Raw genomic sequence first — 72,089 nt, 5'->3', positions numbered from 1 at the left:
ACTCCATATGATAAATTAGAGAATTGTCCGGGTTGTGATAGTGGGATTAAACACAGAGTCAAAAGTCCATAAACAATGTTTATTCTGTGATTACCTTTTTATTAATGACAATAAAAAATATAAAAAGAAACAACTATTTTAAAATTACACCAAAAATGAATTACTTTACAAGATTAATAAGATAAATTAACGTTAAGTATGAGGGTGATAATACACCTTTCCTTACAACGGAAGAGATTGATAAAATTTGGGTTAGGTTTCAAGGATTGATGTTGCTTGCGATTCACGATTGTCGTTTTCAGGGAAATATCAACACAAGATATTGTTGCGGATATGGGATTTGCATCCATCCATATCCGCTTGTAAATATTCCCCTATTTCCTCAATACTTCCCAACTATCCCCAATCCCCCACTCCCTAGTCCCATTTTCTGTAAACAACACTCTGTAGACCCGACCTCCCCCTATTTCCCCCATTAAATGTCGTGCCCAGGTTCACCGCATCTCATGTAAGACAACTATAGGACATCTTGCTAGTTATTCTTAGTCTATGTCAGTTAAGGACTCGTTTCCATTAATTCTGACCCTTCGTTGCACCAGAATGTGATTGTATGGCACCGTTAGGAAGTTTAGGACCTCCCAATACCTCCCCGCAGCTCTTCCTCACGGTTCAGCAACAACAACAACAACAACAGCAACGGCGGCGGCGGGCGCGGGGAGTGCGCGTCCTCACTCCGGCTTGGTTGGTAGGGGGTGTTGGGAGGGCACCAGGCCTCCCCAACGAGCTGCCATCGAACATGTGCTCGACGGGGTTACCAAATAGGGGCTCCCTGTCAGCTCCTCGTCAAGGGCGGAGCCCGGTAACCCCCGCACCCAATGGAAGCGGCGGACCGGCCCCAGTGGGGCGGAGCCAACCAGCCGAGGGCGTGTCACTCCCCGCTGAGCATGCGCAGGGAGAGGGAGGTGACATCAGATGCGCGCTGAGCTTGGAGCAAGCAAGACGTACCCTCCGAGCGCTGTGAGGCCTCCCCGCATCTTCTGGACTGGACCGTGCTTTATCCTGTCCCCGAGCCAAGGTGCACCTTGTGCTATCGACTGCCTGTCCCTTCCTGCCATCAATCCCTGTGTAAGTCAGCCTTGTTCCGTTTGTCTGTGGTCTGTCTGGGATAAGATAAGACGGTAATTAAGTGCCCATCTCTTCTGTGTCTTTTACCTCACTCTGCCGTGTAATCTGCCCCCTTTTTTCCACCACTGTAATTATACCCTCCTCCGGAGGTCTTGAGAACTGTACCCCTTGCGTCGTTTCCTCTTTCCCAGTCGTCGTGTCCTTTCTATCATTGATTTGGCATAGCGCGATTTGGTCAACGTCTGGGTGGAATCGGGGTCTAGTCGGGGAATAACTGTTCGGTCGCGGCAATACCACCGCTCGGTAAATAACATCTAAACCGCGTCCGTAACAATATTATATAAATAAAATAATGAATTATCTTGAAATTAAACCTGAATTCAGGATAAAACATAGAGTTTCTAAAAATAAACGCCTCGTTGCCTGCAAAACAGCACAGAAAGTTCTCCCAAGACCAAAGAGACAACAGGAGACCTGATTGGCAAGTAAAATATGGACCAGATAGTACAGGGGATGATAACAACTGATGTTTTCTGTGTGGACAACTGGGACATTGGAAGAGCCAATGCCCGCAGGCCAACTGGAGAAACAGTGGACGAAACCAGACGAAGTGAAAGTTCTCCATTAAACTTATTGAACGACAATCTTCTTGGAGGGGCCTTCAATCATTTGCATTCATTCAGGAGGGGCCTGATCCATTCATAAGTACACTGAATGGATCAGGACATAATAGGACAAAAAGGAGCAATAGGGAGAGGGGGAACCAACAGCAGGGCCAAAGGCCAAGATAGAGTCAGACTTGTACAAACAATGAGTGTGTGGAGGATTGGGGGCAGCAGAGGACAAATGGGGTGGACAACATGGATACAGAAGGAAACTCCAAGGAAAAGTGGAAATTTGGAAGGATGGCATGGGATCGGAAGAGGGAGAGTTGGGGGGGGGGGGGGGGGTTATGGAGGACAGAAAATATCATTGTTTTGGATTGGAAATAATCTGAGATGGTGGTGAACAGCTGTGTTGAAGACCTGGATGGAAGAATGACATTGAACAGAATGTAGAAGTTGGTTCCACAGGTGGGAGAAAAGAGGAACAGATGAGTGCAAGTGGGCAGTGATTCTGGATTTAGGTAGTTTCACCAGAAGGGGTTGATGGTGGATCGTGTGAGCCCTGCAGAAGCCAGGGAGGGGGTGGGGGACAAAGCACAGAAAGAGTAGAGAGTGCAAGACCAGAAAGGAAGCTGAAGAAGACAGAGACAAATGACCTGTCTGCGGTGGCGAAGTGATAAACTCACAGACTCGCCTTCAGCGTGGGAGATTCCAATAAACTTGAAGGTTTCCACAGCATCAAGCTGAGTAACATGTAAGGCAGGGGTGCCAGCTAAAAAGAGTGAGCGGTATTCCATCAAGCTGCAGATGAACCTTCTAGGTCGATAGGGGTTCAGGTGTGGAAACTATGTGGTTCACCAAAGAAAGATCATGGCTGATAGTGAGACCGAGGAGTTTGAATGACTGAACTTCCTCAAGAGGAATGCTAAGAAAGTAGATAAAGGATTTGCCACACTGATTTTCGGAGAGAGAGATAGTGAGAATGTCAGATGTGTCAGGAATGAAAGAGATATTCCAAGTGTTTGACCAGCTGGTGATTTTTTTCAAGGTCTGAAGAGAAGGAAGAGACTGTAGCCTGCCTGTCTGAAGGATGAGAGATGTCATGGCAGAGGGTGGAGTCATCAGCATTATAGATAAAGAGGATTTTCCAAAGAGATCATTGTTGAAGATCAGGCATAGAACTGGGCCCAGAACACTGCCGTAGGGCACTCCCGCCTTGACAGGGAGAGGAGATGAAAGGATTCCGTTGAGTGCTACACTTTGGCCATTAGAGTAGAGGAAGTCAGTAAACCATGTGTGGAATTGACCTTGATGCCATAAGCATCGAGTTTTGGAGAGCAAGGCAGGATGCCAGACTATCAAAATCACAACATATGCCCAGAGAGATGTCCCTAACCTCATGTCTGACATTGAGGACCTCCATCATCGGTGCATGAGTATAAGCACCATGCCCAAGGTGGAGTGACCTGGTCTGAATCTAAATTTGAGATGAGGTTGTTGGAGAAAAAGAAGGATTTCATATCAACTGTGATGATCGATTCCATGACCTTGCGGACGAATGGAACCAAGCTGATAGATCTGTAATTAAAGGGATCAGTTTTTGCACCTTTTTATGTGGTGTCGTGATGTTAGTGGATTTCCAAACAGATGCAAGATGACCGAGCACAAAAGACAGCGTGAAAGGGTAAAGTGAGAATGTGCAAGAGCAGCAGAGCAGGTTTTTATGGCACGTGAGCTGATGCCATCCGGCACAGTTACAGAATCAGAATTGAGGTTTGCCAGACACTTCTCCACTATCTGAGGTGTAAAGGTCAATAAGTTCAGGAGCAGTTGGGTATGACAGGTAAGGGGGGTACAGAGAGAGAGAGAGAGAGAGAGAGAGAGAGAGAGAGAGAGAGAGAGAGAGAGAGAGAGAGAGAGAGAGAGAGAGAGAGAGAGAGAGGTCCGGAACACAAGATTTGGAAGCAAACACAAAAACGATATGTAGCATAGTTCAAAAAGTTGTGGATGACGTGACAAAAATTGGTGGATGCGTTGGGTAAGTGACAAGAACAAGCCGATTAGATTTTGGTTGGGTCCGGATCCAGATCTGAACTATCAGTGGAATACAAAACATAAATTGTTCAGCCTGGCGGATGTATGCTCTCTACCGAGTGCCGTTCTAGTTCATTGGTGTATTACTCTCAGTGCATATTTGTATACTTTGAGGTTCAAACCTGGTAAGGCTATTGGTAATTGTGATGCTTTAAGTCATTTTCCCCTACCCAAGGGAAGGTTACCAGATGTCCCAGATGTACCCAATTTTGAGTTTGTCCGGCAGTTGATGGACAATTCTTCAGAACCAATCACATACCTACAAATACGAGACTGGATTGGAAAAGACCCCATTGTTGTGTCAGGTGTGTCATTATTTAAAAACGAGTTGGCCAGATAAATCACTGTCCGAGGAGCTGTTACCATTTTCCGAAGACAAACAGAACTAAGCATCGACATGAACGGGGAGTGTATTGTATAGGGTGATTGTTCCCATCCCAGGCCAGGCTCGGTTCTTGGAGGAATTACATGAGGCTCATCCTGGAGTGAGCATGGAAGGGTTAGCACATAGTTATTTGTGGTGGCCGAATTTGTGTATGGACATCGACAGTGTTGTACATCTGTGTAATGCTTGTCAGATGAATGTGAAGAATCCTCCTATTGCTATGTTACATCCTTGGGTATTGCTTGCCAAACCTTGGTGGAGATCGATCACTCCACGTCGGATCAAGTACATCCAGTCAGTAACAGGTTAGCAGAACGTTTGGTAGAAACATTTAAATATTCCATGTAAAAGATGGCAGCGGACAATGATGAGTTGTCCAACAATGTCACTCAGTTCCAGCTAAGATATAACGCCACACCTCATGCAGTCACCGGAGTTTCTCAGGCGCAGTTGTTATTTCAAAGAAATGCAATATTGCATCTTGTTTTGATCAAACCCAGGTTATGTGTGCAGGTGGGAAAGTATCAGGACAAGCAGAGACATCGAGGTGAAACATCAAGGAAATTTGAGGACCATGAATGGATATGTCAAATATGCCAATAATATGGGGTAAGGGATACCATGGATACCAGGAGTTGTTTCGAAACAAACAGATCCAACATCATATCATATTCTAAATGAGTCAGGCCAAACACTTCGATTTCATGTTGATCAAATGCGGACTCGGGAATCTGATTGACAAGACACGAGGAGGACAGAGTCTGTTGGTCTGGTACAGCGTACAGCCAATAACGATTGTAAGGAAATGTAACACTTACAGTGGATGTTGAGTCTTCTGTAACACCAGTGCGTCGTTCGCAACGAATGTCCAAACCACCAGAGTAGATCACGTGAAGGATTTTGTTGTCACTTGATGGAAATGGACGTCATGTGTCAGAGTTCCACGTCAGGACTGCTCTCTATCCCCACGTCAGAGTATTAGCTCGCGGCTCATTTTTCTTGGGAACGATCCGTTTGTCTGGTTTGTTGATGTTCAGTTACTAAGCAACGGGCAAGCGCTTGCCAAGCCAGCTGTTCCTTAGCAACGGTTTCGAATGGAGTGCTTGCTTTAGTGCTTAAGCCGCTTGACAAGCCCTCGACAAGACATTTGGTAACTGAACACACCCGACCCTGATCTTAATAACGACGCGTCTCTTAATCTAAAGGAAATGCAATTGAGAGGAAACGAAATATGTCGGGAACGAAATGAGGGAATTGCGTCGCTTTCTCGATTAAATAGTGCAGAATGAAATGAGAAGGAATCAAATTTGGAGGTGATTGTTGTATTGGTTCTTCAAAAGGACGCCGATTTAGATCAATTGAAATAGACTTTTACAGAACAACATTCCCAAAACCCGCCATCGACCCAGAAGTGACGTATATCCGGAAAAATCCGGTTGTTATAAATTCCGGATGCTATAGGTATTGCAGATGTTACAAATGTAATCAAATCGGGAGGGAACTGCGCGGCTTTCTCCACAGAAGATGAAATATGAGGGGTGAAATTATTGTGGGGAATAAAATCTGGAAGGAACTCCGCATCATTTTCTCCATTGGAATGAAATCGGAGGAATTATTGAATTAAGGAAGGATTGAATACAATGTTAAGGTGATTGAAATCTGGAGGGAATGAATTTGGAGGGGTCTGCGCGGTTTTCTCATTTGAAATACTGGAGGTGGGATTGAAATATGTAAGGAATGAAACAGAAAGGTGATTGAAATCATGGGAGGGAATGAATTATTAAATCTGAAGAGAATGATTTTCTCCACAGATTCAATATGGAGGAAATTTCACTCTCGCCGTGTCCATGCTGCCAAAAACGGGGTAATCGTCTCTCTCGCAGTGACGGGTCACTGGAATACCGCTTCATCTCGCGTGAATTGTTGCTTTTGTTTATTTTAATCTTTCCATTCCGTATCTTGATGCGTTTTATAATTTATGTGTGTAATTGTCTCCAAGGGTGCTTTAAATGTGTAAGATTTGACGAACGAAACTTGAGGCTGACAGGTTGGTCTTCGAGTTGCACACACTCGCCTCTTACCTTAGCTGTCTAGCCTGGGTTCGAATCCCGACCTCACCTCTTTCCTCAGCTGTCTAGCCTGGGCTCGAATCCCGACCTCACCTCTTACCTTAGCTGTCTAGCCTGGGTTCGAATCCCGACCTCACCTCTTTCCTCAGCTGTCTAGCCTGGGCTCGAATCCCGACCTCACCTCTTACCTTAGCTGTCTCGCCTGGGTTCGAATCCCGACCTCACCTCTTTCCTCAGCTGTCTAGCTTGGGTTCGAATCCCGAACTCGCCTCTTACCTTAGCTGTCTAGCCTGGGTTCGAATCCCGACCTCACCTCTTTCCTCAGCTGTCTAGCCTGGGTTCGAATCCCGACCTCACCTCTTGCCTCAGCTGTCTAGCCTGGGTTCGAATCCCGACCTCACCTCTTTCCTCAGCTGTCTAGCTTGGGTTCGAATCCCGAACTCGCCTTTTACCTTTGCTGTCTAGCCTGGGTTCGAATCCCGAACTCGCCTCTTACCTTAGCTATCTAGCCTGGGTTCGAATCACGAACTCGCCTCTTACCTCAGCTGTCTAGCCTGGGTTCGAATCCCGAACTCGCCTTTTACCTTAATAGCTGTCTCGCCTGGGTTCGAATCCCGAACTCGCCTCTTACCTTAGCTGTCTAGCCTGGGTTCGAATCCCGAACTCGCCTTTTACCTTAGCTGTCTCGACTGGGTTCGAATCCCGAACTCGCCTCTTTCCTCAGCTGTCTAGCCTGGGTTCGAATCCCGAACTCGCCTCTTACCTCAGCTGTCTAGCTTGGGTTCGAATCCCGAACTCGCCATTTACCTTAGCTGTCTCGCCTGGGTTCGAATCCCGAACTCGCCTCTTTCCTCAGCTGTCTAGCCTGGGTTCGAATCCCGAACTCGCCTTTTACCTTAGCTGTCTAGCCTGGGTTCGAATCCCGAACTTGCCTCTTACCTTAGCTGTCTAGCCTGGGTTCGAATCCCGAACTTGCCTCTTTCCTCAGCTGTCTCGCCTGGGTTAGAATCCCGAACTTGCCTCTTACCTTAGCTGTCTCGCCTGGGTTCGAATCCCGAACTCGCCTCTTTCCTCAGCTGTCTCGCCTGGGTTCGAATCCCGACCTCACCTCTTTCCTCAGTTGTCTAGCCTGGGTTCGAATCCCGACCTCACCTCTTTCCTCAGCTGTCTAGCTTGGGTTCGAATCCCGAACTCGCCTCTTACCTTAGCTGTCTAGCCTGGGTTCGAATCCCGAACTCGCCTTTTATCTTAGCTGTCTAGCCTGGGTTCGAATCCCGAACTCGCCTTTTACGTTAGCTGTCTAGCCTGGGTTCGAATCCCGAACTCGCCTCTTACCTTAGCTGTCTAGCCTGGGTTCGAATCCCGAACTCGCCTCTTACCTTAGCTGTCTAGCCTGGGTTCGAATCCCGACCTCACCTCTTAGCTCAGCTGTCTAGCCTGGGTTCGAATCCCGACCCAGCCGTAACCGTTGTTCTCGGTTTGCCAAAAACCTCTCCATCCTCTCAGGTGCAAAAGTCCAGAAGTAGTTGGTAACGACAGGAAAGGATGGATACAGAAAAAGAGAAAGGGGTTTGGGGACACGAGATTTGTGAAGAAGCTGACTTGATTAGCTCGAACAGCACCGGAAGAGAGCGTGCATACCTCCGCCAGGCTGAAGAGTTTGTGTTTTGTATCCCACTGATAGGCCAGATCTGAATCCGGAGCAGAACCAAATTCTGATCGGCTTGTTCTTGTCACTTACCCAACTCATCCACAAGGTTTGTCATAAGTCATCCATAACTTTTTGAAATGTCATGCTATATGTCGTTTTTGGCCTCATCACTCAATGGTGAATAATCACTTTGAAAAAAACTAGAATGGCACTCAGTAGAGAGCATACATTCCTCCTCCTGGTTGGCCATATCACTCAATGGTGAAGAATCACTTAAAAATTAAATAATTCTCATATCCGAATCCTTCTTCAGATCTTCACCAAAATCGAATCGTCCTTGTCAGACACCCAACCTCTCCACCAAGCTTCGTCCAAATCCGTCAACAACTTTTTGAGATATCCTGCCATGTATCGTTTTTGGCCCTGTCTCCCAATGGTGAAGAATCGCTTAAAAAATTCTAGTAGCCGGATCCGAAGCCGGATCTTCACCAAAATCTGTCACGTACACAAAAATCTCTGCCAACTGTCGTCCGAATCCGTTTACAACTTTTTGAGATATTTTGTCACAGACAAACAGACAGGGGTGAAAACGTAACCTCCATCCACCTTTGGTGGCGGAGGTAATTAAAAATTCTCATATCTGGTTCCAGATTCGGATCTTCAACAAAATCTAAACATTTCGCCCGTGTAACATACACAACCTCTCCACATAATTTCGTCCGAATCAGTCCACAACCTTTTGAGATGTCTTGTTCACAAACAGACAAAGAAACAGACAGTGGTGAAAACATAACCTCCACCGATGACGCTATCAGGTTTTAGAAGAGAGAAGCAAGTTTTAAATTTCATTCTTAGGTTGGACAGATGATGTTTTCTGGCTCTCCTGTGAGTGGACACACCTCTCGCTGGCTTTGTGGAATGATCTGAGTTTGCCTTCAGTCAGATTTACCTTCCAGGAAAAGATGGCAAGTTGTTTTTAAGCCACTGCCTCACCACAGGATTCAGAGTACCAAGGGCGGAAGGATGGGTAAGATAACTGAAGACGAGATGGGAGGAATCTGTGCAGTGCATATGAGAGCGCAGGTTTCTGTGGAAGAATTCCCAAGCTGAATTAATATCAGGGGCCGTAGATATCGGAGTCCTGTCCTCAAGATAATATGGCTTCTTGCAGACTGAGTGAACTGCTACACTCACTGGCACTGAGGCTGTTCTCTGAGAATGGCCAGACAGATGTTGACCTTCACAAGCACTTGATCCGATGAAGCAATTGGGGTAGACGAAGAGCAAGACACATTTTATAATATTTTTTAAAATCAGTTTGTGTGTTATAATCTTTACCAGTTTGAGTGTGAATAATTGTACAGCAGATGAAGTTATTTTTCTCTCCTTTAGCTTTAATAGTTAATTATATTATGTCATTACACAAGAGGATGAGCACTGCTCTTTTAACCCTCAGGATGGCTGGAGCAGAGACTCAGGGTCGCTGCTGCTGTGGCCATCGTGAGGCTCAGACAAAGAGGTAATTCTTATTCCACAGTCACTGTGCTCTTTCACCCATTCGTATTTTTGTTACAGGTACGTTTTACCTTCTTGGTATGCAATTACCCTTGTTTGTTTGTCTTTGAGCAGGATATATCAAAAAAACTATAGACGGATTCAGACGAAACTTGGTGTGCAGGTTGGGTGTGTGATAAGGACGAATTGATTAGATTTTGGTTAAGATCAAGATACTGTAATTTTATTAAGTGGTTTTTCACCATTGAGAGAGTAGGCCCAAAATAATAGTTAGCATGATATCTCAAAACAATGTGGACAGATTTGGTTGAAACTTGGAGTGCAGGTTGGGTCATCAGTTTGCTAACCAAACCTTTCCACCAAGTAGGGCCGAGAACACTGCCTGGGGGCATTGCGGGGTCTACCACCTTCAGACGGGAATGATCGACCCGGAGGGCGGGTTCAAAAATGACACTGCTTTTTCACCTTCATCATAACTACCAAGTTTGGTGATTTCTGCCCAATCATTTAGAAGGAAATAGCGTGACGGACGGACTGTCTTGAGAAACAAGGGCCTGTGCAGGGTCTACGAGCAGCAAATATGATTGGTCGTTATGATGTAAAATGGCCTAATAATTTGCTGGCAGGGCAATAACTCAGTGGATAACTTTCATGTGAAGAACATTTAGATGATTATTGTATTCAATCTTTTTACTGTTTGTACTTGTATCCAAATTGATTGATGCCAATGTCCTTTTGGGTGGAGATCCATGATAACGGCTTGAGCAGATTTTTTGTTCTTGTCCCTCATTCCCTCTACTATTTGTCCCCAGGAATTTTATTACTCTGTGCTGAGGAAGCTACAAAAACAAACGAAGAGCATAATCAAAGAGAACAAAATGGGAGAGAGAAGGAAAATGGATTTACATCAAATTTATATGTTGTGTCCCTTTCACGTACTGCACGCATCCTCCAGGGCCTTACCTCTTCCAGCCTCACACCTGGAGAGCTAGATCCGGCCCATCACACGTCGGGACACCCACGAAACTCTTGCCTTTTTCCCCCGCTAGACGTCATCCTTTCTGCCGTCTGTCACCACATTATCGATTTGGATGCTCGAATTTCTTTGGGCCAGTCTGAGGAGGTAAAACCTGGCTTTGGTTTAAATGTGATCTCGCGACCGGACACCCGTGTCCCGTGTAATTTTTGTACTTACGCTCCAGGCATTACCGGGTGTGGATCCGGGCTACCGGCAGGCGTCTTCGGCTCTCCAAAATCTAACGAGCCAACTGAATGAGTTGTGGCCAGGAGCGGCGGGCTTGTGGTCTCGTGTGAGGCGTGTTGCCGTCTGGTTTACTCGGGAGTTGCTGAAACTGCTGCTAAAAGATTGTGAGCTGGGAAGGGTGAGTAGTTGTGTGAGTATCTAATATAAGGAGGTGAGTTTGATTAGTGTTTTAACTCAAGACTGATCTTTATTTCCTGGCGAGCCGAGCATCATTAGTGAATGCATGTTGTACCAGGATCTGATTGGTAACATACCACGCTGGTTGTACCATGATAAAGGGATGACTGTGCCGCTGATGCGGTGTCCCCTTCACATTCCGGCAAAAATGTGGAATTTGTTTGGGATGCCAATACATAATGTTCTATTCTTTTCAAAAGACAACGTGGGATATTTAATACTAAAACGAGTATCATACTCTTTACAGAAAGTACAGCACACGTTTAATGCTGCTGAAGAAGTTTCTTGGCAAGGCTTATACTGGATGGTTTGCCATTGCCTTCCCAGCATTGTTTATCCATGCTCTATACATTTAAATGCTGAGTGTCAAGCAAAGAAGCAGCGCGTACCATTTTAATGGTCTTTCGCATTACTCGTCCAGTGTTTGAACCACCGAAACTCCCAGACTCGGAGCGGACGCTCACTGGTGGGATCTTGGACCATGTCTGGTGGACTTGCATCACCGTGTCTATTGGCATTACATCGCCGTATTTGGTGGCATTACATCACGGTGCCTGCTGGCATGACATCACCATGTCTGGTGGGATCTTGGACCTCCACCAGTCATTGCGAACAGATGAGACCCCAGCTTAACGCCCACCTGAAGGAAGATACACTTTGTGATGTGACCCATTTGCTGAGAAGCACCAATCTGACATTTTTTATTCGGGGCAGGTGTCAAACCCAGACTCAACAGCTCAAAGGCAAGTGTTATACCTCTGCACCATTCTGTCAGACAGAGGGCCAAGTGTTCATCACCAAGGTGTGGGTGTAGTAAAAAGGACTGTGCTAGCTTTGATGGTTACTGCAGAATAAATGGTCCTTTTAATTTTTCAGTTTAATATTGTTGATCCAAACAAACCTTTGTACAGATGAGTATTTATCTTGTGTATATATACATATTGTTACATTTGTGGGGGTAGGCATGAAATACCTCATAGGACAGTTAGATTAGCATGCTCCGTATGCCACGAAGAAGCCATCTTAATGTACGTAAGTAGGCTGTCTGTCCGGGTAAAAGTGTTTGCATGTCGCCATAAGGGGTGTGGCTTTGTCATAATTAATTATAGGGCTTAAAGATTAATTGATTAAAGATTAATGATTAATTGGCTAACCCCCGCTCTAGCAGGGAAAATGGCCTTAAAATGCATGTTGTTGTTGTTGCTTAAAGATTAATTCCCCAGTGTGTAATTTGCCTCCTGTGGTCTTCCCTTCGGTTGTATTACATTTGGCCAGCCAGGAAATTGAGCGCTTAGTAAAACGACTGTAACAAATGGACTCATTCGCTCACAGCACCATCAGGGCCAACAGAAACAGTATTTGCCGATCGGCAAGGAAACCCCGGCGTCATCTGAACATTCCCGAACGATGACTCGACTCCGCCCCACGAACGAGGAGGCCACGCCCCGGCCTTCATGATTGGTGGAGGCACAGTGGGATGATTGAGAAGCGCTCGATGATTTGAGAGAGTGTGATGTCAGCGTGGAACTTTCGCAAGGTGGAGGACAAAGACATGGTCTCGCATTTTGCTTATTTTTGTCCTGACATTCGTAGAAAGCGGTCGCATTTCCTCTTTGTTCTGGCTGGGTCGTGGGCAGTGGCGCATCTTTGGCTCGTGTGCGCTTGTGGAAAAAGGCTGAACAAGAGAGGTTCGGGGCAGTCGGCAGCGCAAGAAGGACCTCACGTTGGGATGTCAAGGAGCGTGACTCCACGCCATTTTGTGCGCTTCCCACGCGGTGGTTTGGAGGTGACGAACGACCAACTCGCTTTACCAGCCATTTGGGGATGCAAAGCTGAGTGCCGGCCAACATTATTTATTTTCTTACACTTTCGTTTCCTTGTTTGTATACGAGTCTGAGTGGAGACGTCTCAAATTAGGAAATCGTTTTTACCTCACCTTTCATTGTTATTTGCATTTACTTTTATTGAACCCATTACTAATTGCATTTCTTTGTCGTGCCTGTATATTTGTTTCTGTGTCTGTGGGGATCGGATTAACCCCCGTGTGGCTTCATTTAGGTAAGGACCTTGCCGATCTGCAACATCATCGCTGAAGAGAGCGAGACCGACTTTAACTTCAGCCAAGTACCACAGATGCCGACTCATCGCCTTCGTGCCGGCTTCCTTACGGTTTAAATAGGGTTATTAATTCACTGTGCGCCACACCTAAACATCGATATATTTAACTGATTTTTATACTTCCAGGTTTTCTCATAAAGGCAAAATTGCAAGTGAGCGAACGCATGTGACAACTTCATGCTTTTTGACGCACCCATATATATATATATATATCTATGTATATACAATGCGTATCAAAAAAAAGGTAAGTTATATTGTACGAACCTGATGGTACCATCATAGGAATGATATACTCTTTGTTGTACAATTGATTACTATTGTTGTTGTACTGTTATTCTTGTGTGATCTTAATACAATATTTGTTTGTTGGTAACAATTGGTGTGGCTTCACCAGTGATCTTTGACATACAGAATAACACATTTTTCTGCCGTGACTCCTCTCGGGGCTCGGAGGTACACCGTGACTCCTCTCGGGGCTCGGAGGTACACCGTGACCAGGGGGTTTGAGAGGAGCACATAACAGTGGTAGCGACAAAGAGGGAGTGTAAAATGGTGCACGAGGGACTGACGAAGAGGGTGGATGACGTAATAGAGACGATGGGAACGAAGGAACGAGAAATTAGGACACACATAGAGACGACCAAGGTAGCCTGAGAAGGGGAGATTTCGGAGGTGCATCGGGAGACGATGGGGGTTAAGGAAAAAATGGAGAGGGTGGAAACCGATGTAAGTAACATGGAAAAGAGACGAAGTGAGACAGGGAATGAATTACGAGAGGAAGTGATGGAGTATGTGCAAGGTTGGTGTTTGCACCGGGATGAAATGCTTGCTGACCAAATGAAAAGTTTACAGGTGCTGGAAGAGAAGTGGGGGAAGGGGAGCACCGAGGTGAGTGGCGATGATTTCGGAAATGTGTTTGGTGCAAGCGGGTGCTCTGTGAGCTTGGGAGAAAGGATAGTCCCGGGAGTTCGTGAAGGGCCAAGTGTGAGAGTTACGAATGGTACGGAGTGTATGGAGAGAGTGTGCGCACCGGTGTGTGCGATTACGGAGTGTGTGGAGAGAGTGTGTGCACCGGTGTGTGCGATTACGGAGTGTGTGGAGAGAGAGTGCGTATGGGTGTATGCGAGTACGGAGTGTGTGGAGAGAGTGTGCGCAGGTACGAAATGGAGTGCGAGGGGTAATGCGGCTCAGGCATCGACACCGACCGGGGTATGGATCAGAGGGATGAATAGAGTACGCGAGCCCCCAATGAGTGGTGCACCGTGGGCACCGGAGGGAAATCGGTGCTGCGTCGGTCTCACAAGGACTGGCGTGCACGATTCGTACCTCCGGCACCCGCACGGTATTGTTGGCGTCGTACCGCGGCAAGAGCAATTGGTGGGGTTCGAGGGGAAATTCGGAGTTTCGGACAAACGCACCTTACCGGGTGAGGTGCTCCTACCGTGGCCGGTTGGGTCATCGTTCATGAGACCACAAGGCCCCGCACAGGGATGGACCCCGGCACCTGGGCCCACCAATTCCCTCCCCCCCCCCCCCCCTCGGATCGTCAATGCCGGCCGGATATCACCCCATACAGGCGACCAACCACCCGCATGGATCGCTCAGCCCTTAGAGGCCGAGCCGCGACCAAGTACCTCCATGGACGGGCGCTCATAGTTTAGAGGACTGGGGGGAGTATTGTACCCCATGTGGGGGAATGGTATGTAACCATTCCTCACACGTGGGGGCCCCATGAGCACTAGTTTAGGGGGATAGCATTGTTAAGCCCATGGAAGGGCCAGCAATGGTTGCTCCATGGGGGCACCGAAGCACTAGTTGAGGGAGGGCTAGGATAATGATTAGGGATCTAGAGAGACAATAGGGACAAGATTTAATTGGTGACAATGAACTGTAGTGGGGATGTATAGAGTTTAGGTGGTTGTTAAAAAAAAAAGGTGTGTGCGTCATGTAAAGGGACGACGGGGGAGGCACGAGTTGTCGGGGAGATTAGTTAGATAAATGATGCAGTGTGTAAGTGTGAATTGAATTGTGTTGTGGTGTGAAAATAAATGGTGTGGAATGCATGGTGCGAAGGATTGAATGGGGGGAGTGGAACCCATTCACGGAGGCCCGGGTGGGTAGTTTAAAGTTAGACAGAGGGTGCAGGTAAATTGCCTGGATATTGACACCTGTGGTGCTGATGGTAGAATGTAGTACTTTGTGGGGTGCATGAGGCAGTGAAATGGCTGGGCGTGTGGTTTAATTGGTAGTTATAGTTATTGGGGCACTCCGTCACTAGTAGCTTGTCTACCAGGTAAGGCCGCAGGTAGGTTCAGGGAGCCAGTTAGGTTAGTGTGAGTGGGTCCCGAGGATCCGGAGGAAGGACCTGGGTTGCCCAATGCCAAGGTGGGCATCAGGGGGTAAGCGCCAGGGAGGGCCTTCCCCAGATAGGGTAGTGTAAGGAGCAGGCAAGCTCGGGAGGCGGCTCCAGTGAACGGAGGGGCGCAGGTAGGTAGACCTGCTGGTAGGGCCACATGACCCAGCCCCAAAATTGTGCGAGCGCACAGGTAGAAAATTTGTGGGTTGAGACCCAAATTCAGGAGGGCACCACAGTGTGGGCAATGGGAATTTGGGTTCTTAGAAATGCATAGTTTAAAGAGGCCTACTGGCAGGGTACGACCCCGGGGAGTTTAAAACAGTAATGTTGTTCGTGTATTTAGGATGTGAGACCCCTTCGCACCATCCACAACCATCCACCATGGAGGACGAATTTTGCACCGAGAGGCTCTGGAAGCTGTTTGGTAAGTGAGATGCATCGCAACGTGAGTGGAACATTGTTTTATTCCATCCCTTCCTTCCTGGGAGAACCTGGGAGGGATTTGGGGACAAATTTGGCATTAGAGGGGGACATGGGAGACAAGATTGATTGACATTGATTCCTTCGTTATGACGTCATAATTTGACAAATATAACGCTTAATCCGATCAGTTTGAATTTTTTTTCTCTGCAACTGTTGGTCTGATGGACACAAAATTTTCACCGTAGGAGCGCCTCCTCCTGTATAATATTTTAATGACATTTATGATGTAATAGGTCATGTGGTACAGCCACCATCTTTAGTCAGGGCCCTGAGGGATATTTTGGTTCAAATTCTTCCAAAAGCATCAAATTTGGCGCAGATGTTGCCCATGCCATACTCTTTCGATTTTTGATGGGCGCCAAGGGCGGTATGATCCGGGGACCATACCGGTCCATCCCGCCATGTCACCTGACCTATGACGTCATAATTAGGATATGCATCCAATCACATGGTGTACTATAAGTGGTCAAAGTTAAAAATGAATCGATCAAAAAATGAAGGCAGGGATCCATTTTAAAGGTTTTCATAAAATCCAATATGGCCGCCAGGTCACATGACCTATGACGTCATATTTATGACATGTATACAATCATGTATACATGAACCCGGATCATGATCGCACAAAAATTAAACACAAGGATATGGCATACAGTTCATAAAACATCAAAATCTGATGCATATGATTATTAGACTGATGCCTATGATGCTGATGCTTATGATTATTATTAGACTGATGATATTAGACTGATGTAATTAGACTGATGAACTGCATATGCCTGAAAATTAGGAAATAGACATGTAAATATTTCCTCTAATTGTCAAAAATAAGGTCAGAGTTCGATTACCCAACCCAGAAACATAAAATGGTGAACCTCGCGTAAATCTTGACAAAAAACTCAAAAACTGACATGTTTGACTCAAAAATGACCTTTAAGATGACCTTGAGGGTTGACCTTGACCTCGAATCATCAAAATAACATCATAATTGGATTCCTCGACCTCGAAAACCCCTGAAAAGTGGTATCATACATGATTCCAACCCTTTTGGTTATTTAACTGATTTTCCTCTAATCCGGGTGGCGGCCATTTAGTATTTCGCCAATATGGGGCCCCCGGGGGGGGGGGGGTGCCCGTCTTGGCGCCCGTCAAAAATCGAAAGAGTATGGCATGGGCAACATCTGGGCCAATTTTGGTGCTTTTGGAAGAATTTGAACCAAACGGCCCCAAAATATCCCTAAGGGCCCTGACTACTTGGAAAAAACTTAAAAACGTTACACCTCTATATCTTCAAAACCGTTCCATGGAAAAATTGAAACAAGGCTCATTGTAAAGAACTCTGCATGGGGAATAGGTGTGGTAACGATGCCGCCATTGGTGTCGTAATTATGACAGACAACGCTTAGTCTGATCAGTTTGAAATTTATTGAGCGTGATCTATGCAACAATTATATTGGAGAATATAAATTTATGATGTAATCGCTCATGTGGTCTGGCAGCCATATTAGATCAAAGAAAAAAAAAAACCGTTCAAAAATAGAAGAGTTGGCTCGCACCAAGTTGACTGCTCAGGGTAAGTATTCTATGAATACCATCTAGTTCTATTAAGGTTTTCATATAGAGATTATATTCATTACCTTGTTCAAAGCATCTAGGCCTGTTGATTTTTAATAGGTGACTGCTCGTATTAATATATTTTTAAAGAGTGATCTAGGTATATCATGTGTATGCAGCTTATCTTATCTGTGATCTTTGTTATAGTATTGGTATGCAGCTTATCATGGGTATGCACGGCTTATCTTAGCTTCATCCTCATGAGCATGCAGCACTTCGCTGGTGCTTTGCATCTTTTTGCGTGTGCAGTTATGTGCAGTTATGCCACATATGCAGTGACACCTGCATATCAGGTGTGGACACAGAATGCCCTCCTCTTTTAAATGGTTTAATGGGTTATTTTAAGTCCACCAGCAAATGCTAACAGATGGAACTACTGGCTTGACATGCTTCTGGGGCATGACATACTCCTTGACAGAATGCCCTACTTGCAAATCACCAGTAGGAATTTAGAGTCAGGTTGGGAATCAAACTCAACTGGACAACTCAAAGGTGAGTATGCCACCTCTGAGCAAATCTATCAACTCTAAGGAGGAATTTGTACACATATCACCTGCAGGATGAGTGCATTAGGAGACATCAATGTGCTTTTACATTTCTGACATGGAATGAAGGACCAATAATAACAATAATAATAATAATAATAATCTGTTGATTCCAAAAAGACTTCCGCAGCCATATTTACGGCATATGTACTGAATTAGTCAATTTACAAATATTGCAGGGATAAACACAAAAAATAAAAATGGCTCAAACTTAAAATGGCAAATAAATGAGATAAAATATGCCGTCCAAACCAGTTGACAAATAAACATATGGGAATGTCAAACAGACATAACTCTACAAAAGCCACATTTGAGACAAGACAGGTCTGCACGCTTTGTAGTCTTACATGCATGTTGACTACAATATACTTATTACAAAACTTAAATTCCATGAACTTTATACAAATCTAGAGAAATGATTGGAAACGTTTACAAGTCACATACTTTCTGAGAAAATGAGAGAACTGTGCAAGCATCGAGCGCAAAACCACCGATTCATTATATGGCAGTTTTCTTGATACGAGGCCAAAAATGCCCTTCTGCAGCTACCCATCATGGTGTCAATGCCAGAGCTATTTCTAAGGCTAACAATTTTCCATAACACTGCACTGCCTCTCGTGATGGGGTCAAAACAGAGCCGAGTTGAAATGGGAAGGGAAGAAGGCCCTACTGGGATTATACGGTCTCTCGCCATGCTTGGACCAACAGCTTGGCTTAGCCGTGAAACTAACAGCTTGGCTTTGAAAGCTGATGATTATGGATGTAATGCACTGCATATGAAATCACTTACCCTAAAAATCCTCTGTCGTCAGTCAAAAATATTGATAGCACCAGTACGATATTTAAATGCTACTATGAAAACTTGGAAATTACTTAACAACATGAACTCAATAAAAGTTAGAACAACAAATCAAAGATTGCAAAGCCTCGCACGGACATGTTACCTCCGCCACCGAAGGTGCACTGTCTGTCCGCTTGTCTGTCTGTTTGTGAACAGGATACCTTAAAACGTTGTGGATATATTCAGACGAAATTTCGTGGAAAGATTGGGGTTGTGACAAGGACGAAATGGTTAGATTATGGTGATGATCCGGATCCGAATCGGAGAATTTTTTAATTCTTCCCCATTGAGAGACAGGGCGGAAAACGATATATAGCAGGGTATCTCAAAAGGTTGTGGATGGTCTCAGACAAAACTTGGTGGATAGATTGGGTGGGTGACAAGGAAAAATTAATTCAATTTTAGTGAAGATCCGAATCTGGATCTGGATATTATAATTTTTATGGTAATTCTTCACCATTGAGAGATAGGGCCAAAAACTATATATAGCATGATATTTCAAAACGTGGTGAATGAGTCATGACAAAACCAGGTGGATGAGTTGGTTATGTGACAATTCTAATTGGACATACTTTACATTCTAATTGTACATACTTTATGGACTTACTCAAATTTTAAGTGTGCATACTTTATAGACATACTCACATTCTAATTGTACATACTTTATAGACATACTCACATTCTAATTGCACATACTTCAAAGACATACTTACATTCTAATTGTACATACTTTATAGGCATACTCACATTCTAATTGTACATACTTTATAGACGTACTCACATTCTAATTGTACATACTTTATAGACATACTCACATTCTAATTGCACATACTTCAAAGACATACTCACATTCTAATTGTACATACTTTATAGACGTACTCAAATTATAATTGTACATACTTTATACAACAACACAACAACATGCATTTTAAAGGCCATTTTCCCTGCTAGAGCGGGGGTTAGCCTTGCGGTCCCCATGACAATCTTCTCCATTTTGCCCTATTTTCTGCATCTCTCCTTGTTAACCCCCTTGCCCGCATTTCTTCTTCCACCATCTTTAGCCAAGTCTTTTTCGGTCTTCCCCGTCCTCTGCTTCCTTCTACATTCATTTCCATCACTCTTCTCAACCAGTCACTTTCATCCTTCCTCAACACATGACCAAACCATCTCAACCTGTTCCTCTTCACAGCATCAATCACAGGCTCTATTCCCATCATCTTTCGCAATTCATCATTTGTCTTCTTTATAGACGTACTCAAATTATAATTGTACATACTTTATAGACGTACTCACATTCTAATTGTACATACTTTATAGACGTACTCACATTCTAATTGTACATACTTTATAGACGTACTCACATTCTAATTGTACATACTTTGTAGATATACTCAAATTCTAATTGTACATACTTTATGAACATACTCACATTCTAATTGCACATACTTTATAGATATGCTCACATTCTAATTGTACATCCTTTATAGACATACTTACATTCTAATTGTACATACTGTCGTGTCCACGGGGTTAAGACCCCTGGGTGATGGATGACCGAAACGAGCTTCAACTCCGAGGCGTATTTTTAACTTGGTGGGATTGTCTTTAGCGCATGTGGGAAAGGCCCGAAGCCTTATCTGATAGGGAACACACGGGGTTAATTCGAACCCACAGAACAAAGAAACGAAACAAGACAAGAAAAGAAAAATTCAATAAATAATGATTTCATGAAAATAAATACAAAGACAATTAAAATGTTGAGGTAAAAACTAATAGGAATAGGCTAAGGTGAGGGACCCTCCAAGCGGACTCAATTACAGACACGGGGAGAAATAAAAGAAAATGAAATGGTTTGGTAATCGGCCGGCACTCAGCTTTGCAGTTCAACAGAGGGCTTGTGGACATTCGTCATCTCCAAACCACCGCATGGGAAGCACACAAAAATGGCACGGAGTGGCGATCCTCGACATCCCAACGTGAGGTACTTCTCGCGATGTTGACTGCCCCAAACCACTCTTGTTTAGTCTCTTCCCCACAAGCGCACATGAGACAAAGATGCGCTACCTCCCACGAGTAAGCCAGTACAAAGGATAGAGCGGAAAACATGACCATCCACTATGAATCCCAGGATCAGAAGAGCGATCAAGATGGCGAGATGGCGTCTTTTTGCTCTCATAGTTCTCAAATGTTTGATGATGATTTTACTCTCGACCAATCGCCTGAGCCTTGCCCATCACACCATCATGCCTCCACCAATCACGAAGGCCGGGGCGTGGCCTCTTCGCCATGTGTCATCGGGGCAGAGCCGAGTCTCCCGATCGAGAATGCCCGGGTGTCTGGCAGCCCGGACGGCGTTTTGAGCGCATGAGTCTCATTACAGCGTTATCGTTGTTTTACTGAGCCCTCAATTTCCTGGCTGGCCCAATGTAATAAAACCGAAGGGAAGACCACAGGAGGCAAGCACGTACAGGGGAATTTAATCTTACAGACCCTACCTCGATAACACAACTCCAATCCTCGGGGTGGAGACACCTTCACACTGAACCGGACATTCGACCCTACCTCGTATCTTGAGCCTCGTATCTTGAAGTGAGGTCTGGAAGCTTTTTCAATACAATTTATTGAAATAGATCTTCCGATTGATCCGATCGATCTTCCGAGGACGTCTTGAGACGTTCGAGGACCATGGACAAGCTAATCAAGTTGAAATGCTTCTGCGGAGACCCAAACGCGAACAACGCCGCTGGCCAGCTGACCTACTGGCTTCACTCCTTGGGGCTCTACACAGACTTAGTCCCGGAGATTACAGATGCCCAGCGACTGGACGGTCTGGCGACGCACAGACAGGAGACCACAGAATCGCTGGAGCTATACACCCAAATCTTACGGCAGCTTAGCAAAGACTGCGCCATCCCGAATCGCACGGGCATTTAGTGTACTGATGATTTAGTACATGATGCTTTCATAACTGGGCTCCAGTCTCCCTCGATCCAACAATGTCTTCTCGAGAACGAAACGCTGGACTTCTAAACGGCTTTCGACTAAGCCCGAGTCCTGCAGTCAGCTCAAGTCAGATCTGAAACTTACAGCCGGCCATTCGTAACTGTGGGTGCTACAGCCTATGCCGATGATCGTGGAGAGTCAGAATCTTCCGCCGAGCGAGCGCCCGCGTGGTGTACCACGAGCCGGGGTTGCCATGGAAAGGGCTCGGACGACGAGGAGAGCGAGCCAAGCACCACGGCTGTGGCGACCCCAGCTGGGGCAACTGCCAAATGCTACTTTTGTGGAAATCGCCGCCACTCCCGCTCAGTAGGCCCTGCTCGGGAGACGTGGTGCCACAATTGCGGGAAAAAAGGACACTTCACCAAGGTTTGTCGGTCCACCAAAGCTCAACGGACAACGCTCGCTGGAGCGCGCATATCTTCGGGGTCGAGGAGAGCAGAGTGCGGCCTTGCGTGTGCTGTGGTTCCGGTGGAAATGAACGGCAAGGTGGTGGAAGCGCTGATCGATACTGGAAGCAATCGAAGCTACATCAGCCAGAGTCTTGTCGAGCACCACGGGTGGCCCACCGATGCTGCGACGCAGCACGTATACATAGCCTCGGCAGCCTTGTGGCAGCGATCACATGGGTTCTGTGTGGTTATGCTGATTGCCAATGATGTTACGTACTCAGATGTGAAGTTAATGGTGTTTCAGAACCTTTGCTCAGATGTGCTACTTGGACATGACTTCTTGAATCAGCATAAACGCCTAGAGATGCAGTTCGGTGGTGCTCGTACTCTCTCTGTAGGTTCTGTGCCAGGCTCGCTATGCAGCTTAGCGGAGATAGCTATCGAACCTCCCCCTCTGTTCCAGAGTTTCACATCTAATTGCCACCCTGTCACCGTGAAATCGAGGCGGTATTCTCAGCCCGATGTCCAGTTTATCGCCGACGAGACTAAACGTCTTCTGCTCGAGGGAATCATCGAACCCAGTTGCTCACCTTGGCGGGCTCAAGTGCTGGTCGTAAATAGCGCTAATCATCGCAAGCGCATGGTCATTGAATACTCACAAACGATTAACTGTTTCACACAACTCGATGCCTACCTGCTCCCTAGAATGGATGATATGGTCCGGGCAGTATCTAAATATCGCGTTTTCAGTACGCTGGACCTTTGTAGCGCCTATCATCAGATTCCGATACGGGAAGCCGACCGGCCCTATACGGCCTTCAAGTCTGGCCAGCGGTTGTACTAATTCCGTAGAATCCCCTTCAGTGTTACAAATGGGCTTGCATGCTTTCAAAGGGCAATAGACGATATCCTTTCCAAGGGGCAATTGAAAGATGTATTTGTTTAAGTCGATAATGTTACTGTGTGCGGTTTGAATCAGAAGGACCATGATGCTAATCTGCAGCGCTTCTTGGAAGTGGCTCGTAAATACCGGCCGAGCCACCCCTCACGAGCAACTGTTCAAGTACCAACGTCGCAGCTCCAGTGGACAGCCTCTGCCCTCATGGCTAGCGGAGCTGGGGCCGGCTTTCCTGAAGCGAGTGGTCCAGCAGAGCAAATACAAACCGCTCGTGGACCGGGTGGAAATATTGGAAGCAAATCCGGAATACGCGCATGTCCGTTTGGCCGACGGTAGAGAGAACCACGTCGGTCCCGCATCTCGCACCTTGTGGAGAGGTCAACGGGCAGCCCGTCATGAGTGTATCGGCCGAGGCCGGCTCGACTACCCCTGCCCAGCAGTTGGATTCGCTCCCGGACGATGCTGAGAGCGGTGCCGCTGCTTCCCTGGCAGACCCCGGGCGCTTGTCACCTATGTCGCCTGCACCAGAAAGCCTTCCGAGCCCTTTGAGGAAATTGCCCAGCGAGGACGCCCTGCCTATACCTAGCGCTGGGGGCCCGGGCGTTGAATGTGTTTATCGCTCGTGAATTTGTCGGCTATGCCAGCCCCCGACATGTTTTGGCTGGTAGATCATTCGTTCTGCTTTAATCCATTGCACCTGCTGCTTTGATTACACCTGTTAGCCGTTTTCTTAAGGGAGGGTGAATGTGGTGAAAATGAAGAAGAAGAATGCCTTCGTAGGCGTGGAGCTTATTGAATTCCTATTTATGGACGAGCGCTCGGTGAGCGAGAGGGTCAGTATCTTGTCTGCTGAATGCATTATGCAGAGATGAGCGCTGGATCTTCTTGGTAAGAAGTGACTGTGATTGATGACTAATGTCTTAGAATGCTTGACTTTGCTTTATAATGCTTTATTAGCTTTGTAGGACTGATGAAATTATTTCCTGTTGTGTAGGATGCCAAATATCGATTTCAATGAAGCCTCGTATCTTGAAGTGAGGTCTGGAAGCTTTTTCAATACACACAGTAAAATAGTGAAACCTTATTTTATGCAAATGACAGTCAAACGTTTTATCTAATCAACCTAGACAGGAAAGAAGTATATTTCAGGCCTTCATCTTGGCTACGCCCAGTGTAGATTTTATCCATCCTCCGTAACGGTTTGCTCTTCATTGCCATCAATTTTTTGCACCATTTTTTTTTTTGGAGAAAAGCAAAAAAATTTTAAAATTGGTATTAAATTAAAATTAAATTGAATTAACATTTTATGCTCAAAGATAAAGTTATTGAATACTCAGAGTGGAGCTCAATTTATAGTAGAGTAGCATAAAGTAATGAATTGAGTTGTAGGTTTGAGTTGACGTATGCTGATTACATCCACCACCGAAAATCGATGGAGGTTATCTTTTCACCCCTGTCTGTCTGTTTGCTTGTCTGTCTGTCTATTTGTCTGTTTCTGTCTGTGTGAACAAGATATCTCAAAAGGTTGTGGACGGATTCGGCCGAAATTTAGCCGAGAGGTAGTGTATGTGACATGGACAAAATCATTAGATTTTGGTGAAGATCCGGATTCGGATCCAGCTAGTAGAATTTTTTTAATGATTCTTCACCATTGGAAGATAGGGCTAAAACCAATACATAGCAGGATATCTCAAAAAGTTATGGATGGATTTGGACGAAACGTGGTGGACCGGTTGGGTGTTTGACAAGGACTAATCGATTCGATTTTGGTGAAGATCTGAAAATTGACTCAGATACGATAATTATTTAATTTTGAAGTGATTCACCATTATATTTAATTATAGTGATTATAGTGATTCACCATTATAGTGATTCACCATTGAGAGATCGGGCGAAAAATGATATATAACATTATATTTAAAAAGGTATGGACTAGTTATGACTAAACTTTGTGGATGAGCTGGTTAGGTGACAAGAACAAGTTGATTAGATTTTGGTTTAGGTCCGAATCCAGATTCGGCCTATTAGTGGATACAAAACATAAACTGCTCAGCCTGGTGGAGGTATACACTCCGCTAACACGTGCTGTTCTAGTTTCAGTAGAAATGATACATCTACCTTAAAAATAAATTATTTATGCTCACTACTTATAATTGTCGCCTATTCGAATTGCCACTGGAATGTATCTGTCCAAAACTACGAGAATATATTGTTGTTGGCAAAGCTCAATTGATCATCAAATATAAACACTGCCGCAGACTGATAGGTAGTTTCATCACAATGGCTTTCCAATGCATATCAGATAACTTGTGATGCAGATCACTAAGATCTCAATTGCAATTCTCAACAGCTTTGCATTCGTCGAGGTGTGAATGAGGTGGTAACACCCAGCGAGGCCTTCATCGGGGCCAAGCGAGCAAGGGCGTGTCGGGACCTGGTTCGCGCCATTGACCGAGTGGTTCGCACCAACCGGAGCTGTTTTCGGATGACGTGCTGATGTCCTTGGACTTCGCGCCAGGCTCTGGGCCGACGTGGTGTGTGGTGCTGATATTTTGAGAGGCTTGATTTAATACCGCAACCTCTCAACCCCACCTCCTTTTCTGCTACCCCGCCGTTATTATTTGCTCGTATTTTTTATTGAAAGCCCACATTATATTATATCCTTATATATATGTGCACATTATATATATGTGCTTATTGACAGACTTGGCATTTAATATGGAATATTTTTTTTGTGGGAGTGAACTTACTTTTCAAGATGTCTTAGAACCAAAAGTTCATTGGAATTATGTTGAAATTATTCTATATTTTGTTAATGTGACCTTTAAAAGAAACAAAAACCACATTTGACATTTCGAAGCAAATAAATTGATCATTGAAAGTGACGTAAACTGACATCGAACTCAATTCATGGACAGTACTGTGTTAAACTTCTGTACGTTTTCCAGAAGTATCTCTTTATTTTGCACATTAGGCAAAAATTTTTTTAACAAAAACAAAAGATAAATTACGACTGGGATTATGGACAGTAAAATTACAGTTCAGTACTTCGTGTAACCCCCACGAGCATTCAGGAGAGCACGTACACATTGAGGCATGCTGTTCACGAGATTTGCCAAGGTTTGGACAGGAATCGCTTGCCATGCAGTGACAAAAGCCTGCTGCAATTCACGCACAGAGGTGGGCTGCTGGTCCAAGTGGTCGATTTGAAGCGTTAATTCTGCCCACAAGTTCTCCATCGGATTCATATCCGGGACATGGCAGGCCACTCCATATGCTCTACACCACGGTCAGCAAGAAAGTGTTGGATCATGCGAGCACGATGAGGCCGTGCATTGTCATCTTGGAAGACAAAGTTTCCTCGAAAGGCTGCACGAGCAAATGGAAGCAATGTTTCTTCCAGAATGGCCCTGTACTTGAACTGGTTCAGGTTTCCATTCAGAACAACCAGGTCAGTTTTGCCCCCTGCATGAAAAGCAGCCCAAACGGTCACCCCATCACCTCCAGCTTGGACTCTTGGCACTATACAATCTTTGTTGTAGGCTTCATGCACTTGTCTGCACACTCGGGCGTGGCCATATTGACGATAGACCAGAAATCTAGACTCGTCACTGAAGATCACGTGATTCCAGTGTCCTGGCTGCCATTGACGGTGCTCTCTGGCCCTCTGCAATCGGCGCTGGCGGTGTTGTCTTGTCAGGCGTGGCTTTCTCAGGGGACGCCTGGCACGATAGCCTGCTTGAACCAGTTGTTGGTTGACTAGCCTTCTGGATACAGGCACATTTGTCAGTTGCTGCCACTCAGCCCTAAGCCGATTAGCTGACTTGGTACGGCCATTGCGGACTAACCGGTGCAGCTGGCGATCATCCCTCCTTGTGGTTCTGCGGGTACGTCCTGGCCTCGGTATTGGAGTAGGGACACCCCTCTGAGCATTTCGTTTCAGGATCCTTGACACCTGACCTTAAGTGATGCCATACTGCCGAGCAATAGCACGCTGTTTCATGCCGTAATTATGTAAAGCCACCACTCCATGACCAACAGCATTGTCGAGTTGACGGACCATCTCCAGAGGAAGCGGCAATAACTTTTGTAGACGTGCAGCAGTTGTTTTCCACTAATACAGAATGCAACAACGCTTGTATACCCGACTGTGAAGCCAATCATCAAATGCACCTGTCTGTACATTTTGCCCTGCCACCTGTGATTTAATCCTGTTGTTGACTTCTTGCTGCGACAGACAATCAGTGACATGGTTCTTTTAACAAATAAATCACCAAAGTGTAAAAGAAACTCACCAGATTGATATACTGAGTTAAGAAAGTAAACCCAAGTCAAGAAAAAATATATATTCCATATTAAATGCCAAGTCTGTATATGGACCTCCGCTTCCGGTCCGCTCGAGCAAGGAGGCTTGCTTCGATCTCTCCACAGCATCGAAGTCCTTTCCAAGGGTGTGGTGCTGACCGTGCCGCCGTGGTGCTGACAGGGCAAACGTGGTGTGGTGCTGACCGGGCCGACGGTGGGAATATGCTCCGCAGGTTGGTCGGAGCGATGAAGAGAAGGACAATTTCTGGTGTGCGATAGAGAAGCTGATGGAAAACGTGAAAGATGAGGAAGTTGTTGTGGTAGGAGGAGACCTAAATGGACATGTGGGAAGGAGTATGGATGGTTTTGAGGGAGTTCATGGGGGTTACGGATATGGTGTGAGAAATGGAGAAGGTGAAAGGATTTTGGAGTTTGCTGATGGAGCTGATTTGTTGATTTGTAATACTCAGTTCCAGAAAGAGGATAATAAGGTTGTTACATACACGCCAGGTGGGTCGACGACAACCGTTGACTACCTGATGGTGCGTAGGCGAGATAGGGGGCACCTCCGGGACACAAAGGTGATCCCGGGGAGGAGGTTGTTTCACAGCACCACTTGGTTGTCTGCGACATAAGGGTGAAAGGTGCGAGGAGAGCTCGGTGGGTGAAGTACCAACCGAGAATGAAGGTGTGGAGGTTGAAAGAGGTGACAGTAAGGGAGGCATTAAAAGAGAGGCTGAGTAGGGTAGAGGATGATGTGGTTGAGCTTGAAAGTGGTTGGATGTCGATGAAAGCTAGTCTGTTGGGAGCCGTTGGTGAGGTATGTGGATGGACAAAAGGACCACCGAGGCACTCGGAAACATGGTGGTGGGATGATGAAGTTGGAAAGAGGATTGAAGAGAAGAGGAAGAAGTTCAAGAAGTGGCAGAAGGCAAAGGGTATGGGATCAGAAACAGCAGAGCATGAAAGTTATAAGGCAGCCAAGAAGGCTGCAAAGAAAGAGGTAGCAAAGGCGCAGGAGGCATGTAGGAAAATGTTCGGAGAACGCTTGGATTCAGAAGAGGGTCAGAGAGCAGTATTCAGGATTGCAAAGCAGATAGCGAAAGAGAGGTCTGATGTGATGGGGGTGAGTTGCTTGAAGGATGAAGTGGGACAAATCGTTGTGGACCCAGATGGAATTAAAGGAAGATGGAAAAGATATATGGAAAAGATATATGGAAATGCTGTTGAATACAGAGAATGAATGGGATGGCAACATAGGGAGTAACCCAGTTTTAGGACCGGCAGAGAAGATAACTGAGAAGGAAGTTGAGGAAGCGATAAAAGCAATGAAGAGTAGAAAAGCGGGAGGGCCGATGGGAGTTGTGGGAGATATGTTGAAGGCAGCAGGAAGTTGGCGTGTGAAGAGAATGACAGAGATCTGTAATCTGGTAGTGAAAGAAGGCCGTATTCCAGTGGATTGGGAACTGAGTGCCCTCGTCCCTCTATACAAGGGGAAAGGTGACCCTCTAGAGTGTGGCTCGTACCGAGCGATAAAGTTATTGGAGCATGGAATGAAGGTATTGGAAAGGGTGTTGGAGAGGAGGATAAGGAAGAAAGTGAAGATCGGCGAAATGCAGTTTGGATTTATGCCAGGAAGAGGAACGACAGACGCGCTTTTTATTGTGAGGCAGTTGCAGGAGAAGTACACGGAGAAGAGGAAGAAGTTGTTTCTTGGGTTTGTTGATCTGGAGAAAGCATTCGATAGGGTTCCATGCAAAGTATTGACATGGGCAATGAGGAAGTTAGGAGTGGAGGAATGGTTGATCAGAGTAGTGATGGCAATGTACAAAATAGCGCGCACAGCTGTAAGGACGAAGGACGGGAACAGTGGTGAGTTTGAGGTGAAGGTGGGAGTGCATCAGGGGTCGGCACTAAGTCCACTACTATTTGTAGCTGTGATGGAGGTGCTGGCTCAGAACGTAAAGGAGGGTTTACCATGGGAGTTGTTGTATGCAGATGATCTGGTGTTGATTGCGGAAAGTATGGATGGACTGAAGGAAAAGATGAACAAGTGGAAGGAATGTATGGAGACAAAAGGTCTGAAGGTGAATATCGGAAAGACGAAGGTGATGGCAAGTGGTAAAGCATGTGGTGAGGTGTAAAGAACTGGGAAGTGGCCCTGTGCTGTGTGCAAGAAGGGTGTCGGAGTGAACTCCATTCAATGTACAATGTGCGCTGAGTGGGTTCATCAAAAATGTAGTGGTCTGAGAGGGTCATTAACCAGTGTGGCAGCAACATTCAAATGTAAGGTGTGCATAGAGGGAGCTGCAGATGGAGGAAATGTTGAGTTGGATCTTGGAGATGGCATGAAGCTGGAAGGTGTGAAAACATTTTGCTACCTCGGAGACATGCCAAATGGAGAAGGTGGATCAGACTCGGCAACGGTTGCTGGAGTGAGATGTGCATGGAAGAAGTTTCGGGAACTCAGTGGCGTGCTGATGAGGAGTGGAGTGTCGTTGAAGCTGAAGGGAAAGGTGTATGCTGCATGTGTGAGAAGTGTTATGATTTATGGGAGCGAGACATGGGTAATGAACGTAGAGCAGCAACGAAGGTTGGAAAGGGTGGAAATACAAATGGTTCGATGGATGTGCAGAGTATTGTTGAGAGAGAGGAAGACAAATGATGAATTGCTAAAAATGATGGGAATAGAGCCTGTGATTGATGCTGTGAAGAGGAACAGGTTGAGATGGTTTGGTCATGTATTGAGGAAGGATGAAAGTGACTGGTTGAGAAGAGTGATGGAAATGAATGTAGAAGGAAGTAGAGGACGGGGAAGACCGAGAAAGACTTGGCTAAAGATGGTGGAAGAAGAAATGCGGGCAAGAGGGTTAACAAGGAGAGATGCAGAAAATATGGCAAGATGGAGAAGATTGTCATGGGGACCGCAAGGCTAACCCCCGCTCTAGCAGGGAAAATGGCCTTAAAATGCATGTTGTTGTTTATTGTTGAGGTGTGAATGAGGACACCCTCTGTTGGATCAGTTTCCTAACCGCTTTAGATTTCATTACAATTCACGTTCATCAGTCAACAAATGTGGTTAAATATTTTTGTGTCATCTGCAAATAGATACTTGTTATGGCATTGTGATCGATCATTTGATGCATATAATGGCCCACAATTGTCTCATGTAGAATTAATGGAAGAACTTACAACAAACAGTCTGAAGACTGATAGGTTGACAATTTGTACATCACATAAATGGCCTTTGTTCTTGAACTGAGGTCATTAAGTCATGTGACCATGTGAAATCACACTGACACTTTGCTAAACTATTCTTTTGTAGAAATTGGAAAAAGCAGCAAAGCTATATGTATATGGCTTTCTGGAAAAATATAGCAAAGCTAAAGCAGCATAGCAGCAAAGCTATCCATCAAAGCCCAAAAAATTAATATTTAATATTAATTACATATTTGCAATATATAACAAATATTTAATAAATCATGCAATTATTTGCATGAAGAAACACGGAACAAACTGGCTGCAGGTTTAGCCTTGGGAGAATAATTAGGATTAGAATGCAGTGCGTGAAACTCAAAGCACTTCAGAAATAGCTTTTTTGTTGTCCTCCCCTTGGCAGACAATGAAATGTGGGCAACGTGTGTCTAATCAAGATTTTAACCAATCCCACGCTCAAACATTGCACATTAACACACAATTCCTGCCAAAAAAACAAAAAGCAGAGCAAACAAGTTTGGCTTGGAAAAAAAATCGACTGGCATGACCAAGTTGAGTCAAAAACTAGAGGATTCGTGGAACACCTTACCCTGTGCAGTCTTGAGAAAAGTCAACACGGGGAGGGTCTGCGAGCTGCAAATTTGATTGGTTGAGATGACGTAAAATGCCGTAATATTTTGTCCAAGCACTGATGAACTGAAGGTTTTTGAAAGTGTCAAAAGGCGATTTGTGTTCTGCAGTGTTATAATTAAATTGAAACAAAATAAAGACTATAAAGGTTGTATAATTTTTTTTTTTTAAGTTTACCACTGTTGATGCAGCGTCTTATACACCACCGTATTTGAAACACTAGCAACGGTACCTGCCCTAAGGGCAGGGCTCCAATTGGGAAGCCCAAATGAAAAGGCAAAATATCAGAAATTGAAGGTTTTTATTAATTCTAAACGATTCATATAAACATCCGTTGAATCATATCACATGCAAATCATCAAAATCTAAACAGTATCTTTAGAATTTCAATAAAAGCCACATCACTGTTCATATCGGTAAATATTATTCCATCGTGTTTCAAATCGTGATTGATACACGATGATTGTGATGATCGTGATCGTGAATCGTGATCAATAATCGTGTTCACAATCGCTATGTCGTATGTACTCCCGATACGTGTACCAAATTCCCGATACGTGTAACTGTACCAAATCAACAGTTAAAAGGATTTTGAGCCGATAGCTGTTACGGCCTTGGCAAGATCGATGGAGACAGCAGCGATCTGTTGGCGTATTCACTGCCCATATAGCTATGTGGAATTCTCTCATGTAGAGATTAAACGTTACGGCTGTTACGGCCTTGGCAAGATCGATGGAGACAGCGTTTATTATACTTTTAATGAAGGACACTGTCTCAAGCCCCAGTCTCCATCACGGATGGGGCTCAGCGGTTTACCCGAGCCTGACGGCGAAGGGCAAGGTACACGCTGGCCCGTCCAGTGTAGCGTGCGTGCGGCCCCCGACATCGAAGGGCATTAAACGTTCATTGAAGGATTACGAAACTAAAAACATTACGAAATTACGTTCACACCGTCACGTCAAACACTACCGTGAACACATACATCGTCACAATGGACGTTATGCGAACGTGAATGTTATGTGGGAGTCCAAACCTGAGAATACTGGACACCAAAGCTGAAATTGGAAAAACGAAATCGCCTATTTTACTCCTGGAGATCCCAGGATTACCCACACAAAATATCGTTTCGATCGGTTGAGCCGTTTTTGCGGTACCTTCGAACAGACGGACAAACATTTGGTGAATTATCGTAAGCTTACATGAGTTATTCGTGCCTGTTGTTTGTGTCCTTTAAAACATCCCTAGAAACTAACTTTTGTGTTTGAAATGATTTTCAATTTTGTTTGACTGCCAGACAAGCAGACAGACTAAAAATATTGTTGCGGTTTTTCGAAGCCCGTTCCCGTTACAAAGGGGAGATGAAGCCCCTTTTTCTCTCTGGGTCTTCGAAACCGCGAGACCGAGTCGCCACTTCCGGGCAGACGTGGAAAAGGTTTCGGGACAATTTTGCACGTACCTTGAGTACCCACGCCGCAGCAGAAGCGGGGATCGAGTCTCGCACGAACCACGCGTGATTGAGTACACCCGAGCGGATGGCGTACCACGTGACTCGTGCTGTTACCTTGCTATAGAACCCGGGCAGAGCGATCTAATTCGTACCATGCTAAGCCAATTATGGAAGGGACGAAACGGTCGAATCAGAAGGAAGAACAGATTTATTTACACTATTTACAATGATTTGGTAGAAGAAAAGGGGGCACAGGGCAGAACTTTAAACAGTCTTAACTTATTTTCCCAGACATGGGCCCGATCACTCACACGGGGAAATGGAAGGAGAATGTTGGCACGCTGAACGCGCCTGCTTCGGTCGCTCCAGGAACAGCTCACCCTGTCGTGGCCCTCTGGCGGTCACAGCACGTGTCCCGGCAAAGGCAGGCAGGAAGGAAAACCTCGCGGCGCGTAACAGCGAAGGCAAGCAGTAGGGAAAACGCACGTCTGTGACCCGGCGCGGGTCGCTCTTTACAGCGCGATTAATACTGCGCAGAGCGCGGGGAGCAGGGCAAGTTCGTATACAACGGGGTTATGCGCATCTCCTTCTGAACTCAACTGACTCAACGCGTTTCCTCTGGGATCTCAAAACCCCGAACTGACGTATTCTGCTCCGAACTCCAATCTGACTTGCCCTGCGCTCATCTCATAACTGAGGCGGGGGGCTCTGGGCACAGGGTTATATCGCCCTGCCCTAGCACGACTTGAATGTTCCAAACCCCGCCTTTTGCCGCAGTGGTAAGTCACTCCCCTCGAGCCCTGATTGGCGGCTCGCGCTTACCGACGGCTCCTCCTCCGCCTTCCTTCGGCCTCGGTCGACTTGTTCAGGCCTGCCTCGTGGTATTCCGGCGCCAATGCCAACCCAAAGCGCCATAAGGACACCTAATTTTCATTATCCTACTCAACGCAAAACTAACACAGGAAAGGTCTACGCTTACATTTACTAAGAAATAACTGAGCTTAAACAAGGCTACATGTTGTAGTGTAACTAACTAGGAGGGGAAATTAACCTTTATTATAAAACCACAAAACCGCAACAATATTATCTCACGCCTCCCTGCGCATGCGTGATCAGGACGAGATTCCGTACAATTTTCCAATGCCAAAGCCAAAGTCCTGCTAAACTGCAGGTTCGTGTTCCCGATTCGTGCTCAAAATACAACATTCAATTGAAATTAAGTAGTTCCTCGATCATAAACAGACAGACAGAGACAGACAGACAGCAAAGTGAACCAATGATTGAACCCCTATTTTTTCTTCACGTGCAAGGGGTAAAAATGTTCCCTTCCAAGGAACTTAAACACAGGGGGAGGCCATTAGGCCCATCAAAGTCTGCACTAGTGTTGCCAACTTATGGATGGTTGTGTTCTATCATTTTTAGTGCTGAGTAATTATCATGCCATGGTAATTGTTATGCCATTGTTATGCCAATTACCAAAGCCATGGTAATTGTTATGAAATTGATTCAAGACCTCGTTCGCAGATATGAGGCTTTATTGAAATCGATCTTCACAAGTCCTACACTGTACACACACAAGCAATCGTCCCATTAGACCTATGAAGGTAATATATGAGTTAAAGCTTGCTAATACATTTTGCAATCAAACGACAGTCTCGTCTTACCAAGGCAAAAACCAGCGGAGATGTCATCGTAGCACAATTAGGCAGTAGAACACTCGTACTTATCCATTCGAGAAGCATCACACCTCCAAATCCTCTTCTTCTTCTTTATTTTATCACAAGCATCAAACAAGAAGCAACAAATAACATTTTAAAGGTCTTTTGGTATGACAGTCAAGGTTCAAATGATCCGTCGCAAACATTTTATGAGTCCCCTTATAAAACAGCATTTAATTATCAGCTAGCATGCAAGAAAATGCTATATTCAACGACAAATTGATGACTTCAATAGGCTGGCAGGATGGTCGAAAGCAGTGATTCTTAACTTGGGGTGCATGCACCCCCTGGGGGTGTGAAACATGCTGTATTTGTGTTTTTTCTGCAAAAAGAACAGAGTGCTAAGGATCTAATTATAAGTCCAATTCTAAGACCTGTGCTAAGTCTTTGCTTTTGACAAGGGGTGCAAGAAAATATTTGGAGAACCAAAGGGGCACGGGGCACCAACAAAGGTTAAGAACCACTATACTATATTAGACTATATTAGACCACTCTACACTATATTAGAGGTATGCACACTCACTTCTAAGCTGTCTAGCCTGAGTTTAAATCCAGACCTGGCTATAAACTGTCACCCCGGTATTTCACTGGCAGGGCGATTCATCGATGTGCGTGCCATCCCTCAAATAGCCGTCAAAAAAAAAATAAACAAAATTTCCCTTTCTCAACGTGTGCTGTTGTCTCATCATGTGCTTCTGTCCACGTGCGCTGTCTCGCCCCGCCCCCATTATCTCCTTGCCTTCCACCTTTTGCCCTGTTCACGTGACTCATGGTTGTCCCTCTCGGCCCTCTCCCCATTGGTATTTTGTGAATATAAGATTGTTCTTCACGGTTCTGTTTAATTATGTGTAAACTTTCCCCTGCAGTGTTTTATTCAGTGGTATATTACAACACGCTGTTTTTCTTCCTATTTAAAAGGCTCTTTTCAATTTCCTCTTCAACTCATTCCACTTCAAAAAAAAATTCAATCTCTTATAATTCTTCCTCATGACATGTCCTAAATTCACATTCATTCCACCCCTCCTCCATTGTTCTTAAACGGATCGCTAACTTGAAAATCACAATAAACCAAATTTGTTATAAATGTTCGTCTTTCATTAATCATCCACTTTCTAAACTCCCCCCTTGCCCCCTTCCCCTCCAAATCTTCCCCTTCCCCTCCTAAACTCCCCCATTGCCCCTCCCTTCCTAAACTCCCCCCTCACCCCTCCCTTCCTAAACTCCCCCCTCACCCCTCCCCTCCTAAACTCCCCCCCAACCCCTCCCCTTCAAATCTCCACCCCCCTACCATCCCTCTCCAATTCTCCCCCCTCCCCCTCCTCCTCCTCAAAGCTGCCTCCTCCCAACTTCCTCTCCCTTCTATCTCAAACCTCCACCTCCCCCCAACCTTCTACTTCCCTCTGCCTCCCCTCAAACAACCCCTCACTGTGCCTCATCCCATCACCATCAAACCTTTCATCCTCCTCATTCTTCCCTTTCTTGTAACTCTTCTGTAATCTCTGACACACTATCAACTGATCTCCCTACCTCCCCCTCTCATCCTTCATCTGACCCTACCCCTCCCCTCACCTGTCCTGCACCCGATGCTCCCCCTCTCTCCTCATTAACGGTATGGACCTCAAACATCCCGGGGCCTTCGCTCAAACCTGATTGATCTCTCCATTCAGGTTGCTTCTGACAATCCAGACTTGATCTGCTTAACAGAAACTTTCCTCCTTCAAGATGTCTCTGATTCCTTAATATCTCTTCCTGGTTACTCCCTCCTCCGGTATGATAGACCTGAGCCTCGTCCTGGTGGTGGGGTTGCTAGCTTTATCAAAAACTCTCTTCCTCACTCTCCTTGAACTGCCCTCTCTCCACCCCACCCCCAGGAGTACCTCTGGCTACGGCTTCCTCTCCGCTCCCACCTTTTGTTCATATGTGTTCTGTACCGTCCTCCAAACAGTGATGACTCAATTTACATTTCGCTGTCTGACAACATGGACCAACTTCTATAACTCATCCCAACTCTCTCTTTCTCATATGTGGTGACTTCAACTGTCATCATGCCAGCTGGCTGGGTGTGTCCCTCTCTCACCAGCCATGGCACCTCAGCAAAGGACTTCTGCGACTCATTGGGACTTACACAATCTGTCAATTTCCCTACCTGGATCTCAGTCAATGGAGTATCTTCTCTTCCAGACTTGGTTATGGCAAATGTCTGCTGCTCTTCTGCTGCTCCAATCGGTTCTTCTGATCATGTGCTTGATAAAGTGGACATCTCTCTGGCCATTCTCAGAGAGCCTCCTCAGCGTCGGCGAGTCTGGCATTTCACTCAGGCCGACTGGCATGGTCTGCAAGCAGCCATCAATCATCTGGACTGGTCTCCCATCTCTACTGCATCTGACAAAAATTCTTCCTGGGAATTCTTCCAAAGCAAACTGCTCTCTCCCATGCACAGGTTTATCCCATCTCGTCTACAATCATCTTACCCTTCCTCCCGTCCATGGTACACTGAATCTTGTGTTGAGGCAGTTGCCCTGAAACAACTTCCCTTTGCTCTTGGAAGGCAAATCCAACTGAAGGCAATCTCAGTTCCTTCCACCAAGCTCGGAACAAGTGTGTGTCTACCCTCAGGAGTGCCAGGAAGCACTATCTCTCCACACTCAATCATGAACTCTCAGACCTGTCTCCTTCCTCCAAATCCTGGTGGCGTCTGGTCAAATCCGTTTCTGGTGTTTGTTCCCCCTCCATCCCCTCCCTTACCTCAAATGGCTACACAGTGGACACCGCACGTGACAAAGCCGAATGCCTCAACTCTGTGGTTGCCTCAAAATGTTGTGTCCCTAACCCATCTCTCTCTGTTCCCACCTTACCCAGTCAAACCCAACTGCACCTGCACTCTGTGTCCTTCTCTCCTGATAAGGTGGAAAAGTTTTTGTCAAACCTCGATTCTGATTCTGCAACTGGACCAGACTGCATCAGCCCACGGGTCCTAAAATCCTGCTCTGCCGCTCTATCTCACCCTCTCTCTGTTCTTTTCACCCTCTCTTTTGCTCAAGGTCATCTGCCAGCATCTTGGAAATCAGCAAACATGACCGCTTTACACAAAAAAGGTGCAAAAGCAGATCCTTGCAGCTACAGACCAATCAGCCTGCTCCCAATTATCAGCAAAGTCATGGAATCCATCATTGCTTTGGATATCAAATCCTTCCTCTTCTCCAATGGCTTGATCTCCGATCATCAATTTGGATTCAGACCAGGTCATTCTACTCTGGACACATTGGTTCTGCTGTCTCAACAATGGATGGAGGTCCTCAATGCCAAACAGGAAATCAGAGCTATCTCCCTTGACATATCACGTGCCTTCGATATGGTATGGCACCCAACTCTGCTCACCAAACTCTCCTCCTATGGTATCCATGGAAATCTCCACGCATGGCTTGCGGACTTCCTCTCTGGTCGTCGTCAACGTGTGGCCATGAATGGATTTCTCTCATCTCCCCTTCCTGTTCAGGCTGGAGTTCCCCAAGGTGGTGTTCTGGGCCCTGTGCTCTTTCTGGTCTTCATCAATGATCTCTCCGACTCTCTGGAAAATCCTCTCTATCTCTTTGCTGATGACTCCACTCTCTGCCGTTTCATTCCTCATCCCTCAGATCGGCAGTCTGCAGCTTCCTCACTCTCTGCAGACCTGGACAAAATCAGACTGGTCAAACAAGTGGAACATGTCTTTCAATCCGAGGAGATCTCGCGAGATCACGGCGAGGTCACGTCTTTTCGAAGCTGCTCCATGCGCTCACGCTTTCGAAGCTAAGTGATATTTCTCAATTGTGTTTTTGTCGAGACTGTATCTATCTTTCGGTGTATGTACCTATAGCGTATCTTTTGGAAAATTTTCGGTGCTAATTTTTCGTACATGTATACACAATCGTCGGTTAATGGTATCGAGTATTCTGCGGCCTAGTACTCGTAGGCTTAGACTACCGTACTGTCTCCGACCTTGTGGTTTGTTTTTCTCTCAGCGATTCGTCGAATGGGCTGAAATTATTTTCGTTCTCTGTTTCGTACCAGTCGTTCACCCCGTACCTCCTTGTTTAATATCTGTACTCACAAAAAAAAAAAAAAAAAAACCCCAAAAAAAATATTTCCTTCCCAGGTCTTATTCGTTTATTTGTTGTTCTTTTTGTTCGTTCGTTCTTCGTTCGCGATCACACGGTTAGAAATGTATAATCTCTCCCCTGAACAACTATTTTCTCTCATATATTATAACACCCTTTTCTTCTTTTCCTACAAAAGGATGCTTTCGTCTTGCTCACCAAATCTATTCATTCCAAAAAATATATATAATACCATCTCTTACAGTTCCTCCTTTCTACATTCCCTAAACTATCCAGAACTACATCCCTCCTCCAGTGTCCTCAAACGTATTTTTGACTCGAAGGTCTCAAACTCATTTTGCAAAAAATGTTCGTTTCCCATGAATCATACACTTTTCAAAATCCAATCTCACCCCTCCCCTCCAAATCCTCCCCATCACCCATCCCTTTCAAATCTCCCCCCTTGCCCCTTCCCTCCCCTCCCTCCTAAACTCCTCCCACACCCCTCCCCTCCGAGACTCTCCCTCGCTCCTCCCCTCCTAGACTCCCCTCTCACCCCTCCTCCTCAAAGCATCCTCCCTGTTTCTTCCTCCTTCCAACTTTCACCTTCATCTCCCCAAACCTTCTGCCTTGCTCTTCCCCCTCCTCAAATAACACCTCACTGTGCCTCACCCAATCTCCATCAAACCTTTTGTCCGCCCCATTCTTCCCTTTCTCCAAGCTATTCTGAAATCTCTGACACACCTTCAACAGCTCTCCCTACCTCTTCCTCCTCTTCCACATCTTACCCTAGCCCTCCCTCCCCCTGTTCTGCTCCCGATGCTCCCCCTTCCTCTTCATTAACGGTATGGACCTCAAACATCCGGGGCCTTCGCTCAAACTTGACTGACCTCTCCATACAGGTTGCTTCTGACAAACCAGATGTGATCTGCTTAACAGAAACTTTCCTCCTTCATGATGTCTCTGATGCCTTGGTATCTCTCCCAGGTTACTCCCTCCTCCGGTATGATAGACCTGAGCCTCGTCCTGGAGGTGGGGTTGCTATCTTTATAAAAAAACTCTCTTCCTCACTCGCCCTCCACTGCCCTCTCTCCACCTCACCCCCAGGAATACCTTTGGCTACGGCTTCCCCTTCGCTCCCACCTTTTGTTCATATGTGTGTTGTACCGTCCACCAATCAGCGATGACTCCATCTACATCTCACTGTCTGATAATATGGACCAACTTCTATCTACCCATCCCAACTCTCTCTTCCTCATATGTGGTGATTTCAATTGTCACCATGCCAGTTGGCTGGGTGTGGGTACCTCTCTCACCAGCCATGGCTCTTCAGCAAAGGACTTCTGCGACTCACTGGGACTGACACAATCTGTCAATTTCCCGACCCGGATCTCAGTCAACGGAGCATCTTCTCTTCTGGATTTGGTTATGACAAACTTTCCTGAAAATGTCTGCTGCTCTTACTTCTGCTCCAATCGGCTCATCTGATCATGTGCTTGTCAAAGTGGACATCTCTCTGACCATTCTCAGAGAGCCTCCTCAGCGTCGACGAGTCTGGCATTTCACTCAGGCCAACTGGCACGGTCTTCAAGCAGCCATCAATCATCTGGACTGGTCTCCCATCTCTACCGCCTCTGACATCAACTCATCCTGGGAATTCTTTCAAAGTAAATTGCTCTCTCTCATGCACAGATTTATACCATCTCGTCTTCAGTTGTCATACCCTTCCTCCCGTCCATGGTACACGGAATCTTGTGGTGAGGCTGTTGCCCTGAAACAACTTGCTTTCGTCTCCTGGAAAGCAAATCCAACGGAAGGAAATCTCATTTCCTTTCACAAAGCCCGAAACAAGTGTGTGTCCACCCTCAGGAGAGCCAGGAAACAATATCTCGCCATTCTCAAGACCGAACTCTCTTATCTGTCTCCCTCTTCCAAATCCTGGTGGCATCTGGTCAAATCTGTTTCTGGTGTTTGTTCCCCCTCCATCCCCTCCCTCACCTCAAACGGCTTAACGGCTGACTCCGCACGTGAAAAAGCTGAATGCCTCAACTCTGTGTTTGCCTCTAAATCTTGTGTCCCAAACCCATCCCTCTCTGTACCCACCGTACCCAGTCGTACCCAGCTGCTCCTGGACTCTGTGTCCTTTCCTCCTGACAAGGTGGAAAAGTTTCTGTCAACCCTCGACTCTGATTGTGCAACTGGTCTGACGGCATCAGCCCACGGGTCCTAAAATCATGTTCTTCTGCTCTTTCACTCCCTCTTTCTGTTCTCTTCACCCTCTCTTTTGCTCAAAGTCATCTGCCATCTGCTTGGAAATCAGCCAACATCACCGCTTTGCACAAAAAAGGTGCAAAAACAGATCCCAGCAACTACAGACCAATCAGCCTTCTCCCAATTATCAGCAAAGTCATGGAATCCATCATTGCTTCAGATATTAAATCTTTCCTCTTCTCCAATGGCTTGATCTCTGATCATCAATTTGGTTTTAGACCTGGTCACTCTACTCTGGACATGCTGCTTCTGCTTTCTCAACAATGGATGGAGGTCCTCAACGCCAAACAGGAAATTAGAGCTGTCTCCCTTGACATTTCACGTGCCTTCGATACGGTCTGGCACCCTGCTCTGCTCTCCAAACTCTCCTCCTTTGGTATCCATGGAAATCTCCACGCATGGCTGGCGGACTTCCTCTCTGGTCGTAGTCAACGTGTGGCCCTGAATGGGTTTCTCTCATCTCCTCTTCCTGTTCAGGCTGGAGTTCCCCAAGGTAGTGTTCTGGGCCCTGTGCTTTTTCTGGTCTTCATCAATGATCTCTCTGACTCTCTTGAAAATCCTCTCTATCTCTTTGCTGACGACTCTACTCTCTGTCGCTCCATTCCTCATCCCTCAGATCGGCAGTCTGCAGCCTCCTCACTCTCTGCAGACCTGGACAAAATCACAGACTGGTCAAACAAGTGGAACATGTCTTTCAATCCTGACAAATCTCACACTCTTTCAATGTCTCTCCGAAAGGACCGACTGGACAACCCTCCCATCTACTTTCTCAAGAATCCTCTCCAAGAAGTTCTGTCGCTCAAGCTTTTGGGTCTCACTATCTGCCATGATCTTTCTTGGGAAAACCACATTTCCAAGCTGGCCTCCAAAGCCAGTCGCCGACTGGGCATCCTCCGTCGTGCGAAGTCCTTCCTTGGCACACCTGAGCTCCTCACCACATACAAGGCTTTCATCCGCAGCTCAATGGAATACTGTTCCCCCCTCTGGGCTGGTGCTCCTGCCTCACACCTTGCTCGGCTTCACGCTGTTGAGGCCAAAGCTTTCAGAATCATTGGAATCTCCTGCGATGTAGTCAACGCCGAGGGCCTTTCACTCACTCACCGCAGGCAGGTTGGTGGTCTTTCTGTCTTCTACCGACTCCTCTCCGGCCTTGCTCCCCCAGCTCTCTCTGTGCTCTGTCCCCCCAATATTCCTTCAGGTCGCACAAGATCTGCCTGCAACCCTCTTATGGTTAAACTGCCAAAGTCTAGGCTCTCTGCTCACCTTCACTCTTTCATTCCCCTTTTCTCCCGCCTCTGGAACAAACTCCCCCACTCCCTTCAATCCCACTCCTCCCTCCAGGTCTTTAAAACAGCTGTTCACCACCATCTCTTATCGTCCCCCATCGAAAACCTTGATCTTTTCTACCCCCGGTAATTCACCCCAGAGTCCTTGCAGTGTTCATATGTTTTAATCCTCTCCCACCTCCCCCCAAGTCCTCCCGATGTCCCTGCTCTCAAATGTTGTGTTTGTGTCCTTCCCCCTCTTCCCCCTCTCTTTTGTGTCCTTCCCCCTCTCTCCCCATCTTGTCTGCCGCTCCCCTTGTTTTTTGTGTTTTGTGTGTCGGTTTGTCTTTTTGTGTGATTAATGTTAGCTCTTTCACGAGCCTCGATCTTGTATACAAAAAAATAAAAATAAAAAATCCTGACAAATCTCACTCTTACGATGTCTCTCCGAAAAGACAGACTGGAAAACCCTCCCATATACTTTCTCAACAATCCTCTCCAAGAAGTTCTGTCGCTCAAGCTTTTTTGTCTCACTATCTGCCATGATCTTTCTTGGGAAAACCACATTTCCATCCTGGCCTCCAAAGCCATTCGCCGACTGGGCATCCTCCGTCGTGAGAAGTCCTTCCTTGGCACACTTGAGCTCCTCACTACATACAAGGCTTACATCTGCAGCTCAATGGAATACTGTTCCCCCCTCTGGGCCGGTGCTCCTGCCTCACACCAAGCCCGGCTTCACCCTGTTGAAACCAAAGCTTTTTGGGGGGGGGGGGGGGGGGTTTGCATACATAACCGAGGCTCGTGAAAGAGCTAACATTTATCACACAAACAAATCAAACAGACAAACAAACAAAGTGTATAAAAAGGGGAGCGGTAGACAAAATGGGGAGAGAAGGGGAGGCACATAAACACAACATTTGTGAGGGACATCGGGAATGTGTGGGGAGGGAGAGGGCTTGGGGGGGAGGCGGCGTTGGAAGGGGGGGGGGGGGGTGGGAGAAGTATAAACACAAGGACACCAAGGACTTCCAGGAAAGATGTTGGTATTTCAAAAAAGAGGATTTGGGGTGAAATTAGCGGGGGTAGAACAGATCAAGGTTTTGGATGGGGGAAGACAAGAGATGGTGGTGAACAGCTGTTTTAAAGACCTGGAGGGAGGAGTGGGATTGAAGGGAGTGGGGGAGTTTGTTCCAGAGGTGGGAGAAAAGAGGAATGAAAGAGTGAAGGTGAGCAGAGAGTCTTGATTTTGGCAGTTTAACCATAAGAGGGTTGCAGGCAGATCTTGTGCGACCTTTAGGAATATTTGGGGTACAGAGCCCAGAGAGAGCTGGAGGAGCAAGGCCGGAGAGGAGTCGGTAGAAGACAGAAAGACCACCAACCTGCCTGCGGTGAGTAAGTGAAAGGCCCTCGGAGGTAGCTTCATCACGGGAGATTACAATGATTCTGAACGCTTTGGTTTCAACAGCGTGAAGACGAGCTAGGTGTGAGGCAGGAGCACCAGCCCAGAGGGGAGAGCAGTATTCCATTGAGCTGCGGATGAAAGCCTTGTATGTGGTGAGGAGCTCAGGTGTGCCAAGGAAGGACTTCGCACGACGGAGGATGCCCAGTCGGCGACTGGCTTTGGAGGCCAGATTTGAAATGTGGTTTTCCCAGGAAAGATCATGGCAGATGGTGAGACCCAAAAGCTTGAGTGACAGAACTTCTTGGAGAGGATTATTCAGAAAGTGGATGGGAGGGTTGTCCAGTCGGTCTTTTCGGAGAGACATCGTAAGAGAGTGAGATTTGTCAGGATTGAAAGAGATGTTCCACTTGTTTGCCCAGTCAATGATTTTGTCCAGGTCTGCAGAGAGTGAGGAGGCTGCAGACTGCTGATCTGAGGGAGGAGGAATGGAGCGACAGAGAGTGGAGTCATCAGCAAAGAGATAGAGAGGATTTTCAAGAGAGTCGGAGAGATCATTGATGAAGACCAGAAAAAGCACAGGGCCCAGAACACTGCCTTGGGGAACTCCAGCCTGAACAGGAAGAGGAGATGAGAGAACCCCATTCAGGGCCACACGTTGACTACGGCTAGAGAGGAAGTCCGCCAGCCATGCGTGGAGATTTCCATGGATACCAAAGGAGGAGAGTTTGGTGAGCAGAGCGGTGTGCCAGACCGTATCGAAGGATTTAAGAATCTGTTCTGAAATCTTCTGAAATTCTTTCAGAACCATTGGAATCTCCTGCGATGAAGCTAACTCCGAGGGCCTTTCAGTCACTCACCGCAGGCAGGTTGGTGGTCTTTCTGTCTTCTACCGACTCCTCTCCGGCCTTGCTCACCCAGCTCTCTCTGTGCTCTGTCCCCCAAATACTCCTACAGGTCGCACACGATCTGCCAGCAACCCTCTTATGGTTAAACTGCCAAAATCTAGGCTCTCTGCTCACCTTCACTCTTTCATGCCTCTTTTCTCCCACCTCTGGAAAAAATCCACCACTCCCTTCAATCCCACTCCTCCATCCATGTCTTTGAAACAGCTGTTCACCACCATCTCTTATCTTCCCCCATCCAAAGCCTTGATCTTTTATACCCCCACTAATTCACCCCAGATCCACTTTTTTGAAATTCCAACTTGTTTCCTGGAAGTCCTTGCAGTGTCCATATGTTTTAGACCTCTCCCACCTCCCCAAGCCCTCTCCCTCCCACAGTTCTCTCGATGTCCCTGCTCTCAAATGCTGTGTTTGTGTCCATCCTCCTCTCTCCCCATCTTGTCTACCGCTCCCCTTATTTTGTGTTTTATGTGTCGGTTTGACTTTTCGTGTGATTAATGTTAGCTCTTTCACGAGCCTCGATCTTGTATACAAAAAAATGGCCATTAGTTGCAGGTGGATAAATATGCCATGGGATCCTTCACAAAGAGTATGTGAGCTAACGTTGGGACCATCGCCAAATTCCACATTTCTGCCCTAACCTATGGAGGGCATTGCATCAGTGGCACAGCCGCACCCTCAGGCAGTGATGTTGCATACGAAAGAATAATAAGAATAAGAAGAGGATTTCTTCAATTTATTGTATAACCAGACTCAGTGGTGTAATTATAACTGATATCTTCATCAGTAGCAGCAGGTAGTCATATATTGTCACAATTGTTGCATGTGCACACTTCTGTACAAGGAATATCCAAAGACACAGCATATGTCTGATTTGCATGTGCACTGTGCAGCACACACAAGTTCCATAATGTTTTGTGAAGGTGGTTGTATATTTATCCAGTCAATTCCTATGGTATCACTGATTCACCCATTTGTGCACCAATACAATTCCTCCACCCATATGTCCAATAAGAGACGGAGTCTCCGGACGCTGTTCTAAGCTGCGCTTATGTTATAGATGGTTGCCTGCAAAGCATCATGATCAGGTGGTCTGACGTTCTTTGCTCTTGCAGCCATTGAAATGATGGAATTTCAGGAAACATTGACACGACTCTCATCCTGATGGCCATAAGGTTTACACACAGAGGGCAGTCAAGCAGTTACCATTTCATTTGTTACTGTGGAAGATTCCCCTAATGAATAAAATGCAGCAAAAAATGTTGAGTTTTGATCAAGTTTAATTACCTTCGACCTTCCTTTGCTGTAAAATCCACTTACTGAATCACAGCTGATGAAGCAGTGAGGGCTGATGTGTGCATTAGTAATGCCATGGTGCTGCTTTATAGAAGGTAGGTAGACGGCGTGAATATTCTCACCTCTCCAGGTGTGGAAATACAGCTTGGAGCTGGAAAGACTTGAACTTAATGCAATGCTGATGAACACTCAATGACTATGTTGAGGTCACTGGATTTGGCGATGAGCTAGGATGCAAAAACATCATGGTGTCGGCTTCTTTATGGGCGCAATGCAGCTCAGTAGCAGCAATTGCTCCTTCACATGGTGAGATAGCATGACAGACTTTTGCATGAAGCACAGCTACTGCACCTCTTTCAAACTGTGCATCACACATACCTCATCTCTCAAAAGGAATTTCACAAATTGTTCTTTGTTGTAGCTGTGCCAAGTACTTTTTCCAGTTTTTGAATTGGCTGATTAAGTTTAGAGTCTGGGAGCCACTTGCCACTCTTGCATATTTTTGCTGCATGCTGGTACAAATTCCTCTTGGTGGAATGTCTGAGCCACCTTCATACACAAGGACAATCATAGAAAGACAAAAATAAAAAACTACTAAATGACTTTCCTTGAAATGCACAGCTCTGCATGTAAGATCATAAACATACAGTATGACTCTCCATAATACTCTGCACCCATAGGTCAAAATAGTATTTTGTCATACAAGGGTCTTTGGTGTTTGTCTCCAAATCCCATATTCCTAACACATCCTGCTCTGTCACCATATTACGCAATGCACTAACTATTTACAGGAATTTGGGTCCTTCTCACCCAAGAAGGGCAAGGAAGTTCTGTCCAGCCTCAACCCTGCTGTCTCACTCCGTTTGTTGTACTCCATCCCTCGCTATTCCATCTCCATGTGCTGCATGACGTCATCGCTGGGCGGGCGCCAAAGGCCTTCGTAGCCTGGCGATGACACATGCCGAAAGGGCGTACCAATTTTCACTCCGTTTGTTTTCTTTCTCGTTTGGCCGGGCAATATCTCAGCCATCCTCTCAGCTAGGAAGCTAACATTTGGGCACAATAGTGAACAAGTGTTTTGGGAAAAGGTAATTTTTTGATTAAACAATTAATTGATTAATTATTTAATTATTATCGATTTGTTAATTACTTATTTAATTTCCTTTGTAGGGGAAGTGGTGGGGGAGACTCAAGACGCCAATGGTCGGAAACAGGTTTTACAAAAGGTCTGGTTTATTAACTGGTTATTCACTTCATTCCATTACCAAATAATACCGTTTAACTCAATGGACCAGGTTAACTCTATTCGCATGGTCCTTCTCGTTCGGCCGATGTTCCTCCGCCATTCCCGTCGGGCAGAGGTTCTGAGTATGAGTGCTCTCTCTCAGCGCTGTTCACAGGGTTCCGTTCCATTCCGTAGGTCAGAGCTTCTCGTGACAAGTCTCCTGACTCATAGTTTGCTCTGGTTTTTATGGGCCTTGTCGCGCTAATCCCTTCTCCGCTAATGCCCCGAGGTCATGCATGCACCGAGTCCTGGCACCAGCTCGCTCCCCTCCTGCTGCGAGTTCCATTTACCAAACGATAGGGGGGTGCTCCAGCCTGGGGCTGTGACCAGGTGGACAAGAGATTACCATGTTCGTGCACATTCTTGGCATTCATTTCTATCTGCTTCGTTACCAGTCTTAATCAATGAGTTACCAGTGCCAATCAATAAGTTACACTGAGTTACACTTCCACACCTTTCTCATCTGGACAATATATCAGGCACCTTTCGTGCTAGGAAGCTGAAATTTGGACATGACAGTGACCAAGTGATTTGGCTATAAAGGATATTTTTGCTTTATTGATTAATTATATAATTTTTTGATGAATTAACTAATTACTTAATTTTCAAAAAGTTACTGATTCGGATGAAGCAGTGGTGGTTTAGTTAGGTACGCTATCAGCCAATTGATTAAGAAATTAATTATTTAACGATTATTTATTTATTTTAATGAAGCAATTAATTAATTATTTTACACCGCTCCCTCCCAAAACCATCTCCATGCGCTGCATGCGCTGCATATATATTGTTGCAGTTTTGAAATAAAGGTTAATTCCCCCTCTTAGTTAGTTACACCACAACATGAAGCCTCGCGATAGTTCAGTTATTTCTTAGTAAATATAAGCGTAGTCCTTTCCTGTGTTTAGTTTTGCGTTGAGTAGGCCAGTGAATAATATGACTCTCGCGGGGAAAATGGCCTTAAAACGATCATTCATTCATTCATTCAGGCCAGTGAGATTAGGTGTTCTTTTGGCGCTTTGCTTTGATGCTTTTGGTTTGGCGCTGAAAAGTCACGCGGCAGGCCTGAACAAGTTTACCGAGGCCGAAGGTACGAGCTGCAGGGGGAGTGGCCGGTAAGCAACAAGCCGCCAATCAGGGCTCGAGGGGAGTGGCTTACCACTGCGGCAGGAGGCGGGGCTTGGAACATTCGGGTAAGATCGGGGAGGTGCCATATAAGGTCCTGCCCCGAGCCCATTAACCAGAACGGACGGCACGGGAGATTGCATGAGAACAGCAGCAGGACGCGCGTGAGCACACGAGAACTCAAAAGGCAGACAAGAACGCGAGTTTAGCTGCAGAACGAATTGAATTGCCTATTGTACACGAACGTTCACCCGTTCTCCGTGCTCTGCGCTGTATTAATCACGCGCTGGAAAGGACGATCCGCGATTTCCTCCTGCCTGCCTTTGCCTGCATACGTGCCGCGAGGATTTCCTCCTGCCTGCCTTCGCCTGGATACGTGCCGTGAACATCGGAGAGCCACGCCGGGCGAGCTGCCCCGGGGCGACAGACGGCAAAGCGCGCTTGGCGCGCGAACCTGCTCTTCTTCCATTACCCCATGTGAGTTGTCTAGCCCATTTGTACTAGCCCATTTGTCTGGGGATATGTTAAACTGATTAAGCTCTGCTCTGTGTCCCTTTCCTTTCATTCTGATCATTGTACATAAATAATAAATCGTGTTCTTCCTCTGATTTGACCGTCCTGTCTCTTCTATCCATTGGCTTCGCATGGTACGAATAAAACCTTTTATTGAACTTGTTTTAAATTATGTGTAGTGAGGTGTAATCGTCCCAAATTTCCAGTCTGCACATACCCCTCCCCTATGTATGTGCTGAGGGGTTATTTCTTGAAAAAAAAACATTCAACCTAAATTGCCTATAAAAATGTAATATCACAAACACAACAAATACATTTGTGCAAAGTAATTGTTTGTATTATGATTGGTGTAAATCATGACAACACAACAACTCAGGTACAGTCATTATCCTCAGCTAAAATAAGCCCGTTCCTCAGTAACGATGCGTGGTGAGGCGAGTGCAGCGAGCCGAGCCAAGCTAGTATGTATATATAATGTTGCGGATCTCAGTGCCGGCCGTCTCCCCTTACCAAGGGGGGATTAGTCCCCTTGTCTTTGACTGAGCAGGCGCGACCCGAGGCCTATGACGTCCTTTCCGGACAGTTCTAAATAGGGTTGTAGGACCAGATTCGCTATTACCTAAGTACTAGCGCTGCCCTGAAACGAGGAGCTAAGCCTCGCACGGATCACGTGTGTTGGTGGATACGCCGAGCGGTAGCGAACACGCGATCTGTGCCGTTATCAATTACTAGACCCCGATCCAAGCGGTTCTTATTCGTGCCACGCTTACCCAATGATGGAAAACACGAAGGCGATCGAATTGGAAGAAAGAACAAGGTTTATTTACACTATTCACAATGATGAGAAGAAGAAGAGACACAGTGCAGCCTTAAAAACAGTCTTAACTTACTCCTAGGACAAACGGGCCCGTCTCACACACCGACACTCACACGGGGATTGCAGACGAAGGTCAGCACGTCCAGGGATGGAGGGCATGGCCACGGATGGTCAGCTCTCTCCGGTCCACATCTCGTACCGCGACGATGGATCCCGTAGCAGGCAGCAGGAGCTCTCCGCGTGTCGGTTTGCACACACGGGATAATATGGGGCGAACGGTAGGGTCTGGGCTCTGGCGGTTAATACTGGCGGCTATTGCCGCATTCACTCGCGTGGCTGCGTACGTAATAGGCGAACGTAACAATGCATACGTAACAGTTCAATAGCCTCGAAGCGCTAACACAATGAAGTGCTCTCAATGCGCTCTTCAATTCCTTCAAGCAAGTCTTCCCGCACGAGTCCTCCGAGTCCTTTGACAAAGCGCAATTCCTTCAATTCCTCTGACAAAGCGCAATTCCTTCAAGTCCTCTGACAAAGCGCAATTCCTTCAAGTCCTCTGACAAAGCGCAATTCCTTCAAGTCCTCTGCAAAGCGCAATTCCTTCAAGTCCTCTGACAAAGCGCAATTCCTTCAAGTCCTCGGACAAAGCGCAATTCCTTCAAGTCCTCTGACAAAGCGCAATTCCTTCAAGTCCTCTGACAAAGCGCAATTCCTTCAAGTCCTCTGACAAAGCGCAATTCCTTCAAGTCCTCTGACAAAGCGCAATTCCTTCAAGTCCTCTTGGTAAGTCCTGTTTAAGGGCTTTGTGCGGTGACTTTTATAGGCCCGCCCCACGAACCTTCTAGCACTTGCTAGACGCGCCTTACCACGCCATGCCTTTAGAGCCCTGGTTGGCTGGTGGCCCTTACAGTCATCGCCTCTGATGCGCTCCTTGACACTGCCCCACCTCGACCCCGCGCTCCTCTCTCTTCTCAGGCCTACCTCGTGTCACTTGACTAGTAAGCGAACAAAGGGCAGCGAATGCTGCTGGCAGCCAAAGCGTAACAAACTGCTGCGGGTAGCCCAAAGCGTAACAAATTGAGGGATCAGCCAAATGGGGCGCGGGATCAATTATGCCCATAGGTGGAATTGGAGGGTGGACGCAAAATGAAAGGACCTAAGCTCATGTCTATACACAATGCAGATATTACAAGGGGAAATTGCCTATACTTACACATACTATGACATAACTAATACTCGAAGGTGGCCTACGTGTTGCTCGTGGACGATGGGGGGGGGGGGGGGGGGGCAAACCTTTAGCCTTTAATGATGTCATATGTACAAATCTCAAAACCGTAGCAATATGTATGTGTATATATATATATATATATATATATATATATATATATATATATATATATATATATATATATATATATATATATATATATGTATGTATGTATGTATGTGTAATGCGGATGTCATAAGCAATGCATCATACCTTGATGTTTTATATGTTCAACAAGAGATGCAATGTATGTCTTTCGAATAGAATGTCAGCAGTTTATGTTGCGGATATAGGATAATGCCAATACTATTTTAAAGCTCTTCCATTTTATTTATGTATTTGTAATTACATTGCACATTATTTGCAACAAAGGAAACATTTACGATCCAAGTACTGATTTCAGTAGGTTAAGTAGTGAAGGTGAAAGGAGTGTTTAGTTTGGAGGTTTATGACCTTGTGAGTGCAGTTCATGTGAGTCCAGTGAGCATTCAATCAGAGTGGGTGCAGCAGGATAGGAGGTCAGATATGTTTTTTCACCTTATTACAGCTTACAATGGAGCGTGTCTATTATGAGCAGAAAACAAGCTTGAAGGAGAATCTTCCCCAACCCCACAAAAAAAAAAAAATCAACAGATTTAACCAAATCATTGCAGTGCCAATTTGGTGCTCGATTCTGTAATAATAGCTGATAATGACAGTTATTGCAGACTTTGCAGAGGCTGTGCAAGTTAAGCAATAATAGTGTATTTTTATGTCAATGTAGATCACTGATAGTTAAAGCTAATTTACATCAGTTTTATCTTTTTTTTTTACTGGCATGGTTAATGGTTATGTAACCGATGTAGATTCAGGTTCCGCAAAATGACTGAAGTTGTTCAAAAAAATCCTTCCACTTCCACCACCCATTTCAGAAGATTCAATATCTGCAAGAAAACATGCAACTACATTGCTATACACACAACAATCATTGAACAGGTGAGACTCACAAATAAGTGGCCTGACATAAAGCAGCCCGGCTTTCTTACGGCTTAGCACTGTTGTCGATTGTACATTGAAACATTGCCATTGACAGCAGGGAATAAATCTTTATGGGCGACAAGCACCATCCACCCTGCATGGATTGGCAGTTACTGAGGTGAGAGCAATTCTATGGCAGGTAGGCAGGGCTAAGAGAGCGCACAGGTTGTTAAGGGCAGCCTTGCTGGCAAAATTTGCTGTCATACATCATTATAGCCAGAATGGCTTTGGCACAGTCGGGAACCCATGCTATCAGATGAGTCGCTCATCTCACGTGACTTCCTTGCACAGCTGGAAGCCAATGCTGTCAGATGACTCGCTCATCTCACATGACTTCCTCAGCACCATGAAATGTCTAGCTTCTCGCTATTCTGGCAGAATGATGTGATTTCCCTCTGCAATTTAATATATTCATCGCACTATAATGACCTGCTCACACTGCAGTCTTTAAAACTCACTGTAGAAAGACAAAAAACAAAACAAAAAAAACCCCAGATCTGCTGCATGCACTGTCGATGTCCTTAAGATGTCCTGTCCTGTCCAGCCTTTCGAACATTTTCATTTCTCTGTCCACAACTTAGGAACTCTACTGGACTTGATGAAAATTTCTGAAAATTTCCAAGGATGATTGAGATGAATGTCTGGCTTTATCATAAAGCAGATAAAGAATGAAGAAATAGTCTTGTTCATGAAGGCTCGTGTCGATCTGCGTTGGCGGACAAGTAGAGCGATGGATGGAATCAACAGGAAGTTGATTGAGGTATGCTAACCACTATGAGAAGCAAGTAAAAGTTGACATTTATGGCATTAACCCTTCGTTGAAGAAAAAGGACATAGTCTTTTGCAATAACAATCTCGTCGTCGTCGGAGTAATTTCCTTTTACCACAATGAAGGGGTTAATGCCCAAAACATCAGCTTTTCCTTGCTTCCCACAGGCAGTTGGCATACCTCGATAAATGTTCTGTTGATTCAATCCATTTATTCTAAAGTCACTGCTAATTATATTAACACTCATTAAAAGGATGTCTTGACAGTGACAGCAAGACATAATAAACGAACAAAACTTAGAAGGTGTTCAAGTTGTAAACAGTAGACCTGTGACAGGTGGGCATACTTAATGTTTTCTGACAAATGCTGTTACATTCTGGAGTTCAGAGATTGCAGGGTAAAAGTTGAGACCCATAGAAAACTGTACTTTACAGTAGAAGGAGCAACACTTGATTGATGTAGTGGAAGGTTGCTGATGGTGTGAGCTGGCATAACTACATGGATGTAAACGGAGCTGATCATAACCATAAAGAAAAATTGAATTCCGTCACTTCACCGACGGATTTAATCAAAAGACAGCATGGTGTACTTCACACACATATTGCATGTCTATCTGCGAATGTGGATGAGGATGTAAAACGAAGTGAAACATGCAAAATAATACATTTTACTCCATGTACTTTTATATATTTTTTTCTATTGCTTCTGTTACGTGTTACTCCCTGACCTCCTGGTCTCGGTATACCTCCGAACCCCGGGAGGAGCCACGGCAGAAAAAATATGTTATTCCATGTCGAAATCAATCTGGAAACCACACCAAGAGTTATCAACAAACCAATAATATATTAAAAATCACACAGGGATAACGATGCAACAATTATAGCAAACCACAATACAATCAATATCTCAAGATGGTACCATCTGTTAAAGTAATAAAACTCACTGCGTTCCCAGTGAATATGACAGAACACTCCTCAATGTCTCTATAACTCAAAGGTGATCCTGGTGAAGAGGCGAAGAAGCGATGAGGCGAGTAAGGAGGTGCAGGCAGGGCATGGACCGTCACGTGGTCCTAACCAACATCAAACTGGCGGCGGAAAGGTTAAATCCCAAAGGCGCGATCCAGACGTGCACGTTCGCAGTTCAATCAGCGAACTGCAACATATTCTTCAAATAGTGCAGCAGATAAACACAAAAATTGTGCATTTTATGAGAAAAGCATGAAAATTTTAACATAGTTAGTGCATACCATAAGGTTTATTTTCAGATGTGGAGGGAAGTCAGATTTGACCTCTGAGGACCGTGAGAGGTCAAATCCAATATGGCCACCAGTCCACCGGGTCTAATGTTCAAACGTGCTTAATTTTGGAACCAAACAGTGTAGAAAAACATTTTAGGTGTTATTTCCAACTAAATTGGGGATGCCCATTCATTTGGTGATACTTTTGAGATCGCCAGATCTCAAGGACATGCATTTAGGTCAAGGTCAAAGTCAAATTAGGTTAAATATCTATTTTTTATGATACTGCAGTTGGAACTGCTATTGGAAAAAGTTCATTTGAACTTTTAAAACTTTTTTTTTTTTTTTTTTTTATGGTACAGGGATAGGTACAGAACACCCAAAGACCAGAAATGATGAAAAAAAGTGTTTACACTGCAAGGAATGATGCAATGACCTCTGAAAAAATAACTGTAGTTAACCAAGTATGTCCACAAAAGCTTACATTAAATCAAGTGCAATGATGAAAATTGGTAATGATCAAAATCTAACAGTCTCCAGAACAGAAGCACAGTGCAGTGCACTTGAGTGCAGCTTTGGCACACTTGCAGCGTCCAGTGCATCCTTTCTTGCAGCGACTGGATCAATTCATGGCACGACTTTGATGCTTCAGGGAGAGTGGTCCAAAGAGGCTGCCACCCAGTTGTTTCCTTTATCCAGTCCCAGCCAGATGGCTCTGGCATCTCTGGATCCATGACCAATGCCTGGTTCCAACAGTTGGCCTGGTAGCAAGTGCGCTTGATGTGCTGCTTCAGTGCTGCCTGGGTTGGAGGAATGTTCTCTAGACTTCTAGACTTCTGTGTGAAGAGCTGCTTCCTGGCATCATTCACTTCCGTGCTCTCACTGGTTCGGTCGTACATCAGTAACATTGATCCTTCACTGACCTCACTTGGCATGCATAGGAGTTCATTGAAAGCATCATTCACCTCTGGGAAAGACTTCCAAGTTTCCAAGGCAGTCTTCTTTCCTCTGCCAGCAAATACAGATACAGTGTCACACCTGGTGAAAGCGTGAAGGACTGGGAGAGTCAGACACTGTGTTGGATTCATTGTGGCAACCATTTCGTGAACAGCTATGTACCGAAAGCTTGACCCGACACCAAAGGCAACCCACAGCTCATCAGGAGCTGTCTTGCTGAATGAAGCCACAGCCAGTCCCACCACATCAGTATCAACGGTACGTATGGTCACCTTCTTACACCCCTTTTGCACAGCATCTGCCACATGCAGAAGTAGACGAGTGTCGGCCTCCTCTTGCGAACATGGGGCAAGGCGGGCCAAGTATGACTCAGCAGGAGAGCAGAGAACTCCACTTCCATCTGTTGCATACAGTTCCTTGCCCGCTGCTAGAGGAAGATGAACAGCTTCACGTGAAAGGAAAGCAAACAATTCGGTTTTGTTCTCATCGACTCGAAGGAAGTCCTTCCAGTTCTTGGCATCACAGTAGAAGGAGTCACCCTTTTCCTGGTGCCCTTTCCCCTCTTCTGTCTTGTTGAGGCTTTCAGGCTGGCAGGTAGGTATACATCCCAGACAAGGTCAATGCGGCTGCTTTTCTCAAGTTGAGCAGAGATGTATGGTGCAAACACTCTTTCTCCATGCTCTTGAAATGTTCTTGATGTTCCAGGATTTAGGATTTGAACCACAGCTGCACCATCGAGAATTGTTGCATCAGTCACAGGCGTACTGTTGTTTTCGAGCAGATCTGATTCCAGGCAGCGAAGTAGATCTGCTTTAACACCAATCTGCATTTTTCCTCCAGTTGAAAGAGCTGGCGGGGCTGCCTGGTTTTCACGGGAGAAGAATTGTCAATGTCTTCATCGCGTGTTTGACAGGAGATGTACAGCCTCGAAAAGAGACCACAGTCACTCTTCAGTGCTGCGAGCTGTGTCTACTGTTTTGACTTAATCTTGACCGGTGGCCTACTGAACAGTAGTTAGTGCATACCATTAGGTTTATTTTAAGATATCTGCATACTTGGGATACTTCATTCTTGACCTTGTTTTTTTGTCAGTTTTGACCTTGACCTTGACCTAAATGCATTTCCTTCAATTCTGGCGATCTCAAAAGTATCACCAAATGAAGGGCCATCCCCAATTTAGATGGAAATGATACCTTAAATGTTTTTCTATGCTGTTTGGTTCCAAAATTAAGCGCGTTTGAACATTACCCCTGGGGAACTGGTGGCCATCTTGTATTTGACCTCTCACGGTCCTCAGAGGTCAAATCTGACTTCCCTCCACATCTGAAAATAAACCTTATGGTATATACTAACTATGTTAGAAATTTCATGCTTTTCTCAAAAAATGCACAATTTGTTAAAATATGAGAGCTTATCCGCTGTACTAAAACGCCGCTTTCGCGCACACACATCCCCGGCAGACGACCGGAGGGTGAGAAAAGTTGACGCTTTACAAAACCTTTTTTCGGTGAACGCAGCGCGCGATGCAAAATGGTGGACGGCTCTTACTCGAGCCGACACCTCTAGGCGAGGGTTCTCCGGAACCTCAATGCCTATACCTGACTAAGCAGGTTTCTCAATCCTACTGCGATAACCCCGATCACAGGAAATTCCTTTCAAGGACTCAAAGTTCACTCGCGACGTTAGCTCAACCACACTCTGTACGGACCTTCGAGACACGCCTTTTTTCTTCCTCCTCACGCCTTCTTCTTCTCTATCCTCGTCTTCCGGTGCTCGATCCTGTTTCCTGTCTCGTTTTTTCCATGAGCGCTTTTAACCTTTTAACCACAATAACCATTTCCCTTAAACAACAATAACCATAATCGCCGTTTCCTTCAAACCCCAATAATAATAATAATAATAATAATACATAACCAGGAATGTTTCAAGTGGATGGAAACCACAACCACGGAAGGGCCGAATCCGTAACACTTCTAGTATTACTATATATAATTTTGTGTGCTCCTTCTGTGTCCTTCTAAAAGGTTCCTACTACAACAATACAAACAACAGGCATTTCAAGGCCATTTTCCCTGCAAGAGCGGGGGTTAGCCTTGCGGTCCCCATGACAATGTTCTCCATTTTGCCCTATTTTCTACATCTCCCCTTGCTAACCCCCTTGCCTGCATTTCTTCTTCCACCATCTTTAGCCAAGTCTTTCTCGGTATTCCCCGTCCTCTACTTCCTTCTACATTCATTTCCATCACTCTTCTCAACCAGTCACTTTCATCCTTCCTCAACACATGACCAAACCATCTCAACCTGTTTCTCTTCACAGCATCAATCACAGGCTCTATTCCCATCATCTTTCGCAATTCATCATTTGTCTTCCTCTCTCTCAACGATACTCCGCACATCCACCGAACCATTTGCATTTCCACCCTTTCCAGCCGTCGTTGCTGCTCTACATTCATTACCCATACTGTCATAGAAAAATTAATGTTGCCATGGAACTATTACATTCTCACTTTCCTGCTTCTTTTTCAATCCTGGAAAGATGGCCTTTTAAAGCAGGCATGTTTATGATTAAAGCCTCATCTCCTCTTCCTGTTCAGGCTGGAGTTCCCCAAGGCAGTGTTCTAGGCCCCGTGCTTTTTCTGGTCTTCATCAATGATCTCTCTGACTCTCTCGAAAATCCTCTCTATCTCTTTGCTGATGACTCCACTCTCTGCCGCTCCATTCCTATTCCCTCAGATCGGCAGTCTGCTGCCTCCTCACTCTCTGAAGACCTGGACAAAATCACAGACTGGTCAAACAAGTGGAACATGTCTTTCAATCCTGACAAATCTCACACTCTTACTATGTCTCTCCGAAAAGATCGACTGGACAACCCTCCCATCTACTTTCTCAACAATCCTCTCCAAGAAGTTCTGTCGCTCAAGATTTTGGGTCTCACTATCTGCCATGATCTTTCTTGGGAAAACCACATTTCCAAGCTGGCCTCCAAAGCCAGTCGCCGACTGGGCATCCTCCGTCGTGCGAAGTCCTTCCTCGGCACACCTGAGCTCCTCACCACATACAAGGCTTTCATCCGTAGCTCAATGGAATACTGTTCTCCCCTATGGGCCGGTGCTCCTGCCTCACACCTAGCTCGGCTTCACGCTGTTGAAACCAAAGCTTTCAGAATTATTGGAATCTCCCGCGATGAAGCTATCTCTGAGGGCCTTTCACTCACTCACCGCAGGCAGGTAGGTGGTCTTTCTGTCTTCTACCGACTCCTCTCCGGCCTTGCACCCCCAGCTCTCTCTGTGCTCTGTCCCCCAAATATTCCTACAGGTCGCACAAGATCTGCCAGCAACCCTCTGATGGTTAAACTGCCGAAATCTCGGCTCTCTGCTCACCTTCACTCTTTCATTCCTCTTTTCTCCTGCCTCTGGAACAAACTCCCTCACTCCCTTCAATCCCACTCCTCCCTCCAGGTCTTTAAAACAGCTGTTCACCACCATCTCTTATCTTCCCCCATCCAAAACCTTGATCTTTTCTACCCCCGCTAATTCACCCCAGATCCACCTTGTTTGACATTCCAACTTCTTTCCTGGAAGTCCTGGCAGTGTCCATATGTTTTATACCTCTCCCACCGCCCCCTTCCCATGCCCCCCCCCCCCCCCAAAGCCCTCGCCCTCTCTCAGATCTCTCGATGTCTCCATGTCTCTCGGTCCCTGCTCTCAAATGTTGTGTTTGTGTCCTTCCCTCTCTCTCCCCATCTTGTCTACCGCTCCCGATGTTATATGTTTTATGTGTCGGTTTGTCTTTCTGTGTGATTAATGTTCGCTCTTTCACGAGCCTCGATCTTGTATTTAAAAAAAAAAAAAAAAAAAAAACCCATTAATATTTGTTGCAAGTAAATCGATTATTAGCTTTCAAACGCTTCCATTTTTATTACTCTACAACAGCAGGAACTCTTTAGACTGAAGCGTGACATACAGACGGACGGACGGATGCTTATCCTTTTAGTAATTTACCGGGTCGACATCCCTCAATCAGTCATCATGCTGTTCACACAATCAATGGCAGCATTGAATTTTACACGATGACAACACAGGCCCGAGCTCAACTTTGTTGACTTATTTCTGAAGATAGAGGATATTCAAACCTTGATTAAATTTTGATAAAGAGAATCTCTCATATCTGAGCATGGGTAATCGACAAGAAAAAACATCATCAAACAAGCAACACAAAAAAAAACAAGGGCAATACTGAGAAATGTGACAATAGCTTTAAATGGTACACATTAACAGCTACAGGTACCATTGTTGCCATGGACTATTAAAGCTTTTTACCCCACACGTGAAAAGCAAAAAGTGGGATTCAGCAATTGGTTCACTTTGTATGTCTGTCTGTCTGTCTGTCTGTCTCTGTCAACAGATGTCGGTCTGTGATCTGCATGATCTGATACTACCTAATATTAATTAAAGTACATATTTTGAATACTGTAGAACATGAATCGGAACATGAATATCGCAACGGAAACATGCAACTTAGCAGTACTTTAGCTCTGAAATTGGCAAAATGTACGGAATGTCCTCCCGATTGCACATGCACGTAGAGGAGTAAGGTCCTTTTTAATTAGTCTGTCTGCCTCTCTGGCATTCAAGCAAAAGTGAAAATCATTCCAAACAGGAAACTGAATGTTTTTAGAGATGTCATAAAGGACACAAACAACAGCAGGAATAACTAATTTTACACCATCTGTTAAATAAGGTGGTGTAAAAGATGGTGTAAAAGATGGTGCATCAACAGCAGTAAAGTTCTGATTTTTTTTTTTCCCCAAAGCCTATAAAACTTTTATTTTATTTGAATTGAATTACATAATTGAACACTTTAGAGCACAACGCCTTGTTGGCCCTTTTAAAAACCTTCCATTTCGCAGTACTTGGAAACATATTCATGCCGTCTCATGCCCTGAGGGCAGAGTAACTGTGAGTTCAGCATTCAGACAAATATGGTGGCAGCTCACATACTGTTACACTGTTATTCAAAGTTCACCAACAAAACTAATATTGATGGTGCTGCAGGATGCAAAACAAAAGTTGGAAAGACCGTTCCCATGTCCTTTTCTCAAGATTGTGTGTGGGGGGGGGGGGGGGGGGGGTCAGGGGGGGTGTTCCATGAACTCTAGTTTGATTATGAAAGCATATACACTACTCACAATAAGTTAGAGATATTGTGGGAGTGAGTTTATTTATTTTTTATAGGGTTTAGGGTATTGAAATGAAGAATGCTGTGTTTTTTACACTCATTAATAACCATAGAGTTAGGGCCAACAACTTTTTTCAACATAATTAATACACAAAATCAACCACACCGAAGAACCTGCCAATATCCCTAACTTATTGTGTGTGAGTAGTGTACAAGCACAAAAAGGACATGCATAGGAATTCATAGGAAAATATGAAGATAAATAGGAAATAAATAAATCATACACCAATAATATGCAGTGCAATGCATGGTGGAAGAAGAATCCTCAAATTACGAGAGAGGGCCAGGGAAACAACAGGTCGTTGGTAGGATAGTGTAATATTAACCTATCGGTCACAGTTTCCTCATTTTGAACACGAGATTTTAGGTGGGTTTTAAGGCAATGATGGTAATTTCTATAAAACGGTTTTACCACACATGGAGATGACGTAACAAACTTTTGGATACTGCAGTAAACCTATATGATGCAGTGAAAAGAGGATGGCCCATGCCAATGCAGAGAGACTAAAGCACTGGGTTCATCTTAATTAAGTTATTGATACTTTGATTCAAACACAGACTTTTTGTTTCAAATGTTGCAGCCATTTAACGACCAGTGGTATCGTTTATCTTGGCTTATATGCTGTGTGAACTGTGCTGCACATGGGCTGTGACCTGCATCATCGCAAAAAAACACAATAATGCTTAAATATCATGCATAATATTTTGACAAAAATAAATTAAGAAATGTATTTATCATTATTAGATTTGTTTTATCAAACAAAAATAAATAACATGCATTATAAATTAATTGAAGAAAAATGCTTATTTTTTGAAAAAAATAAATGTAAAAATTAATGGGGAGAACATCATTGTAGAGTCAACAAATACAGTATCTCCAATCCACCGAAATCCCTCAACACACACTGGAGCTTATGAGGGTTCAAATGTCATTAAAAGCATCTAAAGTGCAAATGAAATGTCTTTAATTTTCATGCAAGTTCAAAATGCACTTATTTTTTACACTTAAAATACAAATACATTTGTTTTTAAAAATGTTTATTATAGAACGCAATTACTATTTGTGTCTATGTTGTTGACTTTTATATTATTATTTAAATATAAAGCAAATCCATCTTTTCAAATGACTATTATATGTTATACAACAGATATATACTAAGTTTAAATTAATCACAGCACATATATTTAGAAAAGTGCATGGGCTGAGCTATGTTGGTACCTTGGTGGCTACCTCAGGGGATGCAAGCAGGCGTAAGATACAAGGGATCACCATCTTCACTGTTGGTATCATTGACCTTATGCATTGTCAGCAGCTTCCTCAAAGGGCTCGCAGATGCCTCATTAGTACAGAAGGCAGCACATTAGTCTCATAATCTCAAGGTCGTGAGTTCTTCACAAAGGGCAGCAGCTTCCACCCTCCGAAACACCACCACCACAGTGTTACCCAGTTTAGATGGAGATTCAGGGATGCAGGTATGGCACAGGTGTGATGGGCCGAGCAGCCTCCTTCTGTAATTGGGTTTCCATGTGGGTCCTTGTGGGTGTGTCGACAAGGTCAGCGAACACATTGCACTTAAGGGAGGTAAGGCAGGCTGTGTCTTGGGTCTAACGCTTGGTCTGGCATGTAAAGCCTACTTTAAGAGGCTGCGGATCATTTTCTGTTCTGAATGCCAGCAACCAAGTACGTGTAGAAAACGGCACATGGGCGTGACCTTCCAATATTTCACCTGCTGCACTCGACCTGCAAAAGTGGGCCACAAAGGAGGCAGCTTTAGCAATAATCTTCTTACTGTGAAGAATCTTCAAGGCCATATTAGACGACAAGCTACAGCAAAGCATCACTGGTATTCCATAAGGAAACTAGAATGGCACTCAGTAGACAGCATACCTCCACCTGGTTGGCCATATCATATATCTTACTATAATTCACCAAATCGTTGATGTAAGGGAGAACTATGCCACCACTTATTGCACAAAATATTAAAATGATGTTATCAGCAAGTTGATGGCCAGTAAGTCTCTGACAGACCAAGAGCACTGACTTCAGGGCATCTACCTGTTCAACCACAAGTTATTGGTAAGGTAGACTGACTGGATTAAGTTGGTAATGTGCTCGACATTATTGTTCAGTCGGAGCATAGTGCTGAACAGATTATGGATGAAGAACTTGAGGTTGGCGACCACGTATGTATGGCGAAACAGTGTCTATAAAGTCATGGAAGAACTGGATTTAAGCAAAGGATATGGGTAGAAGGTTGCTAGCCACTAGTGAGAATACAAGAGCTCCATATATCTTAATCTAGCAAGCATCCTTTGGGTCCATCTTCAGAGAGGCTAGAGGCCGGGCTGGGTTATGGAGAAACTGCAGGATGCTTCCTCTGCAAAAATATAAGTTAATGTGACAATAAATACAAAGCTATAAACTGTAATATTGTATCACCAAAATTAATGGTCATAAAAAGCAGAAAAATAATAGTGCATAATTATACATTCGTATGTCTCGTACATTGTGATGAAATGATTCCGATACACATTTCAAATATAAATCTAATAATTATATCTTACTATAATTCACCAAATGTCTGTCTGTCTGTCTGTTCCCAGGTACTGCAAAAACGGCTGAACCGATAGCAACGAAATTTTGGGTGGGTATTCCTGGGACTCCCTGGAGTAAAATAGGCGATATTATTTTTCCAATTTTCCAGTTTTTCCAAACACGATGGAATAATATTTACCGATATGAACAGTGATGTGGCTTTTATTGAAATTCGACAAATACTGTTTAGATTTTGATGATTTGCGTGTGATATGATTTAACGGATGTTTATATAAATCGTTTAAAATAAAAGAAAACCTTCAATTTCTGATATTTTGCCTTTTCATTTGGGCCTCCCAATTGAAGCCCCGCCCGTAGGGTGGGTACCATTGCTAGTTGTAATAATGTAACTTAGCTTTACACGGTTGAGTGGGTTTAGTGGTAGTTGTAGAACCTTCCATGAAGAAATAAAAATGTAAATGATTGAATGTAACCAAATACTTGGACATGGTGCTTGGCAAACAGTCATCAACACTCAACATTGTGAATACTGAATGACTCCTGCCATTTTGAAGGTATCTTATATGCCTCATTTTCATGGACCTATGCAACTATAAAGCCAGAAAATCCAAACAAATATCAGGTTGCATTTTGGGGTAGCTGGGGAAACGGATCTGTAGGGTACATTGCTATTATGTCCCGAGGCGTGTCGAGTGTGACATTGAAATACGCGACGACACAATCGGATTAGACAGGCGGATGGCGAATTGTGTCCCACTATGCGCATCAGAGTCGAGTGGTAATCCGGATTTGTACTTTTATTGACTTCTTTGGAAGGAAGCGCACGGATGATTGAAGTGGATCAATTTCAACTGTAACGGAAACCTGTGGAAAACTCGCAACGGGCAAGTGTGTAGTCAAATTTTGAAGGTGATTTGAAGACGTATGATGTGAAAGCCACCCATAATATTCATGTGGTTAGAATATTATGGAGGCAGATTATCATAAGACAACATTATACAGGGAGGGGGGGGGGGGGGGGACCTAGGCCAAAGTTAGTATGGCATATTGAAAGGGAACTCGGTGAGAGCGCATTCAGAGATAATCAATATTGAAAGCAATGAATTTTTGATTGCTGTTCATATTTTAGAGGAGTTTCATGTTATTAATGTTGCATGATGTACATGACAACATGGTACCTTTTTGTTGCTCTTTTAGTTATACCATTAGCGGGATATGGTACCTCTAACAGATCATTAGCGGGATTGGTTAAACTACAGTAATATCCTTCAGCGTTTGCATGAGCTACTATCATTTTATGATCATTGTTGAATAACCATGTATAACATTCTAGATTGAAGAATTTTACATTTTTACTAAGATTTTCTATTTTTGACCGGGCAGAGTATGAATCTTTTGTCATATGGAGGAATATTCCTAACTTTATGCGCAGTTTATATGAAAAACAAGTAATGTAAATATAAATAATGAAGTTTACAGACTATATGGCTCTTTCTTGTTGGTTCTCCAAATTTTAGTTGTTTAAATAAATAAACAAGAAGACATCATGCAGAACATGATACTGCAGAGCACGCAAAATCCCCCCCTCCTCCCCCCCCCAAAAAAATGTTGCCATGGATACATCAATAAACAAGAAGACGTCATGCAGAACATGATACTGCAGAGCACGCAAAATCCCCCCCTCCTTCCCCCCCAAAAAAAAGGTTGCCATGGATACATCAATAAACAAGAAGACGTCATGCAGAACATGATACTGCAGAGCACGCAAAATCCACCCCTCCCCTCCCCCCCCCAAAAAGGTTGCCATGGATACATCAATAAACAAGAAGACGTCATGCAGAACATGATACTGCAGAGCACGCAAAATCCACCCCTCCCCCCAAAAATGTTGCCATGGATACATCAAATTGTCCATTTCATTAAGATTAAAATTGACAATCTTAAAGCTTGGGTCAATCAGATTAAAATTAATGATTTTTCAGATGAAAATTGATGTTAGAAGTTTGACCTTGAGTTGAACTTTGACCTTTTGACCTTAAAAATAGTTGGTTTCCCAATTTAGTGACGATATGCAAATGCTGTTCAATTTTCAAATCAACCGGATGACAAATTGCAATTTTAGAAATTTGACCTGAAGATGACCTTTAAGCTCAAAATCAACAGGCTTCTTCCTTATGCCCAACTCTACCATCTGGTGAAGTTTCGTGAAGATCGGTTGAAAATTGTGACCTGTAGGCGATTGACAGACAGACAAACAAACAGACAGACAGACAGAATAACGCACAAGACCAAGTAATATACGTACGTGAAAAATCTTCGATTCTGCAAGTAATAAATAGTAATATAACTAATATTATAATATTAATAGGAAGTTGTCTACATATTACTTGTTCAAAAAAGGTAAAAGTTTTTCATCCGATTTGCCCATATCTCCATTTCGCTTGATTTTATCTCCCTCTATTGCCCATATTCTTTCCCTCCAACATCCTCGCCATTTTCCTTCTTTTTCTCAATTATTGCTCCCACAGCCCCCATCTCTCTTTTGATTTCATTGCATACCAAATATATGTCGAGGGACTCTTGTGAATCATAAATTGGATTTGCGCAAACAATATTTCTTTCGAAAAAGTGCACCAATTAGGACAAAGATAGTCGATCTAAGGATCTGCCTATGAGATTGTCACATTATCAAAGGTAAGAAAACAGCGGGAAGGGGGCAACGCCTCTGCTAAGATGTTAGAGTAGGAGGTACATCATAGCCATGAATTACCATTTCTGTTTTGTTGGCCAATATTCGATCCTGTAAAGAGTTCCTTGCAGTTGTCACTTAAAGGTGTCATGGAATGGTGGTTACAATACAAACTTTGTTATGGAATCAAGCCTGTGCCAATTAAAAGTGAAGGTTGCCTAAGTCAAGGCCTTGTCTATTTTAAGTATCAGTAATGCCAAAAGTTTATCATGAAACAAACAAATAATTTATTATGATTGGTAATAGGTTATCTGACTAATATAAAATACAAGTTAAATGATTATAATGTTTTGTGGTTAAATTTCAGGAAAATAAACTTGAGTACGTAAGTTGCCCCATGTTGTGGTCCCAGGGTTTTACAAAACGGGACAGGAACCAAAGGTTAGGCTGATGCAGATGGTGTCAAAACAAGCCCTTTGGCAACACCTTCTTAATTTGAAAACATAAATTAGCAACAAAGATCACAAATCCAATCCTGCCCTGGGGGCTTTCACAGCTCTAATTTTCCATTCAAAGAAAATGGAAGCCAGACTTTGTGTGAAATGGGAAACTGGTCTGTTGGAAGCCATTGTTGTGGTACTTAGGTGTGTAGAGCGTGGCAATGAAATATCTTACCAAGAAATTGGATTGAATATGCCAATGGTTGTTCCATTATACTCGTCGAGAGTATCGGGGTAATCCAGGTTTTAAACGTTATCGACTTCCTAAAAAGGGATTCTGTGAAAGATCGCAGTGGATCAAAAAAAACAACAACAATAAACAAAAAACAAAACTAAAAAGAAACAACATACAGACAAACTCAAAATGGACAAGTAAATGTAGTAGTCTTCATTTCAAGGGTGGTTTGCAGACATATGATGTAAAAAAAACTGACCATATTCTCATGGTTAGAGGAAAATCCAGGCCAAGTTTTGAGAATTGAAGATAACCCTCTTTATCCCACATGCCCCCCCAAAAAAAAAACCCACAAAAAAAACGAAAGTCGACGAAGATGTTGTAACGCCACAACGTCACCATTCACAGCACAGGTTAATTGAAAGGGAGCAGTATATGGTAAGAGATTGGAATGACAGAAAGACAACAGCAGTGATTATAAAAAAGGAAAGATGATTGCTATTATTATTTTACAGTTTTTGTGTTGTAAAGTGCATGTTTTACTTGAGAACATAGTACCTTGTTGTTGTTTCGGTAATCCCATTAACCAGATGGTACGTATACTGCGACACTTGTCAAAGTCATCTAAAAACGGAATTAATTATTAAATAAGTCAGTTAATAACCATTCCTGTGCTATAAATCAGCTGCTTGTGTAGCCGTCCAAGTATGGACATCCTCCATATATCACTTGGCATGCCAAGCATACCCGGAGTAATAACATGTACTTTCCAACAATATTTGTTCAAACCTCGGTTATTTACTATGGGCAGTCACGATGTTTATAATACACGTGCTTTTTGTGCTATGTGAGGTTTGTTTTGCATCAATATCAGTTTTTGTCATTGTATATCCAAATACACAAAGTGTCTTAATTTTTTTTTCTGTATATTCTTTGTCATACATGAGAGATCAGCTTTCAGAAAGTACTTTAATGACACTAGCAAGTTGGTGGTGCTCACCGGATTCTAGTCGGCCGGGTTGGGATGGAGACGGCAAAAATGCAAATGGCGCCTTCTGTCATCGAGCCGGCTAGCTGGGGGCAACAATTCACATTGTCATTAATTACCACATCTGATGCAATTTAAATGCTGTAATGGTGGCGAGATGCTCCACTTGAAACTGTGTTTGATATATGTAGCTTTCTGATGCCGATGCACCATAATAAAATTTAGTATTGTTGTGAAAGCAAGTGACACATTGAAAATCCATAGTAGGATGTCAAAAACAAAGTTGGGGTGCTGCATCAAAGTAGTCAGTTAGATCTACAGGAGAGGTCTCCAGCCAAATTTGAGGTATCTTTCCACATGTATCAACCGTCAATGTTGGTCACAACGCGGCTATTATTAAATATTTTGGCATGGAAAAACTTAATGCTTAGCATTCTACTTCATAGAGTTATTGAACATTTTGGTCTGCTTTGTACTTGAACTAAACTTGATGAAAACAACAGCAAAAAAACTAGAACTGCGAGCTGTGATGATAGGCTCCCAGGGAAAATGCCATGCCACATGACTGATGATGCCATCATTTCCAAGAAATTTTCCTAATGGGTAGTCGATAATTTCTGTAAAATTTTGGTTTGTATTGGTTAAGTGGTTCTGGAGATATAGATTTTCAATTTTTTCCCCTTAAATCCAAGATGACCGCCATACCATGTGACTGATGATGTCATAGTTTGTGAAAAAAACATTCCACATGTGTAGTCAATCATACGTGTGAAGTTTCGGATTAATCCGTTGAGTGCTTCTGGAGATATGGATTTTCAAATACCTTTTCCTTAAATCCAAGATGGCCGCCATATCACGTGACTAATGATGTCATTGTTTAGAAACATTTTTCCTCATGGGGAGTTGATCATACATATGAAATTTCGTAATGATCTGTTCAGCAGTTCTGGAGATAAAGATATTTAAAGCTTTTCCTTAAAACCAAGATGGCCGCCATATCACGTGACTGATGACGTCATCTTTCACGAATACTTTTCCCACATCAGTAGTTGATCATATGTATGACATTTTACAATGATCCGTTGCACGGTACTCCAGAAAAGATTATCAGAATTTTATTGCTTAAATTCAAGATAGAGGCCAAACCACATGACTGATGACGTCATAATTTGCAACTATTCCCCCGATCGGAATGTAAACATGTGTTCCAAGTTTCATATCGATCAGATAAGTGGTTTCGGAGAAGTAGATTTTTACCGTTTTATTTTAAAATCCAATATGGCCACCAAACCACGTGACTGATGACGTATCTTTTCGCAAACTTTTATCCCCATGGCTAGGTGATCATATTTTAAAATTTCGCGTTGATCTGTTCAGCGGTTCTGGAGAAGATGTTTAAATTTTATTTTAGCCAATGGCAGCCAATGTAAGTCAAAATTGCAAAAACAAAATTCATGAAGCACTAAGTAACATTGGTATCTATAAATGAGTTAAAGTTTTGAAGAGCTAGATATTACAGTTTTCTTGGAATAGTCTCCACAAAATGTGTGAGAATAATAATCCTTACAAGAACAATAGATTACCAGTGGGAGCCTCACTGGAAGCCTAAAAATGTAAATTTTATCAGTGTTCTCCACATTCTCATAATAAAGGCTTTGTTTAAAATTTAGTGACAGAAGCTCAAATGGTAAAACAGTTATGGCCTCAACAGACAATGGATCTCAAAAGGCAAATAAATAAACAAAGAAGTGATTTAAACTAGAGCAATGCGATATGCCTCCGCATCGTCCCACAATGGGTAGATGCCCTTGTTCACTGTCCTAAAAATAAACAAGTTTGATTTAAATCCCTTCAGCTGTTTTCAATTATCACATTTGGTGTCACAGCCATGACAGGTTTCACATCGATCGGTGAAGCGGTTTCAGAAAAGGGATTAAAAAAAAATATTAGCTTTCAAGCTAATATGTCTGCCACACCACATTCCACATGACCTTAAAAATGTGCACTCTGCATATGTATGTTTCAGTGATCACATTTGTGAAGTTTCGTGTTGATCGGATAAGGTTCGTTTCTCTATTAAAGATGGCTGCCAAACCACATGACCTAAGACATCATTTTCAAATGATATGCAACAATGGTGTTAGATGATATTTGTAAAATTTAGCATCGATAGGGTAAGCGGTTTAAGAGATATAATTATTTAATATTTCCCTTCAATTCAATATGACTGCCCTATCAAACACAGTGACCAATTATATTTTTGTGATCAACTTTTAATCACCATGCCTAGTCAATGACGTACGTAAAGTTTCAAGTCAATCAATTTGGTGGTTTGGGAGAAGATGTTTTTTTGAAGGTTTTAGGTTAAATCCAATATGGCTGCCAAACCATGTGACCTATGATGTCATAAATTTAATATTTATATATCATGTGCATGCAATTTCAGATTTTTAGGATAAGGAATTCGATTAAAACATTTTTGGCTGGTATACCACTTCACCTATGATGTCATCATTATCATGCTTTTGTTCCACATTAGGAGTACTTCACAATGTGCCAAGTTTCAAAATTTTCCATTCAGCGGTTTCAGAGAAATAATTTTTTAATCATTTGCGTTTAATCCAAGATGGCTTCCATACCACGTGACCTATGCCATCCCACTTATCATGAAAAAACATTCTGCGTAGGTGTCCCTCCTAACCTGAAAGTTTCGTCTCAATCAGCCATGTGGTTGCTGAGAAAAACGAGGTTTAGCCCATACGGACGGACGGACGGAAAACCCGAAAACAATGCCTCCGGCTACCTTTGGGGGCGGAGGCATAAAAAATACTCGGCCATCTCGCACAGCGCAGCGGATGGGCCAACCAGGGCTATTTCTACTCACTGTGTCTTTGTCCTTTGACATGTTGACCCCTATTATTAGTCCCCTACCGGTGTACACCGGAGGGGACGATAGGTTTGCACGCCGTCCCTTGGTCAGCCCGTCAGTCCGTCACGCAAAGAACAGTTTTCCTGACTTTTTTTTTTCTAAACGCTGAACGCTAATGATTTCAAACTTGGCACATAGTTTCCTCATGATAAGTTACAGGTCAAGTTCGCACTTCACGACGTTTCGATCATTTTTGACAAAGTTATGGCACTTTTAACTTTGGGAATTCTGATAATTCTGATGATCCTCAACTCGGTGCCATTTTGTTTTAATTTCCTTTAAAAAAGATTTCCTCTGCAATAATTGGACCGATTGAGATCAAATTTTCACCATATGAGAGACTCGGTCTGTAGAATATTTTAATGGTAATTATGACGTCACAGGTCACGTGGTTCGGCCGCCATATTGTATTTCGTGAAAACACGAAAACCCCTTTTTCTCTGCAACGGCTGAAAAGATCGAGGCCAAACTTTGCAGGCAGAATCGCATACCCATGACGTACAAAAAAGTCAGCGAGCATGACGTCATGCGTCACATGGTTTCAGAGTTATGACGTTTTTAAGCATGAACATTTAAAACCGAGCTCCTCCCTCATTTTTGATCCAATCAAGGGGAAACTTCACAGATCTGTTCAGCATGTCAATCTACTAAAATGTCCTTTTGGAATTTGCGATAGGTCACGTGGTTTGGCAGATATCGTTAATAAAACGAAAATATTAAATAAAAAAATGGATATCTCTTGTTTATTCTAGAGTTCTCCTCAAGCCGCACCGCACGCCCTCAGCCTTGTCTCGTGAACGTCAAAAGCACGACACCGCGCGCTTTCGGGAGGGGCGGAGCCAAGCCGAGCAACATATATATACACATCGATCATTGATCGTGAACCGGAAAATATAATAAATTACTGATATTTAGCGACTCGAAAGGTTCTTTATCAACAACTTCTTTTCTCGTGCTTCTGCTGACCTGTCTGCAAGGTGTATAAATCGAAGTCCCGAGTGTGAATCACAGGTGAGCCGTCCTGAGGTAATTAGCGAATGGGAACGATTCAGAACATGTGGGTAAATAACCCTTGGTAATTTCCCCAACAGTTTTCTGGACGACGGACTGCCGGTAGGGGACTTGTATTGCAGCGCAATACTCAGAATGCTTGTTAGTCCCCTACCGGTGTACACCGGAGGGGACTATAGGTTTGCACGCCGTCCCTCCGTCCGTCAGTCCGTCAGTCTGTCAGTCTGTCAGTCCGTCACGCAAAGAACAGTTTTCCGGACTATTTTTCTAAACGCTTAATGCTAATGATTTCAAACTTGGCACATGGTTTCCTCATGATACGTTACAGGTCAAGTTGGAACTTCACGACGTTTCGATCATTTTTAACAAAGTTATGGCACTTTCAACTTTAGTAATCCTGATAATTCTGATGATCCTTAACTCAGTGCCATTTTAAGTTTTAATTTCCTTTAAAAACCAATTTCTCTGCAATAATAGGACCGATTGAGATAAAATTTTCACCATATGATGGACTCGGTCTGTAGAATATTTTAATGGCAATTATGACGTCACAGGTCACGTGGTTCAGCCGCCATATTGTTTTTCGTGAAAACCCCCTTTTCTCTGCAACGGCTGAACAGATCGAGGCCAAACCTTGCAGGCAGAATCGCATACCCAAGACGAACAAAAAAGTCAGCGAGCATGACGTCATGCGTCACATGGTTTCAGAGTTATGACGTTTTTAAGCATGAACCTTTAAAACCGAGCTCCTCCCTCATTTTTGATCCAATCGAGGGGAAACTTCACAGATCTGTTCAGCACTAAAATGTCCTTTTGGAATTTGCGATAGGGCACGTGGTTTGGCAGATATCGTTCATTAAACGAATTTTTTTTTTTTTAATGGATATCTCTTGTTTATTCTCGAGTTCTCCTCAAGCCGCACCGCGCGTCCTCAGCCTTGTCTCGCGAACGTCAACAGCGCGACACAGCGTGCGCTTTCCGGAGGGGCGGAGCCAAGCCGAGCAACATATATATATATACACATCGATCATTGATCGTGAACTGGAAAATATAATAAATTACTGATGGTTTCAGAGTTATGACGTTTTTAAGCATGAACCTTTAAAACCGAGCCCCTCCCTCATTTTTTATCCAATCGAGGGGAAACTTCACAAATCTGTTCAGCATGTCAGTCTACTAAAATGTCCTTTTGGAATTTGCGATAGGGCACGTGGTTTGGCAGATATCGTTAATTAAACGAAAATGTAAAAAAAAAAAAAGGATATCTCTTGAATCGCTCGTACCCCAGACAGTGAGTTGGTAATTATATAATTCACACAGTGCAATACGTGCAGGCTGCTCCATGGAGCGACCTTGCG

The 72,089-nt window shown here is 44.4% G+C and overlaps 1 long non-coding RNA gene across 1 annotated transcript; it reads left to right on the top strand.

Annotated features, from left to right (window-relative positions):
• The first annotated feature begins 25,623 nt into the window (after nucleotides 1–25,623).
• LOC144891559 (uncharacterized) lies at nucleotides 25,624–62,724 on the top strand. The gene is made up of 3 exons (XR_013622990.1): nucleotides 25,624–25,663; nucleotides 27,561–27,667; nucleotides 62,487–62,724. It is a non-coding gene; the product is annotated as an uncharacterized LOC144891559 (long non-coding RNA).
• Nucleotides 62,725–72,089: the final 9,365 nt, after the last annotated feature.

Source organism: Myxine glutinosa, chromosome 4 (assembly GCF_964187855.1).
Source record: "Myxine glutinosa chromosome 4, kmMyxGlut1.1, whole genome shotgun sequence".
NCBI classification, from domain to species: Eukaryota; Metazoa; Chordata; class Myxini; order Myxiniformes; family Myxinidae; genus Myxine; species Myxine glutinosa.
This window is presented reverse-complemented; position numbering and strand designations above follow the sequence as displayed.